This window comes from Dama dama, chromosome 26 (genome assembly GCF_033118175.1).
Source record: "Dama dama isolate Ldn47 chromosome 26, ASM3311817v1, whole genome shotgun sequence".
In the NCBI taxonomy this organism is placed as follows: domain Eukaryota; kingdom Metazoa; phylum Chordata; class Mammalia; order Artiodactyla; family Cervidae; genus Dama; species Dama dama.
Window position 1 is genome coordinate 49,893,427 of NC_083706.1, and position 60,948 is coordinate 49,954,374.

At 42.1% G+C, this 60,948-nt stretch overlaps 2 protein-coding genes across 7 annotated transcripts in view; one reads left to right on the forward strand and one right to left on the reverse strand.

The window, feature by feature from the left end:
• SOD2 (superoxide dismutase 2) overlaps positions 1-2,076 on the reverse strand; it is a 9,298-nt gene extending 7,222 nt beyond the window's left edge. Inside the window, exons 1-2 of one of the 2 annotated variants that reach the window (XM_061130546.1) lie at positions 1,932-2,076; positions 1,343-1,542 (exon numbers count right to left, since the gene is read on the reverse strand). In XM_061130546.1, coding sequence (XP_060986529.1) covers positions 1,343-1,542; positions 1,932-1,954 — 223 coding nt within the window. In that variant the 5' untranslated portion in view covers positions 1,955-2,076. Of the gene's footprint in view, positions 1-1,342; positions 1,546-1,931 lie in introns of both variants that reach the window. The other variant, XM_061130545.1, reaches the window with a different exon arrangement.
• A 29,504-nt stretch (positions 2,077-31,580) lies between these two features.
• Positions 31,581-58,055, forward strand: WTAP (WT1 associated protein). 5 transcript variants are annotated; one of them, XM_061130365.1, is made up of 8 exons: positions 31,581-31,713; positions 40,096-40,133; positions 41,914-41,969; positions 45,197-45,255; positions 46,509-46,636; positions 50,133-50,311; positions 55,263-55,417; positions 56,796-58,055. In XM_061130365.1, exons 2-8 carry the CDS (start codon positions 40,104-40,106, stop codon positions 57,374-57,376), a joined length of 1,188 nt encoding a protein of 395 aa, XP_060986348.1. In that variant the 5' UTR covers positions 31,581-31,713; positions 40,096-40,103; the 3' UTR covers positions 57,377-58,055. The 5 variants fall into 5 exon arrangements, with proteins under 5 accessions (XP_060986348.1, XP_060986347.1, XP_060986352.1 ...); XM_061130364.1 differs by lacking the exon at positions 31,581-31,713 and adding an exon at positions 31,859-32,012; XM_061130367.1 differs by lacking the exon at positions 31,581-31,713 and adding an exon at positions 32,798-32,818.
• Positions 58,056-60,948: the final 2,893 nt, after the last annotated feature.

The following is a 60,948-nucleotide window of genomic DNA, read 5'->3' on the forward strand; positions in this document are numbered from 1 at the left end:
TATTGCACAAGGACTGACATTTAAGATGTTTTTAAAATATTGAAGAGGCATTCATAGGTGTCATGTGTTGTCTTGCAGTTAATAAGTTTCACAACTGGGATTTACCCCAGCCTCTCCCCATTACCACATTCTTCCCAAAGTTGTTTTTTCCCTAAATCATAGAACCTCTTCCCGTACTCAGAACCTTTTTCTTTCCTCAGACCATCCCTTTGATGGTCACAAGTGAATCTTCCAGAATGTGGTAACTTCCTCTTCTTTTTGTTTACCTAATAACCTCACACACGACCAGACTGAAATGCTGCCTTTTTCCACTAGATGTCCCCAGTCAACAAGCAGTCACTGCCTAAAATGCAATCAACCAGTTTCTCAGGACTGAAATTCAATTCGCAGATATATGAAATCTAGAAAACTGGTACTGATGAACCACGGGCAGGGCAAGAATAGAGACGCAGATGGAGAGAAGGAAGGGACTCGTGGACAGGGCGGGTGGGAAGGAGATGGGGGTAGGAATAGAGAGAGTAGCACGGAGGAACATTACCACAGGTGAAATAGCTAGCTAGTGGGAAGCTCCCTATATAGCACAAGGAGCTCAGCTGGGTGCTCCGTGATGACCTACAGGGGTGGGTTGGGGGCAGGCTCAAGAGGGAGGGAATATAGGTATACCTATAGCCGATTCATGGAGAAGGAAATGGCAACCCACTCCAGTATTCTTGCCTGGGGAATCCCATGGACAGAGGAGCCTGGCGGGTTCATGGGGTCGCAAAGACTAGGACACGACGGCGCGACTAACGACAATATAGCTGATTCATGTCCTTGTACAGCAGAAATTAACACAACATTGTAAAGCAATTATACTGCAAATTAAAATAAATAAAATGGGGAAAAATTTTAGGAAAAAAAAAATACACTTTTAACTGTGTTGCTTCAGCCACACGTACAGCCTGGAAACAACGGTTTCCCTCATGCAAAAATGTAATAACTATTCTGTATAGAAACGTTAAGACATCTTTTTCCCATAGACGGCCCCAGACGCAAAACACAAAGTTCACACACTACGGGTTGTCAACTGAGCTCCTCTAAAAAAGAAAAACACCAACTCCGTATTATATTTTCACTCAATTCAAAGAGTGGCATATAAAAGAAAATAAAGAGTGGCATACAAATGCAAGCCTGGGTTCCCCCATGAAACGGCTGTTCTCCCTGTGAATTCCGCCCCCAGGTCCACGCGCGAGCGCGCGCACTGGTTCTGCCCGGCGCCGGGGGGCACTGGTCTTTACCAGGAACGCCTCGCCGCGTAGCGCCCCGCCACCCGCTTCCCAGAGCCCGGCCGCCCGGCACCCACCCTTCTCCAGCGCCTCCCGGTACTTCTCCTCGGCGACGTTGAGGTTGTTCACGTAGGCCGCGTGGTGCTTGCTGTGGTGCAGCTGCATGATCTGCGCGTTGATGTGAGGCTCCAGGGCGCCGTAGTCATACGGCAGGTCGGGGAGGCTGTGCTTCTGCCGGGAACCCAGCGCGCCCAGGGCCGGCACCAGTCTCCTGCTCCTGCTGCAGAGAAAGAACACCCGGCGCGATCGGGCCCCGCGCGCAGCCCCCTTTCCCCCGCGAGCGCGCCTCCGCAGCCCCGCGAGAGGACCCGCGCGCCAGGGAGGAGGAGGTCGGGGGTGGGGGGGGGGGGGGGGGACGCCTTCGGACAGTCGGCCCGCCGCCCGTCCAGTCTCCAGCCTGAAACTCAAGCTGTGGTCCAGCGGACCCGGCTGCACCTGGACGCGCTCGGCCCACCACCTGCCCGCAGGCCGGTGCCCCGGACCCCGAAGGTGCTCCGGAACCCGCGGGGCCGGCGCGAGCGGGCCGGTGGGGGGCAGCGGCGCCAACCCACCGAGGCCCCCGCCGGGGTCGCGACCGACCGCCGCGCCCGTCGTCCGGAGCCTCACCTGCACGCCGCCCGAGACAACATGGTGGACGCCGCCCTTGGGCCTCTCGGAGATCAAGTCGCCTCGCCGCGCTGACCTGCGACGATGCGTTGGTGTCCCGGGCTGCGCCGCAAGGACACCGCCGCCGCGGTCCCGCCCCCTGCGCCCGCCGCGGCCCCGCCCCCCGAGCTCGCCGCGGCTCCGCCCCCCGCGCCCGCCGCGCCCCGCGGCCCCGCCCTCCTGCGCGCGCCGCTCCCAACTCGCGGGAAGTGGGGTGCGGGGCCCTGGGGTCGGCCCCGCCTGCGCTCCGGGCCCAGCGCACGCGAGAAAGAGAGGCTCGGCAGTCTCCCCGGCGGATGCGCGAGCCGCGGGGCCCCCCACTGCGACTGCGCGTCTCTGGGCGCGTCGCCAAAGGGAGGGCCGCTGTTTTCCACCCCCCAACCCCGGCTCCCCGACAGAGATGGTACAGCTCTGGGCCCCGCCCCGTGAAGGCACCGCCCGGCGCGGCCCGCGGGTGGGGGACCCAGCCCCCGCGGGCTTGCCGGGGAGTTGCCCGCGGCTGCGTTCCCGCTTCTTCCCGGACGCGGCCAGGGTGGGGTGGGGTCCGGGTGGGGATAGCCTCGGGGTCCCGGTCCCCCCCCCGACCCCAGCCCAGAGGAAAGACTCGTGTTTCTGGGAGTCGCATCGGAGCGCAGCAGTGAGCCGAAGCGGTCTCGCAGGAAAGAGCCCTGGACCTGGGACGGTGTAGGGCCGGTGCCTCTCCAACCACTGCCCGGAGTGAGCGTCTTTCCGAGTGAACCGACCTTGGGACCTCCGCCAGGCCTGATAATAGTGTTACCGAACACCCGCCACGTGCCAGGGACTGCGCTGCAGAGTTTACGTACATTTACCTTTGTTTCACCCCGAGGATAGGCATCACTGATTCTCGCTTAATGAACCAGTTGCCCCGGTCACACCGTTAATAAGTGAAAGGTCAGGATTAGAACCCAAAGTTCATGCTTTGATTACCAGGCCTTAGCAGTCAAGTCTTGAGTGCTTGCTGGGAGAATATAAAAGAAGTAATATAAAAGAAGTACAACAGAGGAGTCTTTCCTGCAGTGTCCTATTTCTAATGAGCTGTTAAGTATCAGGTACTTTCTCAACAACTGGAGGAAAAAAAAAAAACCAATCCTGAATTCTGTAAAGAAATTAGAAAGTTTTACACTGTTATTGGCCTGAGTTGGGCCTTTCCTGAATAGAATAATATAGTAATAAACAGATAATACGTGCTGAATAGTGTTTCAGTTACTTTCCTCCAGCCCCTTCACAATTCCCACCCCACCTCTGTGCCAAGGATGACTAGGGAAACCAAAAGGGGAACCACTGAGCCCGGCTTCACAGAAAGGGTAGGGCTTGCTGGCAGTCAGGGTGAATGTAAGGGCATGCTACCAGATGGAGGAAATACAAGTTGGAACCAGGTAATGGATGTCTTAAAATTCAAACATGTAATTGGTAACAGGAAACTGAAATGCATTTCAGCTGACATGAGGCATATTTAAAGTAGTTTTACAGGCAAGGGAGTCTGCCATTGATTTAAGGGGCAGGCTAGTTAAAAAGCTGTTGTATAAATTCTAGCATGAGATACTAAGAGCTGGTTTTAGGGTACTGGCTATGGGAACTGGAATAAAAGCATTTGGAAGAATGAAATAACAGAATTCAGTGACAGTTCAGTCGCTAATAAAAAGGCTTGTTCTAGTGAGAACAAAATATCACTATAAGGAGATTGACCCCAGTCAGGCCAAATCGATGTACTTCTTTTTTGTACAAGTGATACTTTGATATTTAAATTGAATTCCCACCCCACCCCCTCAGCAGGACATGCCCTTTTGAGCAAGCAACAAAGGCTCAGGTGTGGGGAAGTGAGATTAGTGTCTCTAACATCATATCTGCCATCAGCTACATCCTTCCAGAAGACATCCCAACTACGAGAGAGACCAGAATTGAGACCAGGGCTTGGGGGCTGCAGGAGGTAATGAAAATGTCTTACATCCAGTAAATGGGCCTCTTTTTCTTTTATAGTTGACCATTGTCAGTTCAGTTCAGTTCAGTGGCTCAGCCCTGTCCAACTCTTTGTGACCCCATGGACTGCAGCATGCCAGGCCTCCCTGTCCATCACCAACTCCCGGAGCTTGCTCAAGCTCATATCTATCCAGTCGGTGATGCCATCCAACCATCTCATCCTCTGTCATCCCCTTCTCCTCCTTACTTCAATCTTTCTCAGCATCAGTGTCTTTTCCAATGAGTCAGTTCTTCGCATCAGGTGGCCAAAGTATTGGAGTTTCAGCTTCAGCATCAGTCCTTCCAATGAATATTCAGGACAGGTTTCCTTTAGAATTGACTGGTTGGATCTCCTTGCAGTCCAAGGGACTCTGAAGAGTCTTCTCCAACACCACAGTTCAAAAGCATCAATTCTTTGGCGCTCAGTTTTCTTTATAGTCCAATTCTCACATCCACACATGACTACTGGAAAAACCATAGCCTTGACTAGATGGACCTTTGTTGGCAAAGTAATGTCTCTGCTTTTTAATATGCCATCTAGATTGGTCATAGCTTTTCTTCCAAGGAGCAAGTGTCTTTTAATTTCACGGCTGCAATCACCACTATAAGACGTACTCATTCAACTGACCCAAGGAGTTAGATTACAGTTGACTGGAGTCTGTCCCAAATTCCTCCAGTCAGCTCAGGATGTCATCTGCCACATCAGGGCACCATAATTGTGGATTTCCCATCAACAAACTTCCCGAGACTACTTCACAGACATCTCAGACCCACCAGAATCTAGATCAACATATTGGCTGTAGAAGGAAAAATGTAGGTTGAGATGAAATCCTTTGGAGTCAGTTATTAAACAGATCCAGCCACAGTGTCTCAAACCCAGAAGTGTGCATTCCCTCCTGTAAAAGAGATCTGGAGTGGGTAGTCCAGGGCTGGGATGACATTGCCATGAAGTCCTCAAGGAACCAGGTTCCTCTGTCCTCAGAGTTGCCTCATGATCCATGATAGCTTCTAGAGCACCAGCCATCTCACCCCCTCTCCATGAAGAGGGAAGGACAAAAGGCTGACCCCAGCTGTCTCCTTTCAAGGATTCTCCATGGTAGATTCACCCGACAAATTCCAACCTGACAAATTCCAATCAGAATTTCGTAGAAGGCTGCACCTAACTATAGAGGAGGCTGGGAAACATTCGTTTAGCCATGGCCATTCCCAGTGTTAAAAAATGTAGAATTCCTTAACAACAGGGAAAATGAATAACGGATTGGAATTAACAGTCTGCCACATATCCTTCTACAAGATATATTTTCACATGCTTAGTAATGAACTCGGACCATTTATGGAATGACTCTAGCTACATTGTCTCCTTTTATTACTCTCTCACTCTTCCTCTTCACCCCTCATACCACAAACCTAACCCAGGCAGGAATCTCAGTGAGAACTGCTCCATCAACTTTCCCTTTTGCATAACTGAGATTGCTAACAGGATCAAGTTGTTGTTGTTTTATTGTTGTTTAGTCGCTCAGCCGTGTCCGACTCTTTGTGCCCCATGGCCTGTAGCCCACCAAGCTCCTCTGTCCCTGGGATTCTCCAGGCAAGAATACTGGAGTGGGTTGCCATTTCCTTCTCCAGGAATAGGACCAAGAGTAGTACTTAAATTGCTGAAATGAAATCAGTGATCTAGGCAAAGAGAGAAAATGATGGGAAAGATAGAATAGCATTAACAAAGGTTTCAAAGTGAGCTCCCCACCCCACAACATCAGGCTAATTATAACTAAATTGCATCCTCCAAGAATGCATTAACTCCTGGAAAGGAAAGGGGAAGGTTGGCTCAGAACAGAAGTGTTTTATTGAACAAGACAGGTAGTCAGAGACCCCAGTTCAATTCCTGGGTCAGGAAGATCCCCTGGAGAAGGGATAGGCTACCCACTCCAGTATTCTTGGGCTTCCCTTGTGGCTCAGCTGGTAAAGAATCTGCCTGCAATGCAGGAGACCTGGGTTCAATCCCTAGGTTGGGAATGTCTCCTGAAGAAGGGAAAAGCTACCCACTCCAGTGTGCTGGCCTGGAGAATTCTATGAACTGTATAGTCCATGGGGTCCCAAAGAGTCAGACACAACTGAGCAACTTACACTTTTGGGCTTCCCTGGTGGCTCAGATGATAAAGCATCCACCTGCAATGCAGGAGACCTGGATTTGATCCCTGCGTCAGGAAGATCCCCTGGAGAAGGGAATGGCAACCCACTCCAGTATTCTTGCCTGGGAAATCCCATGTAGAGAGGAGCCTGGTGGGCTACAGTCCATGGGGTCATAAAGAGTCGGACACGACTGAGCAACCAACATAAAGGGAGAAAGGAAATGACGTAATTGAGCAGATCCTCAGTTCTGGTACCGTCAGACCCTGTTCTGGTGCTGGGTCTGATGCTCCACATCCTCTCTTAATTCACAGCATCTCTGTAAAGTGGCTTATTATTTCTCTTTTGCACAAAGGTAGTAAGTAACTTCGGCTTCCCTGGTGGCTCAGTGGTAAAGACTCTGCCTGCAATACAGGAGACCCAGGTTCGATCCCTGGGTTGGGAAGATCCCCTGGAGGAGGGCATGGCAACCCAGTCTAGTAATCGTGCCTGGAGAATCGCCATGGACAGAGGAGCCTGGTGGGCTACACAGTCCATAGGGTCGCACAGAGTCAGACACAAGTGAAGCCACTTAGCACACACACACACAGTAAGTGACTTGACCAAGGTCACACAGAGCCAGCAGATAGCAGAGCCCGGCTTTGAATGTACTGCTCTCCCTGTTAACCCTAACATCACTGTGCCTTAAAACAGCCGCCACGCCCCCTGCGCGCCACATTCCTTGCACCCAGTAAAACTGAATTCAACCCTATTTTGTTTGTAGTTCACTGTTTGAAACTTGCCCCTCCTATGCTGTGTCCCAGCTTATTCCTGTCTTCTCAACTCCCGATTGACCTCTAACCTCTTCTCTTGCATATGATTCAGGTCCTAGCTCTTGAACCCGAAGCTTGAACTGGTCCTCTGTTCTCCCTTGGCTCATTTGCCCCTTCGATCACATTTGCTCTTTAGCCTCAGTGAAGACCCAGCTTCCTGGAGCTTCCCTTGACCCTGGACCACCTGGCTGACTTTCTTACCCTTGTCTTTGGAGAGAATTAGACTCACTGGCCATGAACCTGGGAAACCAGAACAGAATGGGGGAAGGGTGAAGAGAAAAGTGGTCCCATATTTAGAATCCAGGTGATGCCTCCGTAAGATCCCTCTGTAAAAACTAGGCAACATCTACCCCTTTAGGGGAATCAACAATCCACCATCATCACCACTCCCGGTGTGTACTCCAGAGAAACAGGACTACTGAGATGTGTATATGCAGAGAGAAAGAGATGTATTATAAGGAATTGGGTCAAGTGATTATGGAGGCTGGATATCCAAAGTCTATAGTGTGAACTGGCAAACTCGAGACCCAAGCAAGCCAGTGGTGCAGTTCCAGTGTGAAAGCAACCTGAGAGAGGATTCCCTCTCACTTAAGGGAAGTCAGTTTTTGTTTTATTTAGGCCTTCAACTGACTGGATGAGGCCCACCCACATTATAGAGGACAATTTGCTTTACCCAGAAATTCACCAACTTAATGTTAATCTCATCCAAAACATCCTCTAGGTTAACACCTAAAACTAACCACCACACAGGTAAAACACAGGGGAGGTTTGTTAGTCATTACACCACAGAATTCCAGTTAACAGCCCAGGATTTATCATGGAGTGAGGCTGAATTCATGGCATAGTTCTAAGAATAACTCTTAAGAGCTACTCACAATGAACTGACCCTGACCACAGAGGGCAATGACCAAGAAGAAGGAGCTCAGGCTGGCTACGTCTCCTGGCCAGCATCTGTTAGGAGCCGCCCTCCCAACAAAGGTCCACTCTGGAGAACCAGAGCGGGTACGCAGGAGGCGTGGCCTTATATACCACGGAGGTTTGTGCCAGAACTTGGTCCACGAGAAGAGGATGGACCGTGGGTCCCGTCTCAGGCGTGTCCCAAAATACTCTCCATCCTGGTCTGCATCACCCTACCCTAGAGCCTGCACTGGCCCTTTGTTGGGAAACTGGATAAAATCCTGTCAAATAAGCCTAGAGGGATCGTTAACCTTTGATTTAGTGTTAGGAACTAGTCAGCTCTGTGTTGACATAAGATGCTCTGTTTATGAAAGACAGCTGATCAGTTACTCTTGTAAGGAGTTTGAAGAATAGCCTCTCAGTGATGGAAAAACCAGCAGCTCTCTTATGCTCCACATTCACCCTGAACATTCCAGTCCCCCCTGAGCAGACATCTTAGTCCTGTCCCAGACCAGTTTAATACTTAATCCAATTGTCAAGGACTGTATTGTGTCCCCCAGACTCACATGCTGAAGTCCTGACCCCCAGTACCTTAGAATGTGACTGTATCCTGAGACAGAGCTCTTTTTTTTTTTTGTATCACTTTTACTTTTTATTTAAATTAACTTATTTTCCTTTTTATTTTCTTTTGGAGTATGGTTGATTGAGATGGCATCACCGACTCAGTGGACACGAGTTTGAGCAAACTCCAGGAGAGGGTGAAGGACAGGGAAGCCTGGCATGCTGCAGTCCATGTGGTCGCAAAGATTCGGACGCGACTTGGCAAGTAAACAATAGCAACGATAGTCGATTTACAGTATAGTATTAGTTTCATGGGTACAGTGAAGTGATTCAGTGATACATATACATTTATCCATTCTTTTTCAGAGTCTTTTCCCATTTGGCATATTACCGAATCTTAAGTAGAGTTCCCTGTGCTATCCAGTACGCCCTTGTTGTTTAGTTTACATACAGTAGTGTGTATATATTAACCCCAAACTCCTAATTTATCCTTCCCCCCACCATACTAAGTCAGACGAGGAAAGGCAAATATCATATGATCCCACTTATATGTGGAATTTTAAAAAATGATACAAATGAACTTACTGACAAAAATAGAAGCAGAATCGCAGACTCTAAGAATAAACAAACTTATGGAGACAGAGCCTTTTAAAAGGTAATTAAGGTACAATGAGAGCACTAATCCCCCCTATAAAAAGGGGATAAGGACAGGGACACAGGCCACGGGGTGACCTGTGTGAGGACATGGGGCATCGAAGAGCCCAGGAGACAGACCTAAGAAGAAGCCAACCTCACCCACACCTTGTTCTCAGACTCCTAGGGCTGAAGGGGGAGCAGAATGGAGAAGAATCGATCCCAACACTCTGTTAAAGCCCGAGACAGCTCTTATTTCTCCCCAGTGCCACCCCACACACCCCATCCCCGACCCCCAACCATTTCCTGATGGGAAAAGCTGCCAAACCTGTGCAACCTGCCCGGAACAGGAGCCTCCCCACTTCTGGTCCAGGCTCGGAGATTCTATAACGTTGCTTTCAGTAGCAGCTGACTCCATTAGCTGGGGTTGGAGGATGGATGAGAAAGGATTTCAGTGGGTGCTTTAACACTCTACTCTTACTCATTCAACAACCCCGCACAGACCGCCCTCTGGTGCTAAGCCCGCTATGAGCTGGGGTGTAAAACCAGCCATGTCCCCGCGCTCAGGTGCTCTGTCATCGCCCTGCAGAGCCTGTTACCCTGGAAGATGAGTGGTTCTGGAAGTGCTGACAGCCAAGGCCTGAGGCTACCCAGAGACTAGAGTCTGGGGTCAAAGGCCGGAACCCAGAAAGCTGGGGCTTCAATCTCAACCTCCACACTGCTGACAATTTAGGCCAGGTAACTCTCCCGCTGGGGGGCTGTCCTGTGTATGTAGGATGTTTACCTACCTCCCCGGCCACTACCCTCTAGATACTGGTAGTCCTCACCCACCTCCAGCTGAGACAACCAAAGATGTCTCCATTTGCTTGTTGCAGGTGACGCTACCCCAGCCCTTCCGTGTTCAAGTCTTCTCAGCCTCAATGCCGTCCTGGCCTGAAGCTTGGTTGGATGAGCTTACAATCAGCAGCAAGACAAATAACCTCTAAGAGAGATGAAAGAAGTTCTTGGTAACTGTTAATAAGAAACAGACAAACAAAAATAGCTGGAGAAAACCTATACATTGGAACAAAGTTATGCTGAATGATGACAACTATCTGGGAAAAACTGTGCCTGCCAAAAAGAAAAAGATGCTAACATCATCATCCACAAGTTTCTCAATTTAAAGTGTAAACACAGTTGTGAAAGATTACTAATGTCCTTTGGGAGGTATGATTTGAGCAGCTGTGAGCAAAACACTGAGGCATTGGGCAAGCTGGGAAACAGGGCAGTGACCTAGTTTCTTTTCCTTTCTTGAGACATCAGTGGTCTGATGAACGAGGGAGCTTGCACACACCCCCACCACCCCTTTGATGAGAACCATCACTAGCTGGCGCCTGGGGCAGGTACAGAGGAAAGTCAGTCATGTGAGTCGGTGTGTGTGAAACAGGCCCTGGTCCCACCGGGGATGGACAGAGAGCCAGAGAACAGTCATATTGAGTGGCCCGGCCATACACTCCACCCTTACATACCCCGCACGACCCTACACTCTTGACCCACCCCTCTTCCGGGACCTTCCTGGAGTCAGGTATGTAGGGGGCGCTGCAGCCAGATACAACAAATACAGCACAGATAGCAGCAGCCAAAGAGAACCAGGAGTGAGTGACCTAGTCTGCTCAGAACCCACGTGTGTCAGGATGTGGGCAAATTTTGGAGCCAAGTGCTTACTGGGTCAATGGAAAGGGAGTCAATAGCAGCGGTGTCCTGTTCAGTTATAAGGAAGGTAAGGGCCACCCGTGCTTTTCACAAACCCAGAGCCACCCCCACGTGGAGCGGCAGGACGGCTTTAAAAGAAACATTCTGGGACTGCCTTGGTGGTCCAGTGGCTAAGACCCTTCGCTCCCAAACACAGGGGGCCCAGGTTCAATCCCTGATCAGGGAACTAAGTCCCACATGCCACACTAAAGATTTCACATGCCACAGTGAAGATCCTGCGTGACGCTACTAAGAGCTGGTACGGCCAAGGAAATATTTTTCAAAGGACAAATAAATAAAAGAAACCTTCTGCTGTAAGGCACAGCCAAAACAAATAAAGAAAGGAAACTTCTGGTGGTCTAGCAGGAGTCAGCACAGTACCTTTTCTATCACCCTGGCTATGTTGAGTGCCATTAGAGGTGGACCTCCATTAGGTCTTTCCAAACAAAAAGCAGTTAATCCCCCCAGTTGGACACGCGTGTCCAGAAGCCAGCCTACTGCACTCCACATAGCACAGCCTGGGGGGCTCACGGGCATCAGTTATACAGTAAGGCTTACCGATGGGATTCCTTCCGATATATTGGCGTGAAGGACAGAAAGACGGGGAGAGTCTTTCCCCCAGTGAACAGTAGCCCCCACGTAGTCACAGTAGCCGGGTCAGTTTTTCTTGGGAGCCCAGAGGAGGCCAACAGTGGCATCTCGCTCTAGACCCAGCAATGAGATTCATTGCAGAGCGAGGCCAGTGTTGAAGCTCAGCCCTGGAACAGAGTCCCTCCCTCAGGCTGAGGATGAAACAGAAGACCTCGAACAGTCACAGCGCAACCGGGTTTTCTATTAGGGGAAGACCGACAGGAAAACAGGAGAAGGCAACAGGAGAAAAGGGCGGCAGAGGATGAAATGGTTGGATAGCACCACCGATTCAGCTGACATGAACTTGGGTAAACTCCAGGAGACAGCGAGGGACAGGGAGGCCTTGGGGTGCTACAGTCCATTGGGTCACAAAGCGTGGGACACTTAGCAACTGGACAACAACAACAACAGGAAAACAACCACATATAATAACAACAGCAGCAGCAACAATTATTTACTGAGCACCTATGTACCAGAATCTTCACAGATTGATCTTGTTTATTTTTTTGGTCACGCCAGGGTCTTAGCTCCCTGACCAGGGATCCAACCTGTGCCCCCAGAAGTGGAAGTATGAAGTCCTAACCCCTGGACCACCAGAAAATCCCCCTAATTGGTTTTGTTTAACTCTCATGAATACTTTACCAATTTTTGCAGATAAAGAAATTGAGATTCAGAAAGATTAAGTAATCGCCCCAAAGTCACTGAACTAGAAACAATACAAGATTTAAACCCAGGTCTGTTTGACCACAAGAGCCATGCTTTTTCCACTACACCATGCTGGTTCAGGGAGAATAAATAAAATAGACAGTCCAGGTCAATAACTTTCCAGACTAACACACATTACCCCCATCCTTCTATAGAGCGCTGGACAGATGCCCACAGCCCACAAATGGTCAGGGCGAGATCACTAACCATTGCCCCCAACAGCTGAGTCACCTTACCCTAAGTCAGGTATATTTGCTCCCCAAACAGATTTATGCCAAGATTCACTTATTTATTAGTCACTGAAATTATGTAATTTAATTAAGTAGTATGTAAACTGATAAAATATGAGTGTGAAAAGAAAGGTAGTTATTTTCATGAAAATTAAATTGAATGCTTTGTGAAGACAATAAAGGTGACCCACTAAAAATAACTGCTGATCGGTTAGGTGCGGACAAAATAAATATACAACATTGGGAAACTCATGAATCAGTTAAAGGATCAGAATGCTGTTTTGTGTCTGAGTTCCCACTCCACTTCAGAGAACTGAACATGGAAAACACAGGCAGAGCATCAGTTCTGCTGACTGTTCATCTGAAACCTTTCAAATGAACACGTATTTGTGTGTTTGAAAACCATTGTTTAAGGTAAGTATGTGACATTGTATTCTGACTCCAACTTCCTTTTTATTGAAGTATAGTTGATTTACAATATTATGTTAATTTCAGGTGTACAACAATGTAATTCAGTCCCATATACATATGGACACAAATATATATATAACTTCTTAGTTATATATATAATTATATATAATATAACACAATAGATAATATTAATATATCATATATAATAATATTATATAATATATAAATTATATATAGTAGATAATGTTATTATATAATATATAACATAATAGTATATAATATATGTATATGATATATAATATGATATAATATATATTTATATATAGTGTATATTATATAATATATATTTATATATTATAATTATATTATATTATATTAATTATAATATATAATAAATTATAATATATAAATTATATATAAATTTATATAACTTTATATATAAATAACTATAAATAAATTTTATATTTTATTTTGAAATAAATAAATTTCACACTATTTTATAAATATATTCATATTTATATATTATAATATATATAAATTATAAATTATATTTATTTGTATTTTATTTATAAATTATAAATTATATTTATAATTATATGTAAATTTATAAATAGTATATAAATTATATAATATAATAAATAAATTATAATATAATAAATATTTCATATATTTATATGAATACATGAATATAAATATATGAATTCATATAAATATATGAATATATAAAACATACAATATATATGTATATATATATATAATTCTTTCCTATTATAGATTGGCACAAGTTATTGAATATATAGTTCCCTGTGCTATACAGTAGGTCCTTGTTGTTTATCTATTTCATTTATAGTAATGTGTATCTGTTAATCCCAAACTCGTAATTTATCCCCCCTCCCAACTTTGTCCTTTGGCAACCATAAGGTTTCTTCTATGTCTGTGTGACTCCAACTTTTCAATTTTTTCAGTTCAGTTCAGTTCAGTCGCTCAGTCGTGTCCGACTCTTTGCGACCCCATGGACTGCAGCACACCAGGCCTCCCTGTCCATCACCAACTCCTGGAGCTTGCTCAAACTCATGTCCATTGAGCTGGTGATGCCATCCAACCATCTCATTCTCTGTCGTCTCCTCCTCCTGCCTTCAATCTTTCCCAGCATCAGGGTCTTTTCCGATGAGTCAGTTCTTCGCATCAGGTGGCCAAAGTACTGGAGTTTCAGCTTCATTTTTTTTTAACATATTTATTTATTTGGCTACATCAGGTTTTAGTTGTAGCAAGGGGAATCTTTGCTGTATCAAGCAGGATCTCTAGTTTGAATGCACAGACTCTCTAATTGCAGCAGGCAGGCTTAGTTGCTCCAAGGCATGTGGGATCTTGGTTCCCCAACCAGAGACAGAACCCAGGTCCCCCTGCATTGCAAGGCACATTCTTAATCACTGGACCACCAGGAAAGTCCCATGACTCCAATTTTTCTTTTTTTTGACTCCAACTTTTTAGATCACATGCAGTAAGAAGACATTGACCTCTTAGTGCTAAATGAAGAACACATTATCTCTGTGATCACACTTTGGAAGTTGTGTTTAAAGATCTGGTCTTCGAAACATAATATCCATGTTGTTAAAAATTGGACTTTCCATTGGCCTGCTTTCCTCGCAGGTTCAAGACTAAACTTTTCAAGTTCAAGGCAGAGATTTGTGTTTCTTTTCTTGTTTCCCTGGAACAGGATGCCATCCCTCAGTTTTCAGACTGAATTCCAGGGGAGAAATCCTCAGCGACAGGATGGTCTCCAAAACCAGGAGAGAAAAGAGTCTGCTTTAAACAACTGCCAGGCAAGACAGTGGTGGTCAGGTAGCAGCCTCGCCTCCACCAGCACGAATCTCCCACCCTACCACCACGAACAGTACCAGAAACTCCACACTCCTGCAGCTCAATCCCTGGAGAAGTCAGAAGCCACAAAGAGCTTAGTGGAAGAGGAGGAACACAAGAACAGGGCTGAAAACGTAACCTCCACCAGCTCCCACCTCTTTCTCCCACTGCAGGCTTGCTAGCTTCCCACAGGTTTGTGCTGAAAGAATAGAGTTCCAACCTTAAACCAGAGTTTTGTAACATAGGCCTGGACACTTAAAGATTGTGCCTGTGTAAGGGAACTCTCCTGCACTGTTGGTGGGAATATAAATTGACACAACCTCTCTGGAGTACAATATGGAGGGTCTTTAAAAAACTAAAAATAGAACTACCATATGACCCAGCAGTCCCACTACTGGGCATATACCCCGAGAAAGCCATAATTCAAAAAGACACGTGTACCCCAATGTTCACTGTAGCACTATTTACAATAGCCAGGACATGGAAGCAACCTAGATGTCCATTGACAGATGCATGGATAAAGATGTGGTACAATGAAATACAATGGAATTTTACTCAGCTATAAAGAGGAATGAAATTGGATTGCTTGCAGTGATGTGGATGCACCTAGAGTCTGTCATACAGAGGGAAGTAAGTCAGAAAGAGAAAAACAAATATCGTACGGTAATGTATATGTATGGAATCTAGAAAGATGGTACGGATAAGCTTATTTGCAGATCAGGAGTAGAGACCCAGATGTAAAGAATGGATATGTGGACACAGAGAGGGAAGAAAAGGGTGAGACAGATTGAGAGAGGAAGACTGACAATATATACACTAACGTGTGTAAAATAGATAACTAATGGGAAGCTGCTGTATGCCATAGGGGGCTTAGCTCATGCTCTGTGATGACCTAGGGGTGACATAAGGGGGTGGAAGGGAGGCTCAAGAGGGAGGGGATGTATATATACATACAATGATTCACTTCATTGTAAAGCAGAAACTAATACAACATTATAAAACAATTATACTCCAATAAAGTAGGCGGAGAAAGAGTGTGCCTGTGTTCTGACTTAAAGTGATTATATAACTTTTTATTATCTAAGAATTTTTTTTAAAAAATGGCAATGGGGACAGCATTTTGGTCCAGGGGTAAAGAAAAAAACAAACCTCCCAGGCCAATGTAATGACACAGCTGGGGACAAAAAGAAAGTCACTTTATTACAACATCCTATGAGTCATTGTTACTCAATGTTTTGGTAATACATCACTGCTACATTGACCAGAAATCCTCCCACCTTTCTGGAGGATCTTCGAGTGACCTGCAGATTTCCAGCACTAATTTGGATATTTTTCCCTGTGAGTCATTTTGATGGAGATTTTAGAGAAGAAACTTTGCTCATGCCAGCATTTTGCCTAAGAGTATCCATCCCCGGGATTTCCCCAGCAGTCTAGTGGTTAAGACTCCACCTTGCAATGCATGAAGCATGGGTTTGATTCCCTGGTCAGGGAAGTAAGATTCCACATGGTGCACAGTAAAAAGGAAAAAAATGACTATCCATCTCCAATCAGCCCAAATGTGACCTTAGAATTTAGAAAGGTGGCTCAGGTGGTAAAGAATCTTCCTGCAATGCAGGAGACCTGGGTTCTGATCACTGGGTCTGGAAGATCCCCTGGAGAAGGGAATGGCAAACCACTCCAGTATTCTTGCCTAGATTATTCCATGGACAGAAGAGCCGGGCATGGGATTGCATAGGATTGCAAAGAGTAGGACATGACTGAGTGACTTTCACTTTATGCAAAATTACAACTTAGATTCTTCTAGACATGTAATGGCTTCCTGAGTTGTTTTCAAACTTAATACTAATTCCTTTAGAAAAGTATTAGTAAGAGTAGCTGCTCTGACAGACAAGCGCCCACTCCCCCAGGGTTTACATTATATATTCCAGGGTTTGTGTATATATTCTAGGGTTTGTGTCTATATTCCAGTGTTTGTGTCCCCGGCCTCCTCTCCAATGGTGGGCAGGTGAGAAAGAGAATGAGAAAGGCTGTAACCGGCCCAGCCTGGAAATGTCAGACATCTCCTGCCCACAAACCGTTATCTGGAGTTCAGTCTTGCAACTGCATCTGACTGTAAGAGAAGCCGAACCAAGTAGGTGACTTCCGGGATGAGGAACAGGAGGAAATGGGCTTGATGAGTATCTAACAGGTGACTGTCACACACACAAATATATATATTAAGGATTCTGGTAATTGTAATAAATGTGAAGATGTCAGTTAAGGAACTTCCCTGATGGTCCCGTGGTTAAGACTTTGCCTTCCCATGTAGGGGACAGAGGTTCGATCCCTGGTCAAGGAGGTAAGATCCTACATGCCTCGCAACCAAAAAACCAAATCATAAAACAGAAGCAATAATGTAACAAATCCAATAAAGACTTTAAAAACACATATTTGATAGATAAAAAGGAAGTCAAGTAATATTCACAGGATACCAAGAAATATGATACTTCTACTAGTCACATTCTAAAGATTTGAGAAGTGCAACCAATGCACACTCCAGTTGAATGCCTACATTAGCCAACTGTTATGATCAAGGTTTGATCAAAGACAAACGGCACATCACAGAATGAACCTTTGAAATTCAAGAATACGAAGTTTTATTAAAAATAAATAAAATTATCCTGTTACTAAGACAATCAGGACTTCCCTGGTGGTACAGTGGATAAGGATCCGCCTGCCAACACAGGGGACGCCGGTTCGATCCCTGGTCCGGGAAGATTCCACATGCCTCGGAGCAACTAAGCCTGTGAGCCACAGCTATTAAGTCTCTGCTCTAGAGCTCGAGCTCGGAAGCAAGAGGAGACATCACAAGAAAGAGCAGCCCTGCTCACCGAAACTAGAGAAAAGCCCACACGTCAACAAAGACCCAGTGCAGCCAAAAATAAATGAATAAATCTTTAAAAAAAAAAAAAAAGCAATATTAAGTATTAAGTAGGTAACTTCAGGAAGACAATTATATCCTCTTGAGTCACTAAATGTTTATATGAATTTAAGCAATGATAGTAAATAAGGGAGATGTATTTAGGTCCTTTAACATTCTTATATAATGAATATACGTTTATACAACTGCCTGATAAAATTTCAGTGAACACAGAACCTAGGAAGATTGCCACCCCACGTTACAGTTAGGCACTCGCTAGAGTTTGAAATTAATCTGAAAAACACGCCTTAGTAACATGACAGACGTTGTTACCGCGGTTGGATATGGTGGTAACCTAAGCTCTTACACAATCACTCCTCCAGCACAAGGTCGGGGATGGCCCAGATGACCCTGAAGACAGCTCTTGACTCCAGTTTTCCAAAGGCCAAGGCCTAAGCCAAGTACATAGGGGAGTGTAGATAAATACCTAGGTCAAAGTCATACCATGGTTTATTCTTTAAAAACTTATATTCTTGCCTCTTTCTAATGCCTTCTAGTAAGATTCCTATACGGAACAAGCACATGGATCTGCTGGCTTTGATCCTGTATGTATTGCTCATTCACTGTTTCCAGTGTCTCAGAGGCCTGCAAACACTTCTTACCCTCACCTGTCCCTTCATCTAGAGGCGCGGTCCCCTTCTCAGCATGGGGACTTCTGCCTGGGCCCTACTTGGATGTAACCAGCGGGTACCACCACGTGTCTCCCCCTCAACCCTGCATCACTGCTGAGCGATGCTCCTAGAATGGGCCTCTGACAACACTTGTTCCTCTAAACACATCTCAGTTTCCCATGCTTTCTGGACATGGCCTTGGACAGCCTAGTGTTCCTCATTAAGAAAGACTCTGGGGGACTCCCCTGGCGGTCCAGTGGCTAAGAATCTGGCTGCTAACGCAGCGGACATGGGTTCAATCCCTGGTCTGGGAAGATCCCACACACCACGGAGCAACTAAGCCTGTGCCCCACAACCACTGAACCTGTGCTCCGTCCTCCGCAACAAGAGAAGCCACTGCAATGAGAAGCCCGCGCACCGCAACTAGAGGAAGCCTGCGTGCAGCAGCCAGCACCCAGTGTAGCCAAAAATCAAATAAATAAGTAAATAGTTAAAAAAAAAAAAAAAAAAAAAGGCCTGGGGCCGCTGCAGCCCCTCTTACCTTGCCTCTTACCCAAACCTGCTGTCACTACCATGTGGCTATTCCTCCAGTGGGACAGAACCACGACTCAACCTTACTGGATTGTTTGGCTATATTCAGCGTTTATTTCTTACGGAACAAAAAGAAAACCTTCCTCTGTATCTAAGGTTTCTCCTACTGAGAGGGAGGCTTCTTATTCAGCTCAAGGGTTTACAGGCAGAAAGTAAGGAATTTCCAAGTTGGGGACACTTCATCATAATATCCACCTGATGAAGTTAAACATCCAACAAAGGTCCGTCTAGCCAAGGCTATGGTTTTTCCAGTGGTCATGTATGGATGTGAGAGTTGGACTATAAAGAAGGCTGAGCACCGAAGAATTGATGCTTTTGAACTGTGGTGTTGGAGAAGACTCTTGAGAGTCCCTTGGATTGCAAGGAGATCCAACCAGTCCATCCCAAAGGAAACCAGTCCTGAATGTTCATTGGAAGAACTGATGCTGAACCTGAAATACCAATACTTTGGCCACCTGATGCGAAGAACTGACTCATTTGAAAAGTCCCTGATGCTGGGAAAGATTGAAGGCGGGAGGAGAAAGGGATGACAGAGGATGAGATGGTGGGATGGCATCACCGATTCAATGGACATAAGTTTGAGTAAACTCTAGGAGTTGGTGATGGACAGGGAGGCCTGGCATGCTGCGGTTCATGGGGTTGCAAAGAGTCAGACACGACTGAGTGACTGAACTGAACTAAGTCACGTGCTTTGCAGTAGCTGGGCCATTACTTTGCTGATGGTTTCTATTTTTGCATATGTCCCTAACGGAAGCCTGTTGCATAGGTTTGGGTGGACTCTGAAATCAACTTAAATTCATCCAAGCTGATAACCCTTCGATATTGGTGCTAATTATTGAAACTCTGTGCCTCAGCTGTCCCACCTGTCAAATGGCAGAAACACAAGCCCTTACCTCGCTAGATGTCTGGTTGTGAGGAATAAAGAAACAACATGTGGAAACATCCAGCAAAGCATTACGAACAGTTTCCCACCTCTCTTTCTGCCTATACCCTCCCCTCACCCCTGTATTCTTCTTCTCTCCAGAAACCCAGCCAGACCTTGAGCTTCTCTGAGTCCCCTACTGGGTGATGAGTCCCATACAGATTTTCCCCATCCCAAGAGGAATGAGCCCGGCTTTGAACTGGAATATTCTAGCACATTCCATCTGGGCTCCAGCCCCTTCTTCTGACTGCACACCACCACCTGCCCTGCCCTAGTTGGGCCTGGGTAATGATTTGACCTTGACTTGGCTTTGACCAAAGGGCTTGGAGGCACAGTATTTCCATTTTTGCTTTTGGTTCCTCACTAGGTGGTGCTCTTTCCCAGAAAACTCTGAAGCATTTCCTGTTCTGCAATCTGTTGAAAAGTTGTACCAGATGACTGATTCCAGTGCCCAGGTGGTGGGGTAATCCAACCCTGGTGTGGCTCCAATTAACCACATCCAGGCTCATCGGGGTTCAGATCAGAAGCCCGTGCAGGAGTGAATGGAGGAGAGAGTGGTTGCCATCCGAAGGGTCTCTGTCTTGCTGGGCTGCCCCTTCCCAGGTGCTGGTTATAGGGAACAGGCTTTTGTTGGGGCCCGGGAAGGCATGTTTTGTCTATACTTTCCAGAGTGCCTGCTTCTGGGGTTTATGTGTGTTTGTGTGTACTCAGTCAAGTCCGACTCTTGGACTGTAGCACGCCAGACTCCTCTGCCCAAAGGGATTCTCCAGGCAAGAATATTGGTGTGGGTTACCATTTCCTTCTCCAGGGGAATCTTCCTGACCCAGGGATCAAACCTGCATCTCTTGCATCTCCTGCATTGGCAGGTGGATTCTTTACCACTAGCGCCACCTGGAAAGCCCCTGGGGTTTATGCTGCTGCTGCTAAGTCACTTCAGTGGTGTCTGACTCTGTGAGACCCCTGGGGTTTATGAAGCCAAAGCAAAGCCAAGGGTCCTGAGATCCCCAGCCAATGTGCTTGGCTGTGGTTTTGCATGCAACGTCTGGGATTTTTAGTTGTGCTTAGCGAGAGTAGCATGGAAATGTATGTCTACTCCATTTCCCCAGGGGTGGAACTCTCCTGGATTTGCACTAGTGAGACCAAGTCTCCCGAAAACTGACTTGTCTTGCTGAGTTCATGATTAACCTCTACCCAGACCCTGATTGCCTTGCTTGTCTCCTCTGCCCTCAATTCCTTTCTTGTCTCCTCTAATCTCAAGCCTGTGCTGACCGAACGCTAACCAACCAGAGTCAGATGGCTGAGATGGTCGTGTCGATGACGTCGTTAAAGTGGTAGCGTATCTGCTATTGTAGATCTCGTTGCTGATGGACACACTCGGGTGGTCTCTCTGGGGCAAGGTGTGTTCACAGACCCTGGAGCCAGGGACCACCTGGCTAGAGAATGGTAAACTGGAGACATTCTGATCTCCAAAACCACGATTTAGAAATGTCACAAGAGGGACTTCCCTGGTGTTCCAGTGGTTAGGATTCCGCCCTTCCAGCACAAGGGTGCAGGGTCCATCCCAGGTCAGGAGGCTAAGATCCCACATGCCTCGCAGTGTGACCAAAAAAAAAAAAAAAGAGAGAGAGAGAGAAATGTCACAAGACGATGATTAACCCCGGTTTCTTTGTTTTTTCCATTTAAAACACCCCTAACTCAAAGACCAAGATGGAGTGGATCTGAGGCTTGTCTCCGACTCCCTTGCCTGAGTCCCTGCAAATTAACCCTTACGTTGCTGCAAACACCCTCTGTTAGAGTTTGGCTTTCTGCACTGTGGCCACACGAACCCTTGCTCAATTATATTAGAAAAGCAGAATGGTTTTGATGGGTGGCTGGGAACCAACTAGGAGGAAAGATGAATGTCTGGACTTGACTGGCAGACACGGATGAGCGGGATGCAGGAAAACAGTTCGGAGGTTAATAAAGGCAGGAAAGATCAATGAAAATAAATCTGATATCGGTCCTAACAGACCTCAGTAGCAGGTGGTCAGCACGGTCAGTATTAGAACAACTGCCCAGAATCCAGCACGTCTCTCTTGACAGAACAGGCTGGCATTTTGTCTTGGGGAATCAGGCATATGGTTTCCATGTGGACTGTCTCCTGAGCTAGTAGGTCTTTAATATAAAAAGGAAATAAAGCTTTCCTTTTTAAAAACTGGGGTTCTGTGGTAGCTCAGTTGGTCAAGAATCTTAGAAGAGGTTTCACTGAGTGTCTGACCCAACAGAATTCATCTATTGCTCCCATAGGTTAAACCCAGTCGGTGAGACTACAGAAAATAGTATTTTGAAAGTTCTGGAAATAAGGTTCTCCAAGCCTCTTATATTTTTAATGTACTGAGGTCTGTGTAAGTTTGATTTTTTGAAAGTGAATAATGGGATTTAAATGTCTGTTTTACCACACTGCTAAACAATGAGGACTTGTAGTCATAACGTGCTGTCAAAACAATAATAATAAAGCAAAATGCCACAGGAAGGTCAATTATTTTGATGTGTGGGTAAAGGAAACACAGTTCATATCTTACGACTTTGAATGGTCAGCTCTCTGCAGGTGCATTCCTTTATCATATTATATATATTATACATACATATAAAGGAATTACTATGTACATATATGTATGTATATACGTATACACACATACATATGTGTGTATGAGAAAAACCTTCTTTGTTGGTAACTTTCCATTTTCTTTAACTTGTTTATCATGCAAATACCCTTTTTCTCTGTGTAAGTCAGCATGCGTTTTGCAATGGGTAACAGGAATCCTGACGGACGGTGGTTTAAAACATTAAGGACATTTTTATTTTACTTCATGAAAAGCCCGTCAGCTGGCAGTCCCTGGTTTAGTTTGGAAGCTTACCAAACTAAGATCCAGGGACTTTCCAATCTTTGTTTTCCCACTTGGCCCTCAGGGTCAGGGTCATAAGACAGTTTCTACAGAGGCGAGCATCGCGGCCCGTCCCAGCCGGTCACAAGAAGGAAGCTGGTGTGGGGCGGGAATTGGGGGGGGGGGGGAGCGGAACGGACACTTTTTCTCCTGACATGTCTCTCTCGTCAGAGGGCAAAGTCTTTCTCAGAAGCCCCAGAAGACATCCTCTGGTCCTGGCCAAAACTGGTCAACTGCCATGTCTGCCTGCAAGAAGACCGGGTGTCACTGTTTTATAAAGACCATGATGCCCACAACTGACTGGGGTTCTTAGCAGGGGTGCCCTGCTTCTCTGGAAGTACTGAAAATACAGAAGGGGCACTGTTGGTTGTCATAAGAAAAAAAAAAAAAAAAGAGGTGCTACTGGCATGTCGTGGATTAGTTTAAGGATGCTAAATGTTCTAAAACACACAGAACCCTTCTACACACAGAACAAGATTTGTCTTAATGCAAAATACCAATAGCAGTGCTATTAAGAAACACTGGGCTCATACCAACGATCATTCACCCCGTGGGCTGAAGATATCACGACTCGAACACAATCTGGGGGCCAAGAGCAAGAAGGAGAACATGGCTCCCAGCAGAGGTGCCCTGGTACCCTGGTGGGGGTCAGGAGGAGGGTGCTTAATCGTGTTGGCAAGGTGAATCCTTTTCAGAAAGTATGGTTACTTACAACGAATGGAGAGCAAGACAGGGAAATCAACTCCAAGGGTCGCCTTTATTTTTCCTAATGAAGAGATTTCCCCGTGATTGGACAAGCCTGTTTCCAAGAACAAGTGAGTCTGAGTTCCCCCCACCTCTAATATCTCTGCTTCTTGCTCCCACCAAGGATTCAGAATGACTAAAACCCAATGGTATAGCCACTATTTGGAAGATAAAATCTGCTTTGAAGACTGTGTACCTAGTACAATAGCAGCAGGTATCTAATAAATATTTCTTGGGTATATGACAAAATAAAGTGAAAGTGTTAGTCACTCAGTCGTGTCCAATTCTTTGCGACCCTGTGGACTGTAGTCCACCAGGCTCCTCTGTCCAGTGAAATTCTCCAGGCAAGGATACTGGAGTGGGTTGCCGTTTCTTTCTGCAGGGGATCTTCCCAACCCAGGGATCAGAACCTGGACTTCTTGCATTGCAGGCAGATTCTTTACCATCTAAGCCCCTAGGGAAGCCCTATATGACAAATATGTTGATTCAAATCAATACAAGGAAGCAAAGCCAGAAAAAGCATTCAGCATTACATTCAGGGATATAGATACAGTGAAACAGAATTTGAAAAATTGTACTAGTAAAAAATATGACAGAAACCTAATTATAATATATATACATGTATTAGAATACCAGTGGAGTTCTTTGTGGTCTGCAAAGACAATGAAGACTTAATATCATTAGCTTTAATGGTGGTTACAAAATGTGTTAACTAAGACTGAAGGATTAGATTGGGTTGGCATATTCTCAATGCGGCTCACAGAAAAATTGTAAGAAAGTCAATGTAGAACCCACTAGCTTAGAAAATTCATCTACAAAGCTTGGTTTAGCTCCTCTATGTGTAAAACCACAAACCTCTATATTTGAGCACACAATTAGTTAAAGTAAATAATGTGTTTAAAGCTAATTGCTAGTGAGGAATGGCAGATAACCTGGTAAGGAGCAGAAAGACCACTGAAGACAGAAAGGATGGACGAAGCTAAGGAACTGACTCATGGAAGAGCAGACGAATGATATGCTCATGGTGAAGGTCACATGAGCTCTGAGTTCAGGAGCGCTTCTGTGGATTGCTGCTGCTACTTCTCCAAGGACTAATTTTGCCCATCTCCAGGCTCCCTAAACTTCTTGGGTGCCAAAGATAAAAAGACAAACTTACTGCAAATATCTTTTTCCATATATATATTTTAAAATATTGATTGATTTACTTGGCTGCACCGGGTCTCAGCTGCAGTGGGAGCGATCTTTTATTTGAAGCAAGTGGCACGTGGGATCCAGTTCCCTGACCAGGGATGGAACCCTGGCCACATGCATTGGGACTGCAGAGTCTTAGCTACTGGACCACCAGGGAAGTCCCACAAATACCTTTTCCTTTTCTTCTTCTGGTTTCCCTATTAATACTTTATTTGGTGGCTCCTAAATCAAAGTAGGAGGGTTCTAAGTTATGGGCTGAGTAGCAGGCTGATGGGAAAGACGTGACCACTTTACTTAAACCAATCTAAATCAATCACATGTGCCATTTAAAACAATATTATGTAAGTAACTTTCTTCATGGGCTTCCCTTGTGGCTCAGTTGGTAAAGAATCCAGCTGCAACCCAGGAGACCTGGGTTTGATCCCTGGGTTGGGAAGATCTGCTGGAGAAGGGAAAGGCTATCCATGCCAATATTCTGACCTGGAGAATGCCATGGACTGGATAGTCCATAGGGTCGCAAAGACTCAGACACGACTGAGTGACTTTCACTCACTCACTCAACTTTCCTCATTCTTTTGACATCTCATTTGAAATTGCAGCTTGAAGCTGGCTGCATATTGACACTGCACTAGGTTTAACTCGGGTGCTCAATAAAAATTTATTGTTTATAGTTTCACAAAGTTCTTTTGGGGAATAATTAATTTGGTAGCACCGTTAAACCTGCACTCCTACTGTTTCTCCAGTCCTTACTGTGGATTGGAGGTTGTCCAACCATTTGAGAGTCAGAATTTGACCAGTTCAGATGGTGACCACCAGGTGGCACCACGATACAAGCATGTTCCCGTTGCAACGAGATCACCTGTGGGGTGATCCTTCGGTGCCTCAAGAATACTCCCATTTCTCAGCAATCTGTTGGCTAAAGGCTTTATTTTCGCTTAATATCTTACAGTTTTATCTGTCAATTATATCTCATTAAGGTTAAGGGTGGGAGGAAACTTTTCAACTGGTTTTAAAGACACAAGATTCAAATTCTTATTCCATGAATGCAAGTACTTTACCTTCAGAAAGATTTTAAATTTATTTTTTCCTGGGACCTCCTTAGTGGTCCAGTGGTTAAGACTCTGCACTTCCACTGCGGGGGGCACGGGTTCAATCCCTGGTCAGGGAATTAAGATCCTGCATGCTACTTGGCATGACAAAAAAAACTTTCTTAATTTGGACCTTTCTTTTCCTTTTTTTTTTTTTTTTGGTTCACTGGGTCTTCATTGCTTTGTGTGGGCTCTTCACTGTGGTTCCAGACCTCCAGTTGTGGCACACAGGCTTAGTTGCTTTGCAACCAAGGGATCTTAGTCTCCTGACCAGGGATCATACCTGCATCCTCTGCATTGGCAGGTAGATTCTTTTTTTTTTGGCAGGTAGATTCTTAACCACTGGACCACCAGGGAAGTCTCAGATCCTGCTGTTCTTGGTCTAGACTTTAACAGATACCACCAAAGTAACACAAGAAAAGATTGTTTTAATGACGTGCAGTTTCATTCATTCAACAAAAGTACACCTGAACATCGACAATGCAGCAGGCCCTGACCTGGGCACTTGCGCCCTAACTTCACAGCAGAAATGGTCCCCTGTTTAGAGTGGGAATGCACCTGCCTCATCTGACTGAAATATGGCCAGGAATTAGCCATGATTTGCAGAGGGAAGTCCTGTCAACACATAAAGGTTTTAGTCCATTGATAATCCTTCCTGAATCAATTGTTTCTTTAACACTTATTTTTATTTATTTGGCTGTGCCAGGTCTTAGTTGTGGCATGTGGGATCCAGTTTCCCGACCAGGGGTAGAACCTGAGCCCCCTGCATCAGGAGTGCAAAATCTTAGCCACTGGACCACCAGGGAAGTCCCCAATGATTTCTTTATTGCATTAACAGTTATCTTCTAATTACCTCATTTATTCTGTATTTACTTGCTAGTACCCTATTGTAAGGAAGAGTTTTTTTCTCATCCACCCAGAGTGAACCACACTATTCCTTTTTTTAAAAAAAAGGCAGGGCAAATACTATTTTTACTTTTAACAACTAATTTTCATAAGAAGCTGGTGTAAGTCATTTCCAATGATGGAAAACCAGCCCCGACCCCCTGTGTCTCTTATCAAGTGTAACTGCAGAGTCATAGATTTTTATCTGTTCAGTACTTACAATCAATTCTAGTCATTTTATATTAATGTTCATTCGTTCATCTGACTACATAGGGTCTTGGGTGCAGCAGGCAGGATCTTTGTCCGACCTTCATCACGGTATAAGGGATCTTCAGTTGTGGCATGTGGGCTCTAGTTCCCTGACCCGGGATCTAAACTGGGTCCCCCAGCACTGGGAGTACAGAGTCTTATCCCCTGGACCACCAGAGAAGTCCCCATAGTCTTCTTCTGATGCTAAAATTTGCCTTAAATTTGGCCTGTGGGAGATTCTTCAAGTTAGTTCCGATGTCTTTTAAAAATTTACTTCTGAAGACTGAACATACCAAAGCACAGGGCCAGACCAAATATGAAAAAAGAAATTCTGACCCACAACCTGCAGCAGCCTGCCCAGGAAACCAATCCCCTTATCTCTGATAACCAGCCCCAGAACCAGCCTGCTGTAAGTCACAGTTGGAAGAAGTCAGGCTGCTATCACAGTAACAATCCAGGAGGGTAAAGAATAATGTATGACAATCAGCTCAAAATGGCCCTGACCTAATTAAAAACTGACAGCTTCTCTAATTTTTGTCCCCACTTCCAACTTAGAACCAATCAGAGAAAGCCAAATAAGCACCCCTAAACAATCATACAGGTAACCCTGCTTCCGGATACCTGCTTCCAGCCTCTCTGTGCCAACAGCCTCCAGCAGGGCATGCTGCTGCTGCTAAGTTGCTTCAGTCGTGTCTGACTCTGTGGGACCCCATAGACGGCAGCCCACCAGCCTCCCCCGTCCCCGGGATTCTCCAGGCAAGAACACTGGAGTGGGTTGCCATTTCCTTCTCCAAAGCATGAAAGTGAAAAGTGAAAGTGAAGTCGCTCAGTCGAGTCTGACTCTTAGCGACCCCATGGATTGCAGCCTACCAGGCTCCTCCGTCCATGGGATTTTCCAGGCAAGAGTACTGGAGTGGGGTGCCATTGCCTTCTTCCCAGCAGGGCATACCTGAAGCCATTCTTTCTTTCCACTATGAAGACCTCCCACTCCTCTGCCTGCCTCTGCCAAAATGCAAGAGGCAATGACTTGACTCTGACTCTGAAGAAATAAGACTTTGCTTTTCTCATTTGACTGGTCTTCATTTATTTCCACACATTGCTGAAGTACAATTTACATACACATGAGGATAAAATTTATATATAAAATTTATATATAAAATACAAATATAAAATTTATATTATATTACATTACGTGCACCCATTTTAGTTGTACTATTGGATGCATATTGACAAACCTATATATTAGCTGTGCGTGCACGCTCACTCACTCAGTCGGATCTGACTCTTTTCTACCCCATGGACTGTAGCCTGCTAGGCTTTCCTGTGCCTGGAATTTTTCCAGGCAAGAATACTGGAATGGGTCGCCATTTCCTTCTCTAGGGGATCTTCCCAACCCAGGGATCAAACTTGCATCTCCTTCGTCTCCTGTATCACAGGCAGATTCTTTACTACTGTGCCACCGGGGAAGCCCGATATATTGAATTATCACCACTGTAGTCATGATTTAGGATATGTTCATCACCCCCAGAACTCCCCCATCTTCCTTTCCAACCAATTCCTGCTCTGTTCCACTCTGAGCCAAGCATGGATTTGACTTCTATCCCTATCAATTAGTTTTGCCTGTTCTCCTAAGTCCTGTCGACATATCTTTATTGGCCTAAGCAACACCTTTTCATTCATTCATTAACGTAATGTCTCATTCATCCTGCACTTCCCCTGCTCCACAACAGGCATCAGCCAATTCTCCAAGGAGCTCCGGTTCTATTTAGTGGGAATGGAATTTGGAAACCATGAGGGATGTTCCCTCAGCGTTACTCTAAGGTGGCCAGTCACTGTGCTCACCTGGGACACTTCCGATTTTAACACAAAGTGCAACATCTTGGCAAATCCTCTCAGTCTCTGGGAAACTGGGACAATTGGTCACGGCCCAGTGCTCCTATGCCCTTTTGGGGCACAAAACTAGTAAATCTATTTTTTAAATCATGTGCTCAAATGGATATATCCAATTTAAATATATGTGTTGTGTGTGTTTACTGTGTTCAGTCACTAAATTGTGTCCAATTCTTTGTGACCCCATGGACTGTAGTCTGTCAGGCTCCTCAGTCCATGGGATTCTCCAGGCCAGAATACTGGAGTGGGCTGGCCATTCCCTCCTCCAGGGGATCTTCCCAACCCAGGAATCGAACCCGAGTCTCCTGTATTGTAGGTAGATTCACTACCATTGAGCCACCAGGGAAGACCCTTACAGGTTTTTTCTGAGCTTCTTTGATCTTATATTTGTATCTTATTTTCTCTTACAAAGTCTTACACACGAAAACATTAAAATATTTATATTACCCAATATACATAGCTTCAAAACCACAGAAACAATATTACCATTAATTATAAACATCTGATTGAAATTGAAGATTCTTTTGTAGTTTTTTTTCTCATTCTAAGCCATCCCACCAAGATAATTCTCTTAAAAGTACTGTGTCCAAAATGCCTGTGGAATTCTTTTCTCCATGTAACACAGTTACATGTTACATTAACATAGTTACACTACCAATGTGACTTAGAGTTAAGCTTATTTTAATGTGCTATAAACTTTGAGTTTACTTTTTAATGTTTATGGGACAACTTCCAATTTTTCAAATAGCCTGGGACATATTTCAAGGTAACAGATATCATCCTCATTCTGTTTTTCTGGCAGCATTGTATTCCATGGTATGGATATATCATGTCTAACCAGTTCCCTATTAATGGACATTTATTTCCAAACTTTTGTGATGACGCTGTCACAAGTAACCTTGTCCACATGTTCTTTCTGTATGTGAAGGTGTATTTTCAGAATAAAGTTAGGGTTAGACTTTGAACTGCAAGACCTAAGAATGAGTGCATACATAATTATGGCACTCCATAGGGCTTGAATCATTTCCCTATTCCCACCAGAAAACTTAAAAGGACTGTTTCTCCATAGCCTTGTCACTTCAGTGTGCATTTCCATTATAAGTGAGCATGAACAGTCTTTTCCGTTTACCAGTCATTGCTGTTTTTCTGAGTGGAATGTCTACTCAGGTCCTTGCCCGTTTTTCTCTTCAAATTTTGGTCTTCGACCATCTAGAATATACTTTGTTGTCATTCAGTTGCTAAGTTGTGTCCTATGCTTTCCAACCCCATGGAGGGCAGCACGCCAGGCTTCCCTGTCCTTCACCATCTCCTGAAGTTTGCTCAAACTCATGTCCTTTGAGTCAGTGATGCCATCCAACTGTCTCATCCTCTGTTGTCCCCTTCTCCTCCTGCCCTCAATTGTTCCCAGCCACAGGGTCTTTTCCAAAGTGGTGGCCAAAATACTGGAGCTTCAATTATCAGTCCTTCCAATGAATATTCAGTTGATTCCTTGTAGGATTGACTGGTTTGATCTCCTTACTGTCTAAGGGGCTCTTAAGAGACTTCTCCAGCACCACAATTCGAAAGCATCTAAGCGTATACTGTACTCTTATCCTTATAGATCACCTCATTCTAGAACACCTCCTTTGGGGATAAACGGTTTTGGTAAAGCTGGATAAGGGGAGCCCAATGGAGAGACTATCTGACCTCTCTAGTGAGTGCAAGAGTCTAACATCCAGGCAACACCATGGTTCTGTGATAGTCCAGATGGTCGCGTAAGGGAGGGTATCTGAATTAAAACTTGTATTATAGGGCTCCTTAGGGGCTATTTATTGGCTCTCATCTCTTATTCAACTATCCTGTACGACGACAAGGGAGGCCGGTGACTTAAATGCAGCGTCTCTGAATCAAAAGGACCCCCACCGTGCCCTGATATAGATAATACCTTAACGTTTCAGACAGTGAGCCTGTTGCTAGGCCTAGAATGAAGTGGACTTTGTAGTCTCTTGCAGTGAGGGAGAGTGTATTTTATCCAAGGAGGGGACAGAAAAACGTGTGACTAGAGGGTAGAGTCGGACAAGGCAATGGCACCCCACTCCGGTACTCTTGCCTGGAAAATCCCATGGACGGAGGAGCCTGGTAGGCTGCAGTCCATGGGGTCGTTAAGAATCGGACACGACTGAGCGACTTCACTTTCACTTTTCACTTTCACGCATTGGAGAAGGCAATGGCAACCCACTCCAGTGCTCTTGCCTGGAGAATCCCAGGGACGGGGGAGGCTGGTGGGCTGCCGTCTGTGGGGTCGCACAGAATCGGACACGACTGAAGCGACTCAGCAGCAGCAACAGAGGGTAGAGTAAGCCATGGAAAATTACATTGTTACTATTGCTCGCCACTCATGGCAAGATACTTTCTGAAACAAATCAAACGAGACAAAAAGAACTCAGAAGGTTCACCCTCCCCTGGCTTTTGAGTTAGCAAGGTGCCCCTAGAGCAGCTGACAGAGGTACAACCTCCATCTGCCAGACAATAGTTCCCGGGTTTCGCCTCGAAATTTCAAGGAGCGTTCGAACCAAGCGTCCACTTCCCGACGGAAGAGAGGGCATCGGTTTGTAAATTATCAAAACCTAGAACAACGACGCTTCGCGTTGTCTCGACTGACCGCACTCGCCGCCTAAGGCCGTCCTCAGGAGACGCGCACCTGGCCCGCCAGCGCGCGGAAGCATCACCGCTGGGCGCTGCACCAAAGGGCAGCCAATCACGCACCGCCTTCGCCCAGATTCCTCCGCCGGAGGCCGCGCCGCAGCCGCAGGTGGCCCGGCGAGCGCGTCCACCACCAGCGCCGCCAATCGCGACCCCCGCCGCCCTTCCCGTGATGCCCCGCGGCTGACCTGCGACCTCGCGGCTGGCCTTTCCCTGAGGCCGGCCTTTCTCCCCGCCCCCCTCCTCCCCTTCTCCCCACCCCCAGGCGAGCTTGCAAGGGCTCTAGCGGCCGCGGGGCGTGCCGCCGGCCGCAGCTCCTCCCTGAGCGACTGCAGACCCCACCCCGGCGGGCGCCTTCCCTTAGCCTCTCCTCCCCGCGGCGGGGCCCGGCGAGCGGGTAGCCGCGACCGCGTCCGGGAGACACTACCCGTCGGTTAGTGGGCCGGGCGCAAACACCGCTGGGCGGGGAAGCGGGCGGGCGCCGGCGGCGGCGCGGGGCGGGGCGGCGGGAGGAGCGGGAAGGGGGTGGGGCGTCGGGGCCTTGCTTCCTCCCTCAGCGCCATTTTGTGGCAGCGAGACCCGCAAATAAAGGGGAGCGCCGGGGCTGCGGCGCGGAGGAGGAGCGCGGGGGCCGGCGGCGGCGGCGAGGTCGGGCGGCCTGGGCGGCGAGAGGACAGCGCGGGGTCGGCCTATGTGACTGAGCGGGCGCCGGCGCGGCCTCCATCTGGAGAGGTAGGTGCGGGCCGCCGCCGGCCGCAGCGGAGCCGAGGACCTCCGGGTCCCCAGGCGGCTGAGGTGCGGCCGCCCGACCTCGGAAGGGGCCAACTGAGCGCAGGAGGCGGACTCGGGGTTCCCGGGCCCCCCGGCCTCCCGTTAGCCCCGCCGTCTGCCCGCTGGCAGGGACGACACTTCCGCCGTCTCGAGGCCATTTTACCTCGGTTCTCAGGGAGCCGGGGGCGAGGTGGGCGCTCCCGCGGGGCCGGCAACACCGGGAGGCCGTCCCCTCGGAGCGCGCTTCCCGTCCCGTCCCCGCCTCGGCGTCGCGGGCTCCCCCCCACCTCCCTCGGCAGGACCGTGAGGACTGGCGGCACCGACGAGCTGAGGGGAGGAAAGCCGCGTTCGTGGAGCACATTTCACATCGCGCAGTAGATTCCTACTGCAGCTGCGTTGTCTTGTAGACTTCCATTTTTAAATGAGTGCATGCTTTCTGACTAAAAAAAAAATACTGAATTCGAGGTTTCCGTGAAATTTTAAAATCTCACTTTGGATCCCTGTAAACCGTATTTTTCTAGTCAGTGGGGAACACGTAGTGGAAAAATGTCCACGTTTGTTTTGATGAAGTCAGGTTGGATATTTGATCCTAAAGGACTAGGTTAAAATCCGTGATAACCGTGTTCATAAGGGAAGAAATGATCCTTTTGCCAAGATTAGAGAAAGGTAGAAAAATATTTCCATGAGCATGTTGTGGTCCTGAGTTCATCTAGTTTTCTATTTCAGAATTTAGTTCCATCACTGAGGAGGATAAGTGGAAGTCACAGGTGTGTCACCACAAATTCTACTGGGTTTTTTTTTTTTTTTTAATTGAAATATAGTTGATATACACTATTGTGTTAGTTTCAGGTGTATAGCAGAATGATTATCTGTTTTACTTAAAGATTATGACCATTAAGTTTTGTATAACAGATAAACATGTGTAGCCATTTAAAACCCCGTTTAAAAAAAATTATTGTGAAAATCTTTTTCAAGATGTCTAAGTGTTACACATTTACATATATCATTTAGTATCATCTGATTAGGCAAGTTGGGGAAAGAAATTGTGGCTTGTGATAAAGATGAGGTTAAATTTCAAAGGTTTGTTTCACTGTATTCCTACAGTTCTTTCAGATCTTACGTTATCTTAAGCAGTTAGCTATAGCTAAGTGATCAGTATTTTCACTTCCCAGTAGCAGAACTTAGGCAAACTACCTAAATTTCTAAGTCCCAACCGACAAAAGTAATGATAATCAAGTGTATCCCAGGCACAGCTATTTTTTTTTTTTTTTTACTCAACTCATCTAATTTATAGAACTTCTCCTGTTTGAATTTTGAGTATTTTTCAGAAATGAGTTGGTATAATACAGAAAATTCATAGCCTTATGGCATGGAGAGGAGAGTTGTAATAATTATATTTGTCCGGTCCCTTATAGCACTCCGAGTCCTTTATGTTCATCTAAGTATGTATGTATGTAATACACAGTTCCCCTGAAAATATTGTGTATTTTAGAGGTCTTGATCATTTTCATACAATAGAACATTATCTTGCTCTTGAAAAAAGTTTTTCTTAAAAATTTTCTGTTGGATCCTTTAGCAAAACAAGAGCTAGACAGTATTTGGTTTTATTTTTGTTTTTATTAATTATCTCCCACTACTCTTCCTCTAAAAGCCCTGTCTGATTCTTCTGCTACCCCGTGGGCTGTAACCCACCAGGCTTCTCTGTCCATGGAGTTTCCCAAGCAAGAATACTGTAGTGGCTTGCCATTTCCTTCAGGGGGTCTTCTGTGACCCAGGGGTTGAACCCATGTCTCCAGTGTTGCAGGCAGATGAGCCACTGGGGGCTTAAGTATATTCTAGTACTAAGCTTACTAGAACAAAACCTCTCAATGTTCCTCTAAATATATTCTAGTACTCAGCTTACTAGAACAAAATCTCTTAATATTCCTCTAAATGTATTCTAGTACCCAGCTTACTAGAACAAAACCTCTCAATATTCCTCTAAATATATTCTAGTACTAAGCTTACTAGAACAAAACCTCTCAATATTCCTCTAAATATATTCTAGTACTAAGCTTACTGGAACAAAACCTCTCAATATTCCTCTAGCAGTATATCCCATTAGATATAAAGGTGGTGCATCAGGCTAGAACTCAGTGCTAGAAAGAAACGGTCTTAACTCTTGCAAATATAGTTGGTGGAATTTAATTTTTCCTAAGTGCATGTTAAAATTCTCTTAGGCTAATATCAGTATTTTATTTGAAATATATTTGTAAAGCATTTTTATGGTACTTAAAGCATTGAGATTTGTAGCACTTTGTGAGACAAGCAAAATTGGCATCCTCTTTGCTGATTTACAGACTGCAATCTAAAGAAAATGACTTGCTCAGTATCACATGCCTGATTATTACAAAGTTAAGAAAAGCTGGTCTTCCAGTTTCTAGCTAATACGGTTTCTGCTATTGTGCCTAGGTTAGTACAGTGTCAGATTATTAGTTTCTTGGATTTAGTTATGATTAGCTTCAGCAAGGTACTGGTTTGTTGCTGAAATTGTGTCATCTGGTATGTGCTAAGTCGCTTCAGTCTTGTCTGACTTTTTGCAACCCTATGAACTGCAGCCTGCCAGGCTCCTCTGTCCATGGGATTCTCCAGGCAAGAATACTGTAGTGGGTTGCCATGCCCTCCTCCAGGGGTCTTCCCGACCCAGGGATGGAATTGTGTCTCTTGTGTCTACCTACATTGTCAAGCGGGTTCTTCACCACTAGCACCACCTTGGAAGCCCACGCCATCTGGTACTGTTTTATTGTGACGTGAAAGTCGCTCAGTTGTGTCCGACTCTTCACAACCTCATGGACTATATAGTCCATGGAATTCTCCAGGCCAGAATACTGGAGTGGGTAGCCTTTCCCTTCTCCAGGGGATCTTCCCAACCCACAGATTGAACTCGGGTATCCTGCATTGCAGGTGGATTCTTTACCAGCTGAGCTACAAGGGAAGCCCAAGAATACTGGAGTGGGTAGTCCCTCTCTTCTCCAGTGGATTTTCCCGACACAGGATTTCGTGACTTAGGATCTTAATGCTAAGAGCCTGGGAAGCCCTGGGATATGGGATGCTAGGCACCTAGCCAACCAGAACTGAACTTAGCATCATAATGTTGTTTCTCAGGAGTAGAAGGTACTTTTGACATTCTAAACTTGAGCTATGTTATCTGTGTTATCCACATGGATAACAAACCTTTACATAAAAGTTGAAACCATGTTTTAGCCAGTCTTTTTCAACTTGCTAAGGGCAGCTAAACTGGTCAGGTTTTAATTTTTTTCTGTTTTGCTTTTCTGCATTCTCCAGTTTGCAAAGCTTGATCATTATTGAGGATGGAGGAATGGAAGAATTACCTGTCCTCATTGGTACCAACTTTTGAGAAGCATTAAATTTGGAATCCTAACCCCCAAGTTTTTAAATTAATAGCTGTTTTAATCTGAGCCGATTACCTAGTGATTCATAGCTTTAGGTATATATTCATTTTTTTTTTCTCTTCAAGATTCATGATTCAACCCCAAATAATATTTCCAGTCATTCTGTTTTTCTGATAGATTGTTCTGAGAACCTGGTATATCCATTGTCTTTATGAATCTAAAATTAACTTTAGGTGGTAATTGTGCTTGTCACTTGTGCTAAAAAAATTGCCTTGGGGAGTAATAAGTTTTATAGCACGTGTAAGGTGAAAGTTGGAATTGAGAATCATGTTCTGTTTTGATTAAATAGTTGAATGCTGATTCTTTTAAATTTTAAGCCTATTTCTAATTTGCCTTTTGTCACACTGTCCATTTAACTGTTGTGATATATCATGGAATCTCAAGCCAAGATTGACTTTTCATCAGCTGAAGATAAGGTAGCAATTTCTTACTAAATGCTAATGCTTTGATTTCCCAAGTCATATATTCCATAACATGTGAAATGATGTGTTACTGAGAGTCAACATACAAAACACAAACATATGTACAAAACCTGTATTTATCCCTGACTTATATTACAAATGTAGGCATTTATTTTTATAAAGAAAATCTAGATATCCCTTTTTTTTTTTTTAAAGAAAATCTAGATATCCTTTAAACAATGTGTAATTAAATTCTACCAAGTGTCAAATTTTTTAAAAAGAACATAAGCTAGTGTTAGAAGTGTAAATTACTGTTTAGAATTCTAAAAATTGGAGGTCACCAAGTAGGGGCTGCATTGGGGCTTAGAAACAGGAGCATGTTATGATCTTATCCTTGTCAGTTTTCTCCTCAGAATCTTTAAGAAGGAGTGCTTGAGTCTTTTTTGTGGTGGCTTTTTTTCTCTCCAGTGGGAAGAAGGAAACTAACAAAATGCTTACTTTGTGACAGTTACTATACTAAAGACTAATGTATGTCTTCAAAAATAGCACAGTAATTCTGAGCTTTGGCAGTGGTAATCCTTTTTGAGATGGGGAGAGTGAGGCTCAGAGGTTCTGCTCTTTTTTGTTTTCAAAGTCTGCACTCTCTTCAAGAAAAGTGGAGTTACTAGAACTTTCTTAATGTATTTACCAGCCCTTTAAATATCCTTTAAAAAGCAAATTAGCTTATTTGTTGCTAATTAAGCTCATGGTTTTAGGAAAAGAATGAACAAATAAACCTAGGGGAAGTGTCAGATTGTACAAGCATATACTAGTTTGTTTTTTTGTTTTTATTTTTTTATACTAGTTTTTTAAGCTGTAATTTATATTGAATATCATCCATGAAACTTTGTTTTATAACCAAAATTCTGAGTAGCTAGGGTGCCTAGTAACCAGATAGACAAACTACCCGTCTGTAGTAGTAAATTTAGCTGTTTTCAAGCTGTCAGTCGTAGAACTCACAGTACATTCTCAGAATTTTACAGTATGGTCATCTTGGGTCATTTGGGGGGAAAAATTAGATTGTCTTATTTAGTTCAGTCTTACAATTTAAATAGTAAATGAAGCTGATTCATTTGTTCATATTTTCATTTACCATATATGTGAGTGTGTACTATGTATTGAGACATCAGCAGTGAATGAAACAGTTCTTTGATGGAGCTTATTCTATCCCTGGGGTAGACAGATAAGTATACAAAATGTCAGCTTGTGATAGGAGTTGAGAAGAAAAGTAAAGCCTGATGTGAGGGGATAGCAAGGGATTGGTATGCCCAATGTTTGGTTTTTGTCTGTTATTGGAGTTTAGTTGATTTACAGTGCTGTTAGTTTCTGCTGTACAGCAAAGAGGGTCAGTTATACATACACATACACCACTTTTTAAAACGCTTTTCCCATGTGGGTTATTAAGAGTACTGAGTTGAGTTCCCTGTCCTATATGGTAGGTTCTTACCTGTTACCTGTTTTATATATAGTAATGTGTATATTACTGTATATACAGAGTAGGGACATAGAAGTACACATTTATATACTGTTATTGTTGTTCAGTCCCTAAGTCGTGTCCAACTCTTTGCGACTCCATCAACTGCAGCATGCCAGGCTTCTCTGTCCTTCACTATCTCCCTGAGTTTGTTCAAACTCATGTCCATTGAGTCTGTGATGCCATCCAACCATTTCATCCTCTTTCCCTCCCTTCTTTTGCCCTCAGTCTTTCCCAGCATCAGGGTCATTTCCAGTGAGGCAGCTTTTCGCATCAGGTGGCCAAAGTATTGGAGCTTTAGCATCAGTCCTTCCTATGAATATTCAGGGTTAATTTCTTTTAGAATGGACTGGTTTGATCTCCTTGCTGTCCAAGGGACTCTCAAGAGTCTTCTCCGGCGCCACAGTTCAAAAGCATCAATTCATCAGTGCTCAACCTTCAGTTCAGTCCACTCAATCAGTCATGTCTGACTCTTTGCAACTCTATGGACTACAGTACGCCAGGCTTCCCTGTCCATCACCAACTCCCGGAGCTTACTCAAACTCATGTCCATCGAGTTGGTGATGCCATCCAACCGTCTCATCCTCTGTCATCCCCTTCTCCTCCCGCCTTCAATCTTTCCCAGCATCAGGGTCTTTTCAAATGAGTCAGTTTTCACATCAGGTAGCCAAAGTATTGGAGTTTCAGCTTCAGCGTCACTCCTTCCAATGAATATTCAGGACTGATGTCCTTTAGGATGGACTGGTTTGATCTCCTTGCAGTCCAAGAGACTCTCAGGAGTCTTCTCCAATACCACAGTTTAGAAGCATCAATTCTTCGGCGCTCAGCTTTCTTTATGGTCCAACTCTCAGATCCGTACATGACTACTGGAAAAACCATAGCTTTGATTATGTACTAGTGAAGTTCAAATGGCACAGTTTTTCTTGAATTTTTAAATTAAATGTGTTATTGATATTTGCCTACTGTTTAGCTCTGGACAAATGGGGAGTTCCAAGGAAATGTTAAACTTGACATGTGGATTCTAAGAGGTTGCAGTCTAGTGGAGTGAATGCATGTTAAAACCGTGCTAAAATAGAGGTAGTCAGGCCTCCAGAGTTAAACACAGTGAGGCTTTATTTCCGAGATGATTGGATTTACTAGAATCATGTTAGGATAGTCACTAAGCAGCTATCTGTAACTTGCAACAGAGACCATAAACTGGGTGATAAGGAGCCTAAAGTAGGCAGGGGCCAGTTTAAAGAGAAAGAATACTGATTTTTAAAAACTAGAAATACAGCCATCTCTTCATAGATCTTAGTTGGTTAGAGAGACTTGATCAGTTACATCAGCTCAGAAGCAAATGACACATACTCAGGTTTTTGTTCATTACATGCAATGACAAGATCATCAGAGGGAAGAATTAAACCAGTTAATTGATGTCATAATCAATATATAGTTTTTTTTCTCTAAAATGTACTGATGTCTTCAATTCAGTGTACTTAATCTGAAAATCAGGGTTTAATGACAGTATAATTAAAATATTTGACGTTTGAGTTGGGATTGTATGTAATATAAAAAATGGTATTAAAGATCATCTCCTTTTGAAAAATCTCAAATAGTCACTATAAGTCAAGTAGCTTTTAAAACTCAGTTTTATACTCTATCTCCTTTGGTTATTTTTTATTGAGGTACTGACATGACATATTGTTGACATACATTATTTTCAGGTGTATAACATAATGACTTGATATTTATATACATTGCAAGAGAAGCACTCATAAATCTAGTTACCATCCATCACTGCATAGTTAAAAAATTTTTTTTCTTGTGATGAAGCCTTTCAGGTTGACTCTTACCTGCTTTCAAATATATAGTACCATGTTACTAATTAGTCACTGTGCTGTACATCACGTCTCCATAACGTGCTTACATCTCTTTGGTTAACTTTTTAATAGTTATAGAGTTTGTAGTAAGTAAAGGAAAAAGAAAGTTTTTAAGGGGACATTTGTGACTTTGCTACTAGAAGGGATATCTAGGAATAACAAAGAAGCTAATTTTGAGATACAGATTATTCTGTGAAGTTAAATAATGTCGGTAATGTAGGAATATTTTTATTAAGGTGGAAATACCTTCATTCCTATATTGTATAGTGGTGAATTATCATGACAGTGATAAACTTGACCTTACTATAACTATTAATTCTGTAAAAGGCAAGACTTAGCAACTGGTGTTACCCCTCTGTATCCTTTTAACAAGATGCCTGGGATACTGCCTGAGGCCAGTATCTGACTTCAGCACAGATCTGCCCTTTCTGCTGCAGGATTTGTCTTTCACAGGGCAGTTGTAAGAGTGCACTGAAAAACTGCATTTCTTTCAGTCCTTTGTGGCAACATTACAAAGAATGATCAACTTTTTTATGAGAGAATTCTTTAAAAAAAAAAAAAACCTAATGACAATAATAATGTAAGATATTAACAAAGGAGAACCTAGGTCCACAGTATACTGGAACCCTGTAATACCTTTGTAACTTTTCTGTAAATCTAAAACTCATCTAAAAGATGTGTTTTAATTAAAATAACCTAATGATTTGGTCATAACTGAGTTCAGCAATAAATTCTTTTGCAAAAGCCAGCATGTTTTGTTTCTACCTTAACTAGAAGAAAATCAGTTGACGTTTTTGTCTTTACTCCTTTTTCTAGGATTCAAGATGACCAACGAAGAACCTCTTCCCAAAAAGGTTTGCTTTCTTAGCAGTTTTTAAGCACTTTATTTGAATAATAGAGTTGAAGGGGCTGTCCGTATTGTTTGCTTGTTTTCCTCCTTTTTTTCTATCAGTTATATAGCATTGTGGGTCTGTAATGTGTGAGACATTGTATCTATATGTAATATAGACTAAAAACATTTTCAGCCTTTGGAAAACTTGTGGCATCCCCATGATCTACTTGTAATCTTTATCATGTGACTGTTTCCAGCTTGTAGCTACAAATAATGTCAAAATAGAAAAGTATTTTACAAGATCCTCTAAGTTACTTACTTTGTTTTTCTTTCTAACTTAAATCCCTTTGGTTTTAATGCAAAGCCACTTTTATATTTTTTAAAAAAAACATAACAGCTAGATTCTACCTTTTCCGCTGAAGTTTTATTTTCTAGTCTCACTTTCCTTGTTTTATTTTCTTGTGTTAATTCAGTTTGAGCACTGTGACACACACACACAAGAGGTTACAAAGGAATAACACTTTATAAGAGGAATTTATAATGCAGTTGGGAAAGCAGGAATATGTGCTTACTAACCAGTGAGTATTTAAGTGAACCATTTATTGGATAGTAAACGTTATGGAAATTTTATCCTAGAAAGTCAAGTGCTTTAATAATCTGAGAATTACTGGGTCCTTTCAGTTAGGCTTAATACATTCTGCTGCAACAGTGATTTTTCCCTCTTTTGTTTCTGATAGTAACGTTGACATTGTGGCAAATGCTACAATTTGAACTGTTTTTATGAAGATTTTAATAAGGGAAATTAGTAAGATTTTTATATTAATTAGGATAGGTTCTTCAGCTTTATAGTCTTCTTTTGCTTAGAGAAAACAATATTTCTCAATTTACAAAGCAGTTTCATCTTATTAGAATATTCTCATTTTTAAAATCTTTGTTTTGAAATAATTATTAATTCATCGTAAGCGGCAAAGACCTGCACAGGGAGGTTTTGTGTAGTCTGCACCTAGCCTCCTTCAGTGTTAACGTCCTGTGTGACGGTATCAAAACCAGCAGCCTGACCACTGGTACAGTCCACATGCTCAGATTTCACCAGTTACATGTACATTCTGTGTGTGTATAGTTCTGTGCAAGTTTATCACTTGTAACGTAATGTAAAAACCACCGCAACCAAAATAGTTACCTGAACCATTACCACAAGCCTCTCTTATGCCACTCCTTTCTTTATAGCCACGTCCGTCCTCTCCCACTATTCTTAACTCCTGTCAACCGCTAATCATCTCTTCGTTTACGTAATTACACCGCTTCACAAATGGTGTACACGTGAAGTGATGCTGTATTAAGTATCCTTTTAGTCTTTTCACACAGCATAATTTCCCTCAGCTTTCTCCAAGTTGTATATGCCAGCAGTCTGTTTCTTTTTCTTGCTGAATCGTACTTCATGGTATCATAGTTTACCATTCACCTATTGAAGGACATTTGGGTGGTTTCCAGTTTTTGGCCATTACAAATAAAGCTGCTCTTAACATTTTTATACAAGTTTCTGTGTGAAAATAAATTTTCATTTCTTTGAAATATGTGCTTAATAGTGCAAATGTTGGGTTGTGTGGAACATCCATTTTTAGTTTTAAAGAAACCACCAAATTACCTCCAGAGCAGCAGTATCATTTTACATTCTCAGCAGCAACGTATGAACACTGTTTCTCTGCATCTTCACTCCATATTTGGTATTGCCACTATTTTTTTTTTATTGTTTTAAAACTTTTAGAAAGAGCACTTGGTTTATATCTTAATTTTCTTCACAGGTTCGACTGAGTGAAACAGACTTCAAAGTTATGGCACGAGATGAATTAATTCTAAGGTAAAATATTCTTTTATCAAAAATATAAAAATCTTTCTATAGAACATTATGTTGTGATTTTATACTATAGTGTTTATACCAGATACTCTTTTGTTTTTAATGTTAACACATCTTCACATCATTTAATACACTTTTTTTCTATGGCCTGTTTCTTCACTGTATAAACATTGGGGAAAGCATAACACTTTAAAGAACTAAAGCACTAGCTTGGGTAACTTCTAGACGGACAGGTAACCTGAATTTTTTTTATTGTAGAGGGCACATATTCAGAACTCTAACTGGAGAAGCATTTGTACTTCATGTGTATAACTTGGTATGGGGAAAGACACTACTCAGGAAGCTTTCAGTTTAACAAATGAATAGACTTGTTTTGATGTTGTTGGTTTTTTTTTTTCCCTTTTCCATGTAACATGTGGAAAAGTTGTAGCCTTCAAGGGTATTCTTCTCATGAAAGACATGCATTATTTACTGACGAAGCGAAGTTAATCGGTCTTGTGACTGTGACTTTAGTCACCATTATGGCCTTCATTTTCTTATCTGCAAGTTTAAGGAGTTGGATTAAATTACTTTTAAAGATGACATCCAGCTCCGAATTTCTATGGTTGTCTTATAAATGTCTTACTAAAGCAGACTGTCAAGTACAGCATTGTATTAGTCATTTTTTAAATGTAAGAAATCAGAAAACGGGATCACGCATGTTTTGTGTTTTATAACTTAAATGTATTCTTTCTGCATTTTATCACTGTCATAAGCTTTTTATGAAATAACTTTTAGATAAAAATGAAATTAATGCTTTTTAGGGCAGCCTGCAAGTTTATTAAACTTTTTCCTCTAGAAATTTCAGGGAATTTTTACTTGCTGAACTGAGTAAATTTAACAGGTTGGAAGTTGGGGGAGAGTGAAGGTGGTTTGGGCTCAGTGGTAAAAAATCTGCCTGCCAGTGTGGGAGGTACGGGTTCGATCCCCAGGTCGGGAACATCCCCTGGAGGAGGAAATGGCAACCTACTCTAGTATTTTTTCCTAGTAAATCCCATGGACAGAGGAGCCTGGCAGCCTGCTGTCTGTGGGGTTGCAAAGAGTCAGACACAACTTAGTGACTAAGCACACATGCATGCAAAATGGGGAGACACAGATGACATGCTCCATTGTTTAAGAGTCTGCTACCCTTGTTCTACTTAGCTCCTCTATTGTGCACATGCTCTTCATCTTTCTTTGCCATCGTCTCATGCATAGGATAGTTTTCCTATTGCATACCTTTATATTCCTGCACATAAAATTTAAATACTTAGTATTTTAAATTACTCTTGCCATTTTTTGCTGATGTAGATGCTCGTGATACACTACTCATGTGTTGATGTTCTTTTTCTGTCTCTGGTATGGTTATGACTTTTAAGTAGGTTTTTTCCCTATCTTCTTGATAAGGATGTTTGCGGTTGAGCTTTTATATTTGTCTTTTCTTCTAAAATCTTACTTTAACCTCCATAAAACATCTTTATTCATCCTGAAATATTGAATGAACTCCTCTTTGTGACCTTTGTTGTAGAGGCCATAAAAATAAGCATGCCTTTGGCCTTGTCTTTATATAGAGTGGATTAGCTTGATATTATGGAATATTTTTGTTCATTATGTTAAAATGTTTATAAATCTCATAACTTGTCAAAGATTTTAAAGATTATTAAAGTATATTCTAAAATCTAAATTTTGATTAGGTGTAACTGTAGAGCAGCTTGAAACATATTTCTTCAGTAAGCAGGGTAGCAGACAGCTTACTGTCCGGAGCAGTTGCTTAAACGTAAGACTGGGGAAAGTTTGTTATCTGCAGTAGTTGCCTAGAGCAACTAGTGTGTGTATGTGTGTGCGCGCACGCACGAGTGTGCTCAGTTGTATCCGACCCCATAGACTGTAGTCCGCCAGGCTCCTCTGTCCATGGGATTATCCTAGCAAGAATATTGGATGGGTTGCCATTTCCTTCTCCAGAAGATCTTCAGATCTTCCTGACCCAGGGATTGAACTTGCAACTCCTGCATTTACAGGTGGATTCTTTGCCACTGAGCCACCTGGGAAGCCCTGAGAGGGTTTTTTTTTTTCCCTTTTTTTAGTGGCTGCACTGGGTCTTTGTTGCTTCTTGCAGGCTTTCTCTAGTTGAGGAGAGCTGGGGCTACTCCAGTTTTGGTACACAGGCTTCTCATTGCGGTGTCTTCTCTCATTGTGGAGCACAGGTTCCAGGCGAGTGCAGCACGCGGGTTCTAGCGCTTGAGCTCAGTAGTTGTGGCCCATGGGTTTAGTTGCTCCGAGGTGGTGGCATCTTCATGGATCAGGGATCAAACTCGTGTCCCCTGCATTGGTAGGCAGATTCTTACCCACTGTGCCACCAAGGAAGTCCTAAAGCCTATATATTGAGGGGAGAGGAATGTAATGAAGGAAGGTCCAGATAGCATGTGGCATTTATTTGCAAGTTGTTTCTGCTAATTAGATATGCTTTTGAAAAACAGTATGTTCTGGTTTTTATACTGTACAAAAAAGGACAGACCTCCTTTTTTATTACTTTGAGAGAAATCACCTTCAGTCCCTTATAATTAGGCACATTTTAAAATGCCTTTTGTTTGAGATGGACAGCATATCTGAAAAGTGGTGGTAAGTTTTTCAGTCACCTTTTATAGTCCAGGCATCATGCTGAACATCACTGATACACTGTCCTGTATGGTGTGTGATCTGACTCATGGGAACATCTCTTGTTATATTCTCAGCAGAGAACACTTTTCTCTGTATTTCCATTTATCTAATGCCTATAAGTTGAAGAAGGAATAATTTTAAAGTGACTAATTTATTATGGTTTATTATGGGTTAAACTAGATTTATAATTATCTTAAAATAGGAGTGTCTGCATGTGCACTCATTCATGTCTGCTCTTTGCAGCCCCATGGACTGTAGACAGCCAGGCTCGTCTGTCCATGAGATTTTCCAGGCAAAAATACTGAAGTGGGTTGCCATTTCCCACAGCTGGGGGCCTTCCTGACCCAGGGATTGAACTGGAGTCTCTTGTGTCTCCTACATTGACAGGCGGATTCTTTACATTGATGCCACCTGGGAAGCCCCTGTTAAAACGGGAGAGACATTAAAATCCACACAGTGGAATTCTTAGTATTTAAAGTTAATGGATGTGATTTTCTAGTATATTTAGTAAAAGCAGTTTAAACATAGCTAATGTGGCTTTATTTTTGTATTAGGTGGAAACAGTATGAAGCATATGTGCAAGCTTTGGAGGGCAAGTACACAGATCTCAACTGTAAGTTTGGGTTTTAGTTTCCAGAGGACTGTGTGAATATTTCCTTTTAGATTGTTGTTATAAGCACAGGATAGTTGGTTTTACTAAGTAAATTTTATGCAAGAATTTTATTATGGACCTGTGTCCAGGCACTGTGTTTGGTGCTAGGAAGTAGAAAGATGAAGGAGACAAGATCTGTCTTGTTGAAGAGTTTATAGTCATTGGAGAAGACTGACATACCGTAATCTTAACAGTAGCATGACTTCAAACTGAACTACAATGTTCTGAGAGTGCACAGATAGGGAAATTCACAACTACTTGAAACTTCCCTTGATGTAGTCCTTCCACAGAAAAATTTGAAGCAAAGCATGAGTATTACTCTAGCAGGGGAAATGTAGAAGCAGCTGGTATTAAATGTATGATAGCTTTAATTCTAACAGTAGGATATATCTGTATATTTATGGATTTTTCAAAAATTACTGAAAATAATAAAGTTTATAATTTTAGACCATTTTAGTCTTTGTCACTTTTCACTGAGTTTTAGAGTAACATTATTTGCGAGTGTAAAAGTTTTCCAAGTTCAGAAAGATTAATATTTTAAGATCTCAGTTATTGTATAATTATGGTATAATCCATAGAAGTTGTGAGTAGTGTTGTTTAATGGCTGAGTCATGTCTGATTCTTTTGGGACCCCATGACCTGTAGCCCTCCCAGCTGCTCGTGTCAGTGGGATTTCCCAGGCAAGAATACTGGAGTGGGTTGCCATTTCTTACTCCAGGAGGTCTTCCTAACCCAGGGATCTAACCCACATCTCCTGCCTTGGCAGGTGGATTCTTTACCAGTGAGCCACCAGGGAAACCCCTATGAAAGCTTAAAGTAATAATTAGCTGTGCATTTATGGTCATGTTTATATTGATTAGGTTTAACAATACTAATCAGGACTCTGTGAATACTTTGTAGTATAAACAAATGCAAATAGTGGAATTTCCTGTCTTTTTTGGGAACGGATTAGACTATAACAGCATAATTCATCTAGTATTAAGTGGTTGTGGACCAGTTTAAAACCACTAACTCTTGAAAAAGCACTCATGATCAGGAATGAAATTTGTTGTCATAAAAGTTTAGTTTAGGATAGAAACTAAAGACTTAAATTTTTTTACCATGGTTTTTATTATCCTTGACAAAGGGAGTCAGAACTTTCATTTGGTTAATTCAGTTTGATCTTTAAATTATGTTTCATGATGTTTTGGGATTTTTTTCCTTTTAATCATCAGCTAATGATGTAACTGGCTTAAGGGAATCTGAAGAAAAACTAAAGCAACAGCAGCAAGAATCTGCACGCAGGGAAAACATTCTTGTAATGCGACTAGCAACCAAGGAGCAAGAGATGCAAGAGTGTACTGTAAGTATTTCATATGTTTTAAGCATTTATGAGGGTTTGGGTTTTGGTTCACATTATTTTGTGTGTTAACTCACATCAAGTTAATTATAATTAATACTAATTATACATGCACATTTTGTTAAGGTAGATAGGTTTTAAATGTAAAATTCTTATAGATAACTTCTCATCATTGGATTTAAAGTAATTTTTTGTGGCCAAGAAGTCAGAAGTTGAAGTTATTCTCTGAAATCTCCATAATTTATGAGAATTAGTATATTGGTTCAGATATTTTTAAGTAATATAATACCTGAGGGTATAAGCACTATTTACTCATTTTAGTTGGCAAGCTTTCTCGTTAATTTCTCCTTCATTGTCTTATCTCTTTCTACAGAAAACTAAGTATCAGTTTTTACTGTGTCTCCTTTTAATTGTTAACACCTTTCATTTGTACTGTTTGCCATGTCTACATATATCTGAAATCTAGTGACTTATTTGCTCCTTTAACCCTGGTTGATTTAGACTCAGTTTTGTCTTCATCAACAGCCTTAGCCTTTGTTTTAGTGTTTGTAAGTTACATAAGATAGAGGCAGCACTGTCCCTGTTGTTTTTTATTACTTTTGTTTTTTTCATTTTCTGGCCATGCCACGCAGCTTGTGGAATCAGACTTCCCTGATAGCTCAGTTGCTAAAGAATCCGCCTGCAGTGCAGGAGTCCCCGGTTTGATTCCTGGGTCAGGAAGATCCGTTGGAGAAGGGATAGGCTACCCACTCCAGTATTCTTGGGATTCTCTTGTGTCTCAACTGGTAAAGAATCCGCTTGCAATGTGGGAGACCTGGGTTTGATCCCTGGGTTGGGGAGATCCCCTGGAGAAGGGAAAGGCTATCCACTCCAGTATTCTGGCCTGGAGAATTCCACGGACTGTATAGTCCATGGGGTCACAAAGAGTCGGATACAACTGAGCGACTTTCACTTTCAACCAGGGACTGAACCCAGGCCCCTGCCATGAAAACGTTGAGTCCTAACCTTCTGTGCCACCAAGGAATTCCCTATTGTTTCGAATCCTAAAAGCTGCAGTTTTCTTGAATTTTTGTGTAATCTCCATTTGATAGATAGTTATTAAAATCTAATGCATAAGGCAGTATTCTGGTCATTGGAAGTTAATAGTCTGTGGGGCACACTTCTATTTCTTTTCCTCCTCGTCACCAATAAAATGTTCTTTAGGACTTAATCACAGTCTTTATTCTTCCTGTGTAGACATTGTCCACATTTGTACAAGTCTTCAGTCCCTCTTTCTTCACTTTTTCAAAATGACTTCTTTACCTGTTAACTTTGCTAAAGAAAAGAGTAGCCTGTTTTATTGTCTCTTATCTTTTCAGCGCTCCTTTTGTTTCTATCAGTTACTTTCCATCTTCACTGCCACTACATTTTTTCTGTAAGGTCATTGTATTAAGAAAATTACCTTTCTCATCACTCTTATGTCTTCACTTTCCCCAAATTTGGTTTTTGGCATTCCCTCTTTTGACTTTTTGACTTTTTTTTTTAACTTAGGTACTTCGTTCAAAGAAATCTTAACAACATTCAGTATAAGGGGTTTTGTTTTGTTTTTTGTAACACCCCTCCAATTTTTTTCCTCTTGGGATTTTCATATCTAATGGCATGAGTAGTACTACTCAAGTGCTGAGTCCCAAAACCGGTTAATTCTTTCTTTTTGTGATATTTAGGGTTCTAGGTTCACCCTTTATCACTAATAGTTTTAGGTTTCCCTGTTGACGTGGCACTGTGCTAGGTGCTAGCACATGCAGAGGATGGGTCTCACCTTCCAGTGCGGGCGCCTGGCGGGAGTGTGAGCAGGCGGTGCTGATGGCAGCGTCTCACAGAACCAGTGCGTCTCCATTTCTGTCTCTTGAGTCCTCCCTAGTCTTGACATCCTGGTCCAGGCACTTCTTAACCACTTACCTGGACAGTATGTGCTATTGACTCACCTCAGCGATTCTACAGCCATCCCATATACACTGGCAGTTTCGATCAGTTTATTCCTAATCTAAGCCTTTGGTGCTGCCTCTTCACCCTTCTGTCATCTCAACCTAGATTTAAGATTTTTTTCCAGGTAGAACCTAACTTTTTCCAGCCACATTTTTTTTTATTACAGCTGTTCTCTGCATATCCCAGCTGAAGCACTTACTGATCTTTCAGTTAGAACACAGTGAGGTTTTGCAGAAAGGGCAGCAGGAGCAAAAATCACAAGGAAATCGCAAGCTTATAGTAGCAGATGAGGGCAGTTCATTTTGTAAACTTTTAAAATTCCTTAAGCTAAAAGAAAGAAAATTAGTTCTGTTTGCTTGGTGAAGTAGTAATTAAGTATAGCCTAATTCTCTTAGTATATTTTTATCTTTTACTAAATTTATGTTAGACATTAATAGCTGTTTAGGAAATGTTATTTTTAATCCTATTTAAGGTTTAGAATCAAGTGGTAGTGTGAAGAAAGTGATGCATTTAATGCTTTATTAGCATTAAATAGTTTATTACTTTATTTCATATTTTAAAACTGTGCTGACAGTACAACCAGAGTTGAAATTGAAGGTTTTATATATAAGTAGAGGTATTTGGTATGGTGGGAAAAGCCTTAGACTGGGAGTTAGGAAGCTTGAGAATAAGAATTCTAGATCCAGTACTGGCATTGAACTAATTGTGTCCTTGAACAATTGGCTTCTTTAATCTCTCAAAACTAAGCAGTTTGGACCAGGTCAGTCACCTTCCAGCTTTACAATGCTGTGATTCAAATCTGCTTGGAGGGAAAAAAGTGAATATATGCTTAATTTTGGGTTAAGGTGCTATTTATAAAGCTGTAGTGCCAGCTCATGTAAATATGTAAGTACTATGTATTTTTAATTTTAGAAATGCAAATATGTTTTAAATTGTAATCTTGTACCTGGTGTAATGTTAGGGAACAGTTTCCCAAAAGCACAGATTGGTATGAGTAAATCACTATACTCTTAAATAATTAATATTTTAAACTTTGCCCTTTTTTTCCCCCAATGGGCATCAGCATATTTAATAAATACTACAGTGGGTTTTTTGTTTTTGTTTTTTTGGTACTGTTTTGATTGCCAACATGTAGTCTCCTTATATTTAAAATTTCCAAATATGGAATGCAGTCAAATGGCCCTTTTTCCTGCGTGGATAACCTTAAATGGTTTTGTAAGTGTTCTCTTTTGTGGGTTTTTTTGTTTTGTTTTGGAGTTTTTCTGCTGCAAGGCTTGTGGTATCTTACTTCCCTGACCAGATATTGAAATCAAGCCCTGGCAGTGAAAGCAACTGAGTCCTAACCACTAGATTGCCAGGGAATTCCTAAATAGCTGTTTTTAATTTGTACTTTTTTTTAGAGGATCTTAAGATAGAAGGGAGAGGGGCTTAGTAAGCAAGTTGGTAAACCAGTGAACAGAAAGGGATTTTATCTCATCTTCTCAGGTATGTTTCCTTTGATTTGGTAGTAATGGGGTTGTTTTGCTTTGCACAGACTCAGATCCAGTACCTCAAGCAAGTCCAGCAGCCTAGCGTTGCCCAACTGAGATCAACAATGGTGGACCCAGCGATCAACTTGTTATTCCTAAAAATGAAAAGTGAACTGGAACAGACTAAAGACAAACTGGAACAAGCCCAAAATGAACTGAGTGCCTGGAAGTTTACGCCTGATAGGTAAACAAATCATACTCCCCAGTCAAGACTTCCCTGACAGTCCCACTGCGAGAAAGCTGTGGTGGGACAGCCACGTACTCGTTTCCACACCAAGACTCAGACTTTTTGAGCCAAAAAGCCACATTCTTATACTATCCAGCTTGTAAAGGTTAATGTAAAACTTACCAGATGAACCTTGTGTTTCAGCTTTTTTCTCTTACCCCTCCCCTTGCTTCAGAGGCCTGATGGCGTCGGACTATTCCGAAGAAGTGGCCACCTCCGAAAAATTCCCCTTCTAGAACATGTAGACACTTGAGAAATGTTTCTGTTTGAAGAAAATAGAGGGAGAAACAGAAGTCTTAAGTCTGTGGCACACTGTGTCTTCAGACAGTTTGGAGGAATGAAAACCTAGAGATTTAAAACCATGAATTGAACATGTAAAATTCCAGTAAATGTAAAGATGGAATATGCATCGCTCTTAACCTTGAGCATAGTGACTTAGAGACACTGTATATCAGTTTTGCCAATAAGACTGTGGACTTCGTGATTGTTGTTGAACTTCTGGGTCACACTCAAACGAGGTGAATTTTGCCTTTAAAGGGTTTATTTGCCAAGAACCAACTTAATAGTCATGAGTGAATCAAATAGATGTCAGTACAAGTAGTTCATCTATTTAACCATTTCGTTTGGGGCTCTATATTACTTGATTGAGCCTTAAATCAATGTGGTTTTACTCAATGATTTGTTCTTTGAATGGTTGCTAATACTGTAGATAATCTTACTGAGGACTGTACAAACATGAAGGTGTGGTGTCAAACTTCAGGTTTTAAACTGTTTGAAGCGTTATAAACATTCATTTCACAACTAGATTGTATAAGGATATTGGCTGTGATGAGACTCACTGCGTTATTTTTTTCAGTAGTGAAATTTATTAAAAATCCCCATTCCATTCAACAGGCACATGTTGAAAGAGCATTGTCGTTGGTGTTAATGGGGGAATGTGTTCCTTCATTGTATTTGGGCCTTTTGTATTGCACTCTTGATATTAAATTAAATGTGCCTTGAAGTAGTTGTTTTTTTTTTTTTTTTAAGTTCAAGGATTACTATGATGTTTTTGTTGTACTTTTAACATTTTGATTGGGGGGCGCTGTGGAGAGCAGATTGATTCGAAAAAATTGTTGCTGTGCTCTTCAAAGTGAAGGAAAAGGCTCTGTGTCTCATTTTTTAAAGACCTACTTTTTTCCAGCTGGTATCATAAAAAAACAAAGAGACTTGACACTTGTTGCTTTTTGACACCTTGTCCCAGGATATTGCAGTAGAAATTAATGTGGGACAGCTTTGCAGGGTGCCTGCCAGAAGATTGGGGACAGAATATATTGGAACTGTGGGCTGGCCTAAGTGAGACATTTTGTGAATTGAAAAAAAGTATAGTGATCATTTCTAGCAAATTCATTTGCTCATTTAGATAAATGAGGCATTTTCTTCATGCTTCCATCCAATCCTGGAGGTGAATTTTTTCGTCAGATCATTCTATAAGTCACCAATTCGAATTTTCACTTGGTGATAATGGAGTCTAAGATGAGTGGAAGATAAAATGTTCCAGATTGTCCCAACGTTTAAGTGCAGTTTTAACAAGGGTGACTTAAGTTCTCTCTTAATCATTCCAATCAATTGTAAGTATCTCGTATGTCTGTACTTGAGGGAACTGATTGTGGGGCAGAGGGCGGGTTGAAGAAGTGGTTTGTGTGACTTCACAGCAAGAAATCCGCTTCTAGGAGTCTCACTGTTTGTGGGGGTTGGAGGGTAAGTAATTACGTCTGTTTGAAATTAGCTTATGGTACCCGAATTAAGGCTTTTGTATATATTTTATACCATTAAAGATCACAGTAGAAGTGGCCTACATATTCTCAGTAGGTCAAGAGATAATTAATTCATAAAAGGTATTATGTACTCAAATGTAGCCAAGCATTTTTCTTTGCCACTTAAGTAACAGTCATGTTGAGGTGGGTTTTTTCTTTCTTATTGTTAAAAACATTTAAATAATAAGATAACACATGCTCATGTATAAGATTGAAACAGTGTAAAGAAAAGTAGAGGTGTAAAATAAGTTTTACTCCTGGGTGACCTTCCCCTCCCCCTTTTTATTCCCCAGGAATAGTGACCATTTTTAAATTCCTGGGTATCAAGATAATTTGTATGCATATACAGTAATTATATGTGTATTGGTTTTAAAGAAATGCAGGCATGCATATGTACATATAGATGATTTGTAGCATGACTTTCCCCAGGCCCACTTTATCCTTGGGCTTTTTTTCCATTTTTTAGTATATTTAGGTTACTTACCATTTTTAATGGTTGTATATTTTCATTGTATTAATTTATTTTAACCACCTATAAATGGAATTTTGTAAAAAGTAAACTATAAGCTAGAGTTCATTGGGTGGTATAACTGCATCATTAATTTGAAACAAATAGTGCTCAATCAATACTCTGTCTGGAATAATTCAAATAGAATGGGTTGTGTGGGTTTTGTTTTTCACTTTTTCATTGTTTAAATTTTGAGAGAGAATGATGCCCTGAATTATGTTGTCCACATTAGTTAAAATATTTCATGCATGTGACGGTGTGTATATTTTAGAATAGTTACAGGGAGATGTTGCAGAATTTTGACAGTTTTCAGTTTGCATTTATAAAGTTAGTTGTATGAACACCTTCAGAATACCCTCATCCCTTCCCCTTGATAACAAAGCAGTGTACAGTGTCCATTCCTTCTCTTAAGTTATTTTCTACTTTTTTCTTTGTGAGATATTTTATTTTTAGCAATAGGTTAGAATATCTTTTAATTAAAAAAAAATTACTCCAGAGCCAAGTTTCTTGAAATTAGATTCCTACCGTTTTTTGTGACACAGTGAACACAACACAGATTTTACACAACATAGTAAAGTGGCATAAAATTATAAAATGTTTAAAGAAAAGATTCAGTGAAGATTTGCTTTAATCATTTTAGAAGTGATAGGATTATTTTAGAACAGGCATTTATTAAAAGGCTCGACTTCATAAATCAAATATTTTTGCATTAGAATTTGGTACTTTTTATGAGGTTAAGTTGGGTCACAAATTACTCTATTGCTTTTACAATTGTTTGTGTTTAAAAAATTGATATAAAAGATTTCTCAGGTTAGTTGGTAGACACTGATGTTTTCACAAGAAAACAGAGTTGGGGGAGCATAGCCAGTGAAGTGGAAGAAAGGCCGCTGTCTCTGATGATGGTGCCTATTTCTTAATTCCTGGTTTGGTTTCTAAACTCTAATTCAGTAGAGGCTAAAGTCTGAGGATGCTAATAGGAAATAGGGGAAATCTGGAGCTGTGATAGCAACAAACAGCTATCAGCTAATACAGGTGCCATGTAGTGAGGGAACCCTTCCCACATGCTAACTCGTTTTCAGGTGAGGCTGCTTTGTGCAATAGTAACCCAGGATTTGGGCCTCCTGGTGGCTCAGTGGTAAGGAATCCCCTGCCAGTGCAAGAGATGCGGATTCGATCCCTGGGTGGGGAAGATGCCCTGAAGAAGGAAATGGTAACCCACTCCAGCTCTCTTGCCTGGAAAATCCCATGGACAGAGGGGCCTGGTGGGCTACAGTCCAGGGGGTCACAAAAGAGTCAGATACGGCTTAGTGACTAAACACCACCACCAACCACCAGGTTTTACTTCAGATATGTGTAAGGAAGATACATCACAAACTTTCACTTGAATCACATTGGGTTAAAACATGTGCTATTGATAAAAGAAACCTTGCATCACAAACCCCAATAACTGTCTCAGTAAAACTTGACTGCTTTTCTTTAGTGTCAGCCTTAACAATAGAAATGATCACTTTTTTAAAGAGTTCTGATTTAAGCATACAATTGTGATGTTACTTAAGAGATTTGAAAAGGGAGTTTGATATTCTTACGATAAAGTTCAGAATGATCTTACTGATTAAAAATTTTTTTTGCTGACACTGTTCTTTTAATGGGCTTTGATTTGCCCGATACATTACTTCACAGTGCATCTCTTTATTAGTCATATGTAGAGGATGAACCTTGATTGATTTTTGCAACTTCTGTATGTATGCATGTAGAAAGTATGACAGTCCTAATTTGGCAGATATTCACATATTTGCATTATTTATGCTAAGTAACCCCAATCTTATTTTTGTGTCCTAAGGATAATCTTTTCAACATGAATAAAATCTTCACCATATATCAGTATTAAAATTTCAAAAACTTATATCCCAGTTTAAGACAGCTCAAAAAAAAAAAATATATATATATATATATATCATATAAAGTTAAATGAGGGATTGATAAATAGAAATAGTCTTGAGGCTTTTTAAAAACAATTACTGAACAGGCCTCACTTAATGTAATAAACGTTCTTGTGGGAACTGCCTATTAAGAGGCATCCTTATAAACACTGGTCTAGCAAGAATTTACTCTCATTTGTGTATTTATAGGTACTGATTTTATATATTAGGTAGAAGTTTACATTGTGGTGGTTGTTGCATTTACATTGTGGTTGTTGTTGCATTTACCCTTTCAAGAACTTTTCTGTTCCATAAACCTAAGTACCTTAGAGTTTTATTAATACTGATATATTTGAAATGTGTGTCAAATAACTGGCCTATTTCTATTTAAAATTATAATTTGGGATAAAAGTAGATTTCAGAATCAATTATAATGTAATAGAAACAGAAAGTAGCCACTTAGGTACTTTTTCTTCAGGTTTTATCTTTGCTGCTGTATTGGCAAAATACTGAAATGTACAAGATGGATGTGTCCGGAAAAGCCGACGGTGATTGTAGGCAGGTGTCTTGCTGTGACATAGAGTTCTGTTCTGTATGTGTTATATCTGTTGCTGTAATAATGTCGAACAAAGAAGGTTGTTGAGAATTTGTCTTCATTTTGTGATGAATGGCTCTTTCCTTTGCAGCCAAACAGGCAAAAAGTTAATGGCGAAGTGTCGAATGCTTATCCAGGAGAATCAAGAGCTTGGAAGGCAGCTGTCCCAGGGACGTATTGCACAACTTGAAGCAGAGTTGGCTTTACAGAAGAAATATAGTGAGGAGCTTAAAAGCAGTCAGGATGGTAAGGGGACTTCTGAAAAGTTTGGTTAACTTTGCACTGGCTTTAAAATACTGCCAGGCATGAGTATTATAGATTAGAGTCTGTTTATGCTACTCTCTACCAATGGTTCTATGAAATTATAAGTGAAATATTTCCAGTTGAGTCAACAAACAAAGCCATTTAATTTAGTGGCGGCTCCCCCCTACCCCCCAGTTGGTTGTTGTGCAAATTTCATAAGTTTTTGTTCTTTTTTAGGGGTGGGGTTTGGAAAGACAGAAGGGCTTTTGTATTAATAAAGCATTATGTAGCTATATAAGTTTATATTCAGTGTTTAAAAGGATATATTCAGTGCTTAATATCTTCACTTAACTGATTTCTCTAAGTGTAGATCTTGAAAGTATTTGGCCATGTCCAGGGATCTAAAAATATATAGTTGATTGTGGACGAATTCCCTAGTGGTCCAGTGGTGTGGACTCAAGTGACTTCAGCACCTGGGCCAGGTTCCATCCCTGGTCAAGTAACTCAAGTTCCTGCAAGCTGCGAGGCATGGCCAAAAATAAGAAATAAATACAGAGATTCTGTTTAGTGAATAAGATGTAATATATATTTGCCCAAAGAAATGGAACTTGTCAGCCACCATGCTGGTCTAGTACAGCTGCATGCATGCTCTTTCTCCTTTGTGAAGAAAATTAGTAAGAAAAACACCCAATCTCTCTAAAGATTAACGTAATTGCAACTTTGCAGTTAATTGCAAAGAAGGTCAGTAGTCAGTATCTTTAAAACTGCCTCTTCAAAGTGATGGTTTTTAGCTCTTGCTATTTGTAAATACAGTAAATAGGAGCCTTTTTGTGTAGTAGTGAAGGAACTCCCCCACCCCAAGACCTTTTTAGAACTTTATAGACATCTGTATTTTTATCAGTTTTAAGAGTTATTTTTTCTGAATTTTGTTCTTGAATGTGGAATAATCCTTGCCGACAGCATAGGCTTCTTTGGAGTGTTGGAATCAAGGGCTTCCCCAGGGACTACACCTACTGTGGAGCTGAACATTGGCTAGGAGGGTGAGGAGTAAGGAAGGGGCCAGGCTTGTGGGCCCATAGTCAAACAAACATGGAACAGATTTTGTGGGCTGTAACCAGTTTTATGTAGCCAGATAGTTTGGATCATTGTAAACTTGGTTGCTTTTATATATTCAGGCTTTTGCTTTCTCTCACAAATAAATTTGTTCTTGAATGGCTGTTTTAAAATTTCAAGCAAAATTTTAAAATATTCTTTTGTGATTTTAGAATTGTATTTGTTTACTTAAACATTTATTGACTGCCTAGCTTTGTGCAGACACTAAGAAGTATTTTTAAATATATTGTACGAGATATTAAAGTAGGTTTGACTCTCCTTTGCACAGAACTGAATGACTTCATCATTCAACTTGACGAAGAAGTAGAGGGTATGCAGAGTACCATTCTAGTTCTTCAGCAACAACTGAAGGAGACGCGCCAGCAGTTGGCCCAGTACCAACAGCAGCAGTCTCAAGCCCCAGGCCCGAGCACCGGCAGGACTACGTCTTCTGAGCCTGTAGGACAGGCAGAGGCCACAGGTAAAGACTGCAGTCGTCTGGCCAACGGACCAAGTAATGGCAGTTCCTCCCGGCAGAGGACGTCTGGGTCTGGATTTCACAGGGAGGGGGACACAGCCGAAGATGACTTTCCTTCTTCTCCAGGGAATGGGAATAAGGCCTCCAGCAGCTCGGAGGAGAGAACTGGCAGAGGTAGTAGTTACGTAAACCAACTCAGTGCGGGGTATGAAAGTGTAGACTCTCCCACGGGCAGTGAAAACTCTCTCACACACCACTCAAATGACACAGACTCCAATCATGACCCGCAAGAGGAGAAAACCGTGAGTGGGAAAGGTAACCGAACTGCGGGTTCCCGCCACGTTCAGAATGGTTTGGACTCAAGTGTAAATGTACAGAGTTCAGTTTTGTAAAAAAAAAAAAAATTTCCAGCGAATTTTTATACAGTGTCATTTAATTTGGAAGAGGATACTGTCCAGTTAACGCATACTTTTGTCACAATTTGCCTTTTTTGTGGGTGGTTTTTTTTTTTTTTTTTCTTTTTTTTTTTTCCTTTCTTCTTTGCTTCAATACCTCTGCCACTTTGGAAATTGTAACAGTTAATTTGAATGTTGCTAAAAGGACATTTTGTGTAGGGTCAGGTTATTTTTATATGAGTTAATGTGAAGTTGTAAATGGAACTCTTTCCTTAAAGTATAACACAGTGATGTCTGTGTGAATCTGTGTCTACCCTAGAACCTGTGCTGTGTGAGGGCATTCTTACTCATGCTGTTACTATGCTTATGCACCATTCAGACTTGTCAGAGTAGATGTGGGTTTATGACTGCCAAGTTTGCCCAGTACAGTAGTTTTATCACTAAAAGTTGGACTTGTTGAAGGAGTCCTATAGTAGTTTCAGTGTTAGATACAGTTTTTCCCACCATACATCTGTGCATTTTCTCTTTAGGTGATTGAATGTTTAAGAAATTTGTGTGCATAGTTACTCAGTTTTTATGAATTGATGTATCCTGTTAATGCATATTGCTCTGTGACTCCAGTATATCTTACCTGTACTGACCAAACTTAAATAAAGATTTTTATTGTAACTCCTTACATTAGTTGGTTTTTTGTGTTTGTGTGTGTGTGTTTAGCATTTGTCATTTCTTTTCATTGAATAGCTCAATGTCTGCTCATTTTTCCACATACCACAAAGGTGGAACTTAAGTCCATTCATAAATTTAATTGTGAACTTAATTAAAAAAAAATTTTATCCCTTGTTTCGGGAAATGAACTTGTAAGTGGAAGACTACACTTTGTTTTTTTCCTGACTTGTACAAATAATTGTTAAAATATTTGAAAATTCAAAAAAGTGTAAAGAAGGAAATAGTCACCTACGTATTTGTTAGGTTTTAATTGAAAAAGTAGGCTTTGTAAAATGATTTCAGGTAATTAGGTATGTAGTCAGTGATGTTTTAAAATATTGTTCACTTATACGGATTTGTACTAATAACATCTGCTAATATTATGTAATAACTGTGGAGTGTTAGAATGAAGGCGAAATGTTTTAAAGAGGTAAGACAGTTTGCTTCATTTCCTGTCATGTTTTAAACATTAAGTATCAAGGTCCAGTTGGGGTCTGGAGGGAGTCTCAAGAGGGAGGGGATATATATAGACTTGGGATATATGTATCAGTTCAGTTTAGTCACTCAGTCATGTCCGACTCTGCAACCCCATGAATCGCAGCATACCAGGCCTCCCTGTCCATCACCAATTCCTGGAGTTTATTCAAACTCATGTCCATCAAGTCAGTGATGCCATCCAGCCATCTCAGCACAAACCAATACAAATTATAAAGCAATTATTGTCCAATTAAAGTATCAAGGTCTGTGGAATGGAATGGCTCTAAAATAGCTTTTCATATGTGTGGTTGAGATGAAGGATGGTTTTTGCTTAAAGCAAAGTGTTTTATATATGTAATATAATCAGGGAACCTCAGAAGGAGAGTTAACAGCATTTGAAACTGAGGTACAACTTGAAAATAACTCCTTTGTTTTTGCTTAACTGGCATACAAATATATCTGGTCTTCATGGTGTATTAAAATACTGCACTTGTCTTTTGATAAACCTTTTGTGCAGTCTTCAAGTGTTGAAAAAGATCCTACACAATTTTAAATGAATTTGCTTATAAACATTTTGGTATGTACTGAAATACTATTTCCTTGGTGTACTAAGTACTGTGGACTTTGGCTTTAATTTTTATTATGTATATACTTTTAACTTGCTGGATTTAAACACATGGAATTTCTCTTCCTTTTTGTGGTATGTAATCATTGGTGTGTGCAGGAAGAAATTTTTCAACTAGTGATAGAATTGTACGACTAAATTTAATAGGCCTTATGTATCATTACCAATTTTAAGATTTCTGTTGAATCTGTGTTAATGGATGAATGACTTGGGCAGAGAGAACTTTAGGTTGTTCAGTTGGTATTTTTCATTTCTGGAGTTGGATGTTTTATTTGCCTGGTGTGCCTGATAAAAGAGATGGTAAATCATAATCGAGGTTGAGAGTGACCTAGATTTTAATGGGTCTGAATCCTGGCTTTACCATTTATCTACTTCATGACTTGCGTGAACTACTTTATCTCTGTGGCTCCAGTGTTTCCCTGTAAAGAGCAATAAATGAGTTAATACATGTAAAGTGCTCTCAGCAGCACCAAGCATCGAGTGATTGCTCAGTAAATTTTCACATGACTGTTACCTTGAAGTTCCAGTCCTGATAACAGACCATCTCCTTTGGTCATACTCCAAATAGAAATTTTTATTGTTTGGGTAGTTTCCACTGATGGAACAGGACAGTAACTTTAATGTATTGTTGTATCTTGGAGGGAAAAGTCAAAAGCCGCCTGTGTTTATTATTTCATTCCTGAGTTTGAAGTGTCTTACTTCTTAATGCTGGACAAGTGCAGGTGCCTAAGCATTCTTGAAGATGGAGAACCCAGCTTTTGGCAAAAAGCTTGCTGAGTACTGCCAAAGAAGGGTAATTTTATGGGCAGACAACTTAGTTAAAGCCCAAGATTATAAGAAAGTTTCTGTGTCTCTACTTGAACATTATTTTCAGTGTTTTATGAAGGTAGCAAGAAAAAAATGCCTTAACAGTTTTTGACATGTTTTTAGGTACTTACATGCCAGAAACTGACAGGTATTTTATATGCTTTATAATTTTTATCATCGCTCCATGAGACAGGCACTTGTTATCCCCACTTACACAGTAGTAAATGTGCTTAAAAGGGTCCTGTAAAAAGCAAAGGGTTGGCAAACGTTCGAGCTGCCCTTCAGGTGCTGTTATTAAAGCTCTCCTGGACATGTTGACCTCAAAACTGGCTACTGACCCAGGTCTGATGCCAAGAGCTGATTCTTGACTCTGTGCCATTCTGCCTCCCTTCATCCTCTAGAGTAAGAGGAAAACAATGTACCCGAGCTTCTAAAGAGGATACTTCACCAGCCGCCTGTATGGTCACTGTGGTAAACGGGTCGGAAACAGTCCCCAAACGGCAATGCAGTATGGAAAAAATGCAAACCATGAAGATTCGAAGTATATAGTTCAAGATGCTAGCTAAGGTAAGAGTGTTTAGTTAATCTCTCAGAAGTGTTCATTTTAGCCCTTGAAGGAAATGATACCAGTTTGTGGACAAAAGGATTGAGACGACTTCACAACATCTGAAATTACTAGGGGATATACCAGTTGCCATCTCTTCACAGAAGATTTAGTGGGTACCACTGCTGGGAATATTTTAACAACAAAAAAATGTAAAAGTGCTTGTCACATAGGGCTCACTAGACCAGTTCTCTTGACCTCTCAGCTATGTTTGACGCAACAGAGCACTCAGGTTTCTAGAACACTTGCAAACATAATTAAAGTCATTCTGGCAGTTTTCTCTCATGTTTCTTACTTCTCACTAACTGGTTTGTTCCCCGTGCCCAACCATTGTCTACTGCCCTTCTCTGC

Bases quoted from the DNA above. Each gene is read 5' to 3' on its own strand.
- WTAP (XM_061130365.1), top strand. From the start codon at position 40,104: ATGACCAACGAAGAACCTCTTCCCAAAAAG. The intron at 45,256-46,508 runs GTAAGTTTGGGT...TTTAATCATCAG, and splicing joins CAAGTACACAGATCTCAACT to CTAATGATGTAACTGGCTTA. The intron at 55,418-56,795 runs GTAAGGGGACTT...TCCTTTGCACAG, and splicing joins GCTTAAAAGCAGTCAGGATG to AACTGAATGACTTCATCATT.